General features: G+C 45.9%; 2 protein-coding genes across 2 annotated transcripts; one reads left to right on the forward strand and one right to left on the reverse strand.

Annotated features, from left to right (window-relative positions):
• Positions 1-15,841: 15,841 nt before the first annotated feature.
• On the reverse strand, positions 15,842-18,278 carry SIL1 (SIL1 nucleotide exchange factor). The gene has a single exon (XM_086947094.1). It carries the CDS (start codon positions 18,276-18,278, stop codon positions 16,884-16,886), a length of 1,395 nt encoding a protein of 464 aa, XP_086803220.1. The 3' UTR covers positions 15,842-16,883.
• A 1,179-nt stretch (positions 18,279-19,457) lies between these two features.
• DAPK3 (death associated protein kinase 3) lies at positions 19,458-52,768 on the forward strand. The gene is made up of 9 exons (XM_086947095.1): positions 19,458-19,577; positions 36,463-36,586; positions 39,381-39,741; positions 41,423-41,552; positions 41,652-41,700; positions 44,116-44,142; positions 45,736-45,888; positions 46,307-46,352; positions 46,468-52,768. Exons 2-9 carry the CDS (start codon positions 36,525-36,527, stop codon positions 47,008-47,010), a joined length of 1,371 nt encoding a protein of 456 aa, XP_086803221.1. The 5' UTR covers positions 19,458-19,577; positions 36,463-36,524; the 3' UTR covers positions 47,011-52,768.
• Positions 52,769-71,713: the final 18,945 nt, after the last annotated feature.

Below are 71,713 nucleotides of genomic sequence, written 5' to 3' on the forward strand. Positions count from 1 at the left end.
GTTGCAATGTTACCTCACCCACAGGCCGTGGGTGCACAGGGTCGAAGTGGCGTCGGGTTCTGACACTCAGGCTCTTGGTGCTTGAAGCTGTTGCAGCTGCAGGCGATGTGAAGCAGAAGTGTCCGGTGCGATCCAAGGGTGGATCGAAGTAGAAAAGTACCTGAAAGCAGAGGGGACAGAGTCTGGGTCACTCAGCAGTGACCAGGGTGGAACCAGGACGGAACCAGGCAATGTCGGGCGCAATCAGGTGGTTGTCGATAGGCTTCTCTCCGCTGTCACGTGGGCTCTGGGGCATCTGCGACGTCCAGGAGCAGGTCACGATCTGTCCCACGTAGGCTCTCGCCGTCAGCACCGTCGGCTTCAAGATTGCAGCAAACAGCACTTGGCAAAAGCAATCCACGCGGAACCGGGAGATTGCTTATCACTCGAACCAGGAAGGTCAGAGTGGGGGCTCCTTTTCACAGGAGCTGGTGCAGATCTGGAGCAACCAGAAAAGCAAGTCGTATTTCAGTTTTCATCGGCACAGGGGCCACAAGCCAGCTGGCAAGTGACCGGGCCAACGCGTCGAGTCAACACAAGCAGAAGGGCCCCACGCAGCACTCGTCGAGTGTGGAGGGGTGAGCTTTGGTGCAAGTGGAGCTCGGGGCTGGGGCTTCTCAAACCCCGGTGTACAGCTTCGAGGGTCACTCGTGGACTGCACGGTCAGCGCCTCGTGGCCTTTTCAAGATGGCGTGCCCCACGCTTCCGGTCGCCTCCACGGGTCTCAGCTCTGCAGGGACTGTGGATCGGGCAGGGAGAAGGCAGGCAAGCTTGATCTCGTCGATCTCTGTCGCTCGAGTCCCGGCGGGGACTGCAACAAAGCAAGGGTCGAGGGCTGGATGGTACCTGTTTGCACAGGGTGGTCACTCCTTGACCACAAGGGAGATTCTTCAGTCTTCTCACGTCGTGTAGAAAGTCGAAGGGTCCAGAATTCGTTTCTTATGTTTCTTCAGAATGATCTGACTTGCATTGGCACTGCTCCCCCTCTTATTCGAATCTGGGGGGTTGGACATCCTGCTAGGTCCCCTCCTATGGGTGGGACCCAGGAAGGGGGTGGTTACACCCCTCTCCTTTGATCCTGGCCGCGCTGGGACAGGGGCTGGGAGGCCCCAGAACCGGTTTGGCCGGATTATGCAAGGGGCAGCCTTGTGCTCCCCAGGCAGTGTCTGGTTTCTTTGAAACCTCCCTACTACAATCCACTATCTCCTGTCTGGGGTGGTTTGACACCGCCCTGCGACAGGAAACCCTTTGTCCAGGCCACCATATGCTGAGTTTCGGTCAGCAGCAGGAGGCCAGACCCGTGTCTGTGGCAGGGGCATCCATTTTGTGGATCTGAGGCTCATTTTAAATCAACCGCGTTTCAGTAAAGTAACATGTCTTATCCCTCTAGAAGGGTGGAATGCTACCCCCGTCGCCAGAACTGGCGAGGGGGTAGTATTCCAATTCGTATGACACCTTACACGACATGTTTTGATAAAGCCAAACCAAAGTTGCTATATAACCGCGAGGATTATAAGGCGCTTAAGAGTATATGGTATGGCATTATCCCGGATCAGCTTAGGGAGTTGTTCCCGACAGCTGCAGACAGGCTCAGCTCATGCCAGAGCTCCATCTCACAAACAACCACGCACTCTGCCTCCAGGATTGATGAGGCCTTCCATAGGAGTGGCTCACAGGCTATATATGTGTCCAGATATAGGTTTAGATATAGGTATACTATATCTAAGCAAGGGGTGATTACACCCACTTGCCCCAGCTGAATGATCAGCCAGTTGTGTCAATTTAAGAACCAGCCAGGGGTGGCAAAAGCTATGCTTCAGCCCCTGGTAGGCCTTGGTGGCACCTATGCCCTGAGCACCTATAGTGCATGGTACAGGGGCTGACAAGGAGTCCATTTCCAATTGTGGTATGTACCTATAGCACATGTATTATAAATTTAGAGAGAGAACAGCAGGCTGGGGGTCTGATTAGCAGGCCCACAGCCTCAGTAAGTCGAAAACCAGTGAAGCAAAAAGCAAAAATTGGGGTGACCATAGGATAGCAGACCCTACTCTCCTACATATACTGTTAGACCTGACACCCTTGGCGTGGTTTTCCCCCATCTTTTTGCCTCTGCCTTCTGTATTTTTGATGCTGTGCTGGATTTCGTTTTTGCTGGTTTAGATGCTTTGGACACTCTGCCACTGCTGATCAGTGCCAGAGTGTAAGTGCTCCCTCTGTAAATTGTCATATTGATTGGATATACCTGATTGGCATATTTGTATCACCATGAAGTCCCTAGTAAAGTGCACTGTGTGTGCCAGGGCTGGTGATGACAGATGCTACTAGTGGGCCTGCAGCGCAGATTGCACCACACACATAAGTAGCCCTAAAATGGTGTCTCAGGCCTGCCAGCGCAGGGCCTGTGTGCAGTCAGTGGACTGCCATGTCAGCCTGGCCAGTGTCCCCACTGGCTGGGCCTAACCCTTCCCTGTCTGTGCACACCAGTCACCCCTATGGAAGGCTCAAGGTACCCCCCCCCCTGGGCAGGGTGCAGTGTATGGGTAAGGTAGAGCATGTACTAGTGCAGGTAACATGCTCTGGTAGTGAGCAGCAGCCATTTTGTGTGCTCACTGCTGCAAGGTTATCTTGCTCCATAGATTAACATGGGGGAGGCCCCAATGGATACCAGCCTTTCTTTCCATAGGAACAAGATGGGACATAAGTGATTGATATCCCTGAACTCAGAATTTAATAACACATCTTTTAGGAAAGGTGGTTTTTAAATTCTGTGTTTGAGAATAGTACTTTTAGAAAGTGGCTGTTCTCTTGTCTAACCTTTCTGTGTGCCTGGGACTGTTTGTGAATTGACTGTCTGGGTTGAGGATGACAGGGTCTGCAGAGCCCCCAGGGGGTTATCTGAGCCAGCCCGTGGATGAAAGGATGCATCTGCTGCCAGGGAAGTGGGAGGAGATAGCACCTGATAGTGAAGGGCTGTGCCTGCCTGACCACAATGCTGGCTCCACCTCCCGCTGGGCGACTGTCACCTCTGTCCCTGATACTGAAAGAAAGAAGGAAGCCAGGAAACCCCCAGAGCCCCAGCAACACCCAGAACTGGTTTGGACCGGGCTCAGGGCCCCCTTTGCACAAAGACTTCAAAAGACTTCAAAGGACTTCAAAGACTTTTTTGGGTATAAGAGAAGGACCCCTGACCCCAGAAAATCAGACTCTACAATCAAGAAGAAACCTCTGCTGGAAGAAGGACTGCTGGAGAACTGAAGGAAGATTGCCTTGCTGTATGCTCTAAGGGCTGACCTGTTCTGCTGTCTCATATGAAAGCTGAAGAGAAGAAAGGGACTTTGCTGTGTGCTGTGACCCTGCCTGCTTGAAACTACAGAGACTTTGCTGTGTGCTGTGTCTCCTGAACTGAATCTCCAAGGGCCTGAGAAGAGCTGGCCTCCTGCTGGGAACCCAGGGTTAAAGGTTCCTGAAGCTTTGCCAAAAACTGCTGCAAGATCGTGTGGTGGTCTGCCCAAACGCGTGTTTCCTAACTGCCAGCTGTGTGGAACGATCGCTGTGCTTATCGGCACAGATTCAGGGGGTGAGGAGAGGCCGTGGTGTTTTCCTGTGACTAGGATTCCCCCCTGTCGATCTGCTGGTAAAGAAACGTTCTGCCGCGATCTACGGCCCCAAAGGAACCTTGCCGCCAAATCACCGTCGCGGCCCGGGGCCAGAAACACCCTCTGCAAATTGCCTCGGTGTTTAGGAGCTGCAGCGGCGAAGATCGGAGCCGCCGCGCTCCCATTGGCTGGAGGAGCCGAGCCCCCTCACCAACGCCGCCACGGGATAGGCCCATGCGGCGCAGCGTCATCGCCGTGGTCGTGCCATGATTGGCTGAGGAGCGGAGCGTCACTGAAGGCCTGTCCCGGGAGCCGCACTGCCATTGGCTGACTCCCGGGTGCTGCTGGAGGCTCGACCAAACGCCGCGACAGGATTGGTCCCCGTCATCGGGACCGCTGCAGCTGCCGAGTGATCACCGTCGGGACCGGGGAAGACTGACCCGACCTCGCCGAGGGAATCTCTGCCGAGTGATCACCGCCGGGACCAGGAAGACTGACCCGACCTCGCCGAGGGAGCCGGAAGCGATTCTTGCCCCTGGCCTGCCGTCCCTGACTCAGAGAGCCGAGCTGCCGCCCCCGCCCTCGTTGAATTGCTGAGAGCGGGCGGGAGAGCAACCGGGACCGGCCGGGGCAGGGAGCGAGTGTGTTCTGTCAGGCGCGGTGCGCCTGAAAGCCCTCAGAAGAGCGAGACCGTGTCAATCAGACGGAAAGAGTCCGAGAAGTACTCGGTGAGGCGCGCTTGCCGTGCTTGGGCTGCATTTCTTCCCAGAGCCGATTTGGAAGGTATTTACCTGCTGGCATTGCTTGGTTTGCTCGTTTTTAGAGCCAATTGAAGATAAATCAGTGGCATTATTTTTAGATACTGATTAAAGAGACTAGAGACTATTTGCTTTTTAATAAGAACTTCCTAACAAGTGCAACCATCAAGAATTAAGTGCAACGTTTTTCTAATGAAGTGATTATCGTGCAACTGCTTTATTTACCTTGCTGAAACTAGATAAAGTTATATTTTATATATACTTACCTGTGTGGTCTCAGTTTGTGGTGGATTGGGGATTACTGTGGTGTTAAGTGCATTTATTACACACATTGCCTTGGGGATAAGCCTGCCTGCTCGCGCCAAGCTACCTAGAGGGAGCAGGGGTTATCTTCTGTGTGTATTCCTTCACCCTGACTAGAAGCAAGGGTCCCTACTTGGTCTAAGGTACTTACCTCTGCCAATTAGAGACCCCCAGTTCTAACATATACACACACAAAAGAACCCCCATGAACCAAAAACACAAACAGACATACCCAGTCAGTCAAAACCACTCATACACTTCATCTGAACAACCAATTTCGACACAAACACAAACTCACTACACACAAAATTCAAAATATAAACAATAAATAACAATCCATTTCAATCAATAATACAAAAATATAAGGAGATGCAAAAAGAGGCGCCGACGCGCGTTTTGGAAAAGGAACTTAATGGTCCTAAACTCCTTCGTCAGGGCGCAAATAAATCATAAGTTCCATATATGTGTTTCTTATTCTGGATATTAGGATACCAGGTCCAAAATCCAAGTAAAGGGTTATGCGGGGGTACACTCCTTATGAAGATGAGTAACCTGAATTCAAATCCACATGAATGGGAGAGGGCACAGGTCACGAACAACAGATCATGTAAGTTCAGACGTTCGGTATAACGAGCAAATAAAGAGCTCCCAGATGTAGAGAACGTACTGCCCAAAGGATGAATAGGCAGGGCAAGGGTCGAATCACAATAGAGGAGCACACCGGGCCGGCTCTAGCGTCCCACAGAATCAACTCCACAGGGTCAGAGTTATTTAGTATCCGTCTGCTACCGGGTCAATTAATTTCAATGCTGGATACGGCAAAGACGGTCCGTCAACGATGAAGTAAAGGTGCCAAATAGTCGGGCATTCCTTGGACTGACAGGATACTATAGAAGTTTTGTTCAAAATTATGGGACCATTGTGGCGCCCCTAACAGAACTGACTTCTAAAAAGAGGCCCAAAAAGGTGATTTGGACCCCAGAGTGTCAGAAGGCTTTTGACACTCTGAAAGCTGCTATGTGTTCAGCACCAGTGTTACTGGCCCCTGACTACATAAAAGAATTTGTAGTTCAGACTGATGCTTCAGAGCAAGGGATTGGTGCAGTTTTGTCACACCTGAATGAAGGGAGCCTTGACCAGCCAGTTGCCTTTATTAGCAGGAAGCTTCTTCCCAGAGAGCAGAGGTGGAGTGCCATTGAGAGAGAGGCTTTTGCTGTGGTGTGGTCACTGAAAAAGTTGAGACCATATTTGTTTGGGACTCACTTTCGTGTTCAAACTAACCACAGGCCTCTCAGGTGGCTCATGCAGATGAGAGGGGAGAATCCCAAGCTGTTAAGGTGGTCCACTTCCCTACAGGGAAAGGACTTTACAGTGGAACACAGACCTGGGGTTGCCCATGCCAATGCAGATGGACTTTCCAGGTTTTTCCACTTAGCCGATGAGGACTGCCAGGGTGTAGGTTAGTAACCCATCACCTTTCGTTTGGGGGGGGGGGGGCTATGTTGCAAAGTCATCCTGTGCCCTGGGCATCCCCAACTTTTTGCTGACTGGAACTGTTGGTAACTGACTCTGGCTGACCCTGGGCTCTGTTTAACCAGGCCCAGGCCCAGGGCCAAGCTAAAAGGAACACATTAGAACACAGTTAAGACAGCCAACATACACTAGGGTACACTATAGTATGGTGGGGTACCCCTGTAGTTGGCATTACCTACCACCTAAGCCCCTAGTATGTAATAGGGCAGGGGATTGAAACTACCTAGAAGTCTCCAGTATCCTGGGGCATGGCAGTTTAAAGGCCAGAAGATTCTCTGCACCAGCATGTGTGCAGTGCTGAAGCCTGAGGTCAGTTTAAAAGCTGCACTGGTGGCCAGGACAGCTTTTTAAACCTTAAATTGTGCCCAAACTCGACTTTGGGGGTAGGAGCCCTTAAAAATTAACACCCTACCATGTTTTTGCATATTAGGGACCCCCAGGGTCACCCCTAGGTATCTCAGGGATGGGGGGGTCAGTTATCTATAAGGAGCATGTAGGAGAGTAGGGTCTGCAATCCTATGATCACCCAGATTTTTTGCTTTTGTTTCACTGGTTTACGACTTTCTCTGGCTGTGGGCCTGCTAATCAGACCCACAGCCTGGCTGTTCTCTTTCTAAATTACGATATGTACCCTAGGTGCATTTACCAATTGGTACTGGGCCACCTTATCAGACCCCGTAACGCAGGGCATAGGTGTACCCAGGGCCGCCAGGGGCTGCAGCATGTATTATGCCACCCCTGGCTGGCCTCCTAAATTTGACACAACTGGCTGCATGACAGCTGGGGCGAAGTCGTGTAATCACACTTTGCTTTAGATATAGTAGCCCTATATCTAACCATACAATGGACACTCGAGTTCCTATCAGTCACTCCTATGGCAGGCCTTGACAATCCTGAAGGCAGAGTGCATGGGCTCGTGTGAACTAGGTTCTGGCCCGAGCCGAGCCCGGTTGCAGCTTGCGGAACAAAGACCCAATGGCTGTTCCATGATAACGCGTCCCACATCGGTAATTTCGGTGTCGCGTTATCAAGACATGTCGAGTAAGGTGTCATACGAATCGGGATGCTCCCCTCTCGCCAATTCTGGCGACGAGGTTAGCATTCCACCCTTCTAGAGGGACACGACATGTACGTAACTGTGAACCCCGGTTAAAGTTAACTAAAGCCTCAGCTCCACAAAATGGATGCTGCCACCACAGACACGAGTCTGACCTCCTGCTGCTGGGAGTCCTTCCAGTGAGGGGAGCTTGGACAAAGGGTTTCCTGTCGAGGGCGGTGTTCGCACCGTCCCAGACAGGGTTTGTGTATTCTGGGTAGGTAGGGCTTTTGCGAGAAGGTGACTGCGGAGTGGCACCCCGGTGCTCACTACGCATCTGCCGGTCAGAACCAGTTCCAGGGGCGCCAGCCCTGGCCTGGGGAAAGTCCGGCAGGGGAGAGGGGTGTAACTACCCCCCTTCCTGGTCCCACCCTTAGGGCCGGACCTAGTCATGTACCCGCCCCTTTCTTTAGAATAAAGGCCGGAGCGGGGACCCTTCCAAATCAGATCATCTTTGAATCAAGAACTACTTTCTACGAAAGGACACTCAAGACTCTTCTCAAGATTTCTCCCTTGTGACTAAGGAGTAGTCACCCTGCATCAGCGGGGACCATCTAAGAACTCTGCGGTTTGCTGCAAGTCCTTCCTCAAGGATCCGACGGCCCAGCTCGACGAGAACCGGCTTCCCTGGCACCTCTGACCTCTACCCACGTCATCAGCTCAGCTGTGATCTGTGGGTGCGACGAGACCTCGAGGGACCGGCCATCATCAGAACCTGCACGCTCTTAAACCAGCACGACCATCGAAGCGATTCCCTGGTGAGTGCTCTGGGGTCCGAGAAGCCCCGACCCTGAGCCGCTCTAGCACCGAAGTGCAGTCTCCCAGCATCTCCACGATCTGCGTGGGGCCCTTCTGCTCGCTGCTCAGCACGTTGTCTGGTCACTCGCCGCTGGCTTGTGCCCTTCTGTGACGACATCCGACAATCAACACTGCTGGTCTGGTTGCTCCAGACTGGCCCTTGCTTCCATCCTTGCGAGAAGCACCCCGGACCCTCCTGGTCCACTCAAGACGCCATCTTAGGCCCACCACGTGGCCCTGAGATCTGCCAAGGCTTGTTGCCCCATCCTGGGCCCAGCGACGCCGACAGCATCATCCTTCGTGGGACAGCTCGCACCTCCGCCGTGGTCGCCGACAACGCCTCCTGGTCCGTGAGACTGCAGAGCCTAGCGTCGCCCACTCACCTGGTCGAGGTGACGGCCAACCGGTGCCATCCTGGTACCCCCTGACTACTGGCTAGTAGTACGAACTTGGTCCCCTCTGCTTTCAGGTATCAACAATCTCTGATCCAGGCTTGGATCTCTACGAACTATTCATCACTGGTCGCCGGCCAGCAACTCCTTTTCTTCCGGCTCCTGGCTCGTCAGCGAAGACCCCGACGCCTGTAAGACTTGTGCAGCCGCAGCCCTCGTGGCTAGGTAACTCGGCATTTCGGTGCCTGCATAGCCTCTTTACTCTAGGGTCCCGAGTCCCTCGCTTCCGACTTGCCTTATCGGGTCCGCCCGAGACCTTAAACTTTCCGTGTCCTCGGACACTTGTTTTAATTGTGCACTTGAAGTATTTTCCTAAGAGATTTGGTTTGTGCTTAGTACCCTGTCCTCATAAAGAGTCCAGGGCTGTTGTGAATCTTAATAAATATCCTGTTTATTTTCATAACACTTGTGTGGTGTCCTTTCACTGGGTGTTCAAGGGGTACATGTGTGGTAAACAGCTGGCTTAACACGCCCTCTCGAGTCTTTAGCCTTAGACTGCTCGTATCCACGCTACTAGGATAGCTGGTCTATAGGTTGACTTACAACCAAACACCATAAGGGTCGTTGGAACGATACATAGCGGTCGCTAGAATAGTGAACGTTGCATATCGGGCCAACTTCTCACAGAGCACCCTTATAAAATGAGTTTTTAGAAGCCTGGATAAAGTAAAATTTTACATTTCCCTCCCCACATTGTCTTAAAGAGGTGCTCAAATTCGACTTTGATGCTGGAAGAATTGGGTATGGGTGATCTGCAATATTTCTGCAGATTCAGAACCCCTGAAGTCTCCCCTAGTTGCACAGGGGGCGGGGGTCCGGTAGAAATCAGGGAAATACTTATAAAATATGGTTTTATAAGCCCTGGTGCTACAAAAGTGGCGCAAGTCATTTTCCCCATTGCAAACCCCATGACCCATAGGTTAACATGGTAGGAAGTGATTGATTAATAAATATTGATAGGAGAGGACTAGCCGGACCATTCAAAGACTTCCCAGAATGGTCGTAGTACATCCAACGATATTATATTGTTGAATTTCTCCTAAAGTGTACATACAATAAGTTATGAGACTTTCTTGTTTGTAAGTCCAAATTCAGCCTTTCAGTGGTCTGCCCTGATTGGTCAGAGTTAAGTGGATTAGCCAGGCTGCTGGGAGGGCAGTGATCTGTTCTATAGGAATGCCAGGCCAGGAGGTGGCGTCGTAAACTACGCTCTTCAAAGGCAAGAGGGGAGGCCTGGGTTTTAGTCCACTTTGACAGTAGTGACCCAGAGTCAGGACTAGGCTTAAGAAAGGTAACTGCAGATGGTACGGGGATGGTCCATGGAAATGTGATATTCCATGGGGTGTTTAGCCAGCTCTTACCCCCTTGCTGGAAAATCAGCCATTATGGATTTGGAAGGATGATGCACACTGGGACAAACTAATGCCACACTCTACAGGATGTGGTCATAACTATGAGGAGTTGCCCTGCTCTCATTGGTCAGCAGTGACCTGGTGCTTGACCCAAAGAATTTTGAATAAGTATCTGAGAGGGGCAGAGCCCTCCAGATCTGCTGATTGAAACTGAATGAAACAAGAAGTGCCCTTCTGCGAAGTTTGCTGTGCAAAGATTTCTAAGGCCTGACCTCTGAAGTCTGCACCAAGTAAAACTGAAGCCCTGTGGATTACCTTGCTGCCAAAAGACTCAAGAGTGGAAACTCCCTGCAAGCTACAGGTTAACAGAGCTCACCTGGACAGCCCCACAAAGAATTCAAAGACCGGAGTACCAGTGGATTTGTAAGGGTTTTGTTCAAGTGGATTGCAGAATTGAAGTCTCACACTTTCAAGGACCCTCTTGGAGATTCCAGAACCTTGGATTGCGTGTTGGATACTTTGGGACCCGCAAGCAGAACGCCAGGAAGGTGTTCTAACTGGACCCCGCTTGCTGAAGAAGGCGGCCCATTACAGTGGTGAGAATTCTTCAGAACAATTTATAAAGGTGTGTCCCTGACAGAGAAAACGAAATGACTTAAGGGGCACTGTTGGTTTCTAAGCACTAGAAAGTGACTAATCTCTAAAAATTCATATCTCTGGTTCCCTACAGTGGATATTTCCGTTTTGGTGTCATTTAAAAGATACAAATATTACCTATTTTTATAAATTGGTGTTGGATTTTTATTTTGTGTTGTGTCTTAATTATTTACTGAAATGGTGTTTTTAAATGCTTTACATACCTGTCTTTGAAGTTAAGCCTGTCTGCTCGCAGCCACGTTACCAAGGGTTGAGCAAAGGAATACTTTTCTAAGACCTATGCTGAGTCCTATCATGTGTTAGTGGCCTTATTGCCAGTGGCAGCCCTACATTTGCCCCTACCAATAACCCACTTTCCAGCAGGTAGGTAACTTTGGAGCCCCAGAGAGGTTGTGTGCTAAGTGAGAACACGGCCGCGTGATCAATACAAGTCAATTTGTAAGTCGCAGTTGTAATTTTAAAGAAGAACCCTTTCCAGTGGGCCCTGAGGAAACCCCATGGATGACAGAAGGTTGGAGAGCCACCCCACCCGTGGATACCCTAGGAACCAGGATGCCTGCCCCAGGGAAGCCGGGTGCATAGGTGTGCAGTGGCATAGAAAACTGCTGTTGAACCCAATAGAGGACTTCAGAAAGATGTTGCTGCTGGAGAAGGTGAAAGTGTCCTGTGGAACCCAAAGGTGGATTCAAGATGTGAAGAACCTGCAAGCAGAGGGGACAGAGTCTATGCCACTCAGGGGTGAACAGGAGGCATGGAAGACAAATGCCAACCGATGCCAGGTGTTGCAGGGAATTGGACCATTAAACTGCAGCTGTACGGGCCAGGCGACAGTGAGAACGACCAGGAGCCGAATACAAGCTGTCCCACGTCGGCTGTCACAAGTTGAGGGATCTGTGTGCGGTGGGAGCACCAACAAGCTCTGGCAACTGCAACCAGCGAGGAAGTTGAAGAAGGTGCAATGTCGGGGCCAGCAAGGTCCAAGAGACTTACCACAACCAGGGAAGTCAGGGCAGGCCCCAAACAAACAGGGGAGCCCAAAGAATACAAAGATGACCCTCAAGAGGACCCACAGGCCGGAGGTACTGGAGTCGCAAGAGGACCTCCAGTAGCTCACCAAAGATACAAGCCCACGACGCAAGAAGATAGGGTGAGGATGAAGATCTTGGTCACTGGAGATGCTTGAGGTTGGGTCCACTTGGAGCCAAAATATCTTGGTCGAAGGAAGCCAACAAGCCTTTGCAACTGCACGTCAAAGCGGTGCACAGGGGTTTGGTTCCTGTAGCTCCAACGAGGGATACTGGCCTCAAACTTGGTTAGAGGACAGGGAAGGCCTCGAGGGATGTGAAGAACTACCACCAGCGTTGCTGAGCCTTTCAGAGTCTGTGGGAGCTCAGGATCAGCAGACCGGTCAACTTAGTTGCAGTGCCTGCAGATGCAGGAAAGTGACTCCATCACTTAAAAGGAGATTCCTTCAGGAGTCTTGGATGCCCACAGGCCTTGAAAGGATCATGTATGATGCACAGGCATGGATGTTGCAGTAGAAGAGCAGGACGACAGGAGCAGCAGGAGTATTCCCGGTTGCAGCCTTGATGCCCAGTGCAAAGTCCAGAGTGCCCAGACAGTTGAAGAAGAATTGGTGTCAGAATTGTATCTTGTTCTTGAACTGGTTTGAACGGGACTATGCATGGAGGGCACCAAGTGTGCCCTGCATGCAGACTATGTGGCGCTGGCAAGCGCTCCCACCCTGCCCCAATACACTAAATCCTATCTGGGAGGTAGCCACACCTCCCTGTGACAGGATACCTATTGTTCTGCCTTCCCGGGCAGCAGGAGGGCAGAAAAGTATCTCTGGCCGGCCGCAGTCGGGCTGGCTGTCCGGGTCTGGAAGACTGGTACCGGGAGCACAGACAGCCTGCCAAAGGGTCATTACAGTGCATGGATTCGTACCTCTCACACGGTGTAACATGTTTACTACCAAACATGATAGGTTTCGTTACAGCCAGTTTTGAGATGGTCATCACGTAATGATATGGTGCCCCTCTATATGTCAAATGGCTGTCTCACAACCCGGGAGAATGGATTCCATGGGCTGTAGGGGTGTACTGCTCAAGCACCCTTCCATCTTTAAAACCAAGCACTTTGCCTTCAGGATTGTAAGGCTTGCCTTAGGGGTGACTTATAGGTTTTAAGTGAAGGGGAACCTATGCCCTGGGTACGTTAGTAGCATAGCACCATATACTAGGGACTGATAAGTGTACACCAGTGTCCAATGTGGGATGTACCCAATTTAGGGGAGAAAGCACATAGACTGGGGTCCTGATTAGCAGCATCCCAGTCAGACTAGTCAGAAACAGCATTACATCAAGCAAATAGTGGGGGGTAACCATCAACGCAGATCCTACTTCCCTACAAGCCCTTAGAGACCTTCTCTTGTCAAAGTGCTCTTGGTACCCATGGTAACTTTTACAAGAAGCTTACCTGTGGCCAGAGATGTGCCAATTGTGGGTACAAAAGTACAGGTTTGAGAACAAACACAGGCCCTGGGAGCCTGATGGGCAGGGACTCAAAGTACCTCAAGTCAGGTTACATCAGATATCAGGCAAAAAGTGGGTGGTAACCATGCAAAAAGGGGCACTTTCCTACAGCAGGCTCTTGCAAATCTGTGTGAAGGGTGTCATGCTCACTTGGGGGAGATGGTCTGCATCTAAGAGAGCAAATTCTGGAAAGGAGACCAGGGTGCCAATTCCACAAGACAACAGGTCTACATTGAATTCCAGACTTCTTGTCCACAAGTAACATGAGCACCACACTCCTGGTTGTTACTGACACGGACTCCAGTCCTGAACTTTTCACCTAGAAATCATTGATTTGTATGTGTTTGTTTACTTAATGAATGCAAACAAGAATACAGCTCCTAAAATGCATTAGGCTAGCACACAAATGGCCATGCCTGAGAACAGTGTCCATAATGACCCAGGAGGGAAATAGTCACCATATTCAGAAGCCAGATTACTATCCAAAATATGAGATATTATAAACTCTAAAATGCAAAGTAATGGCACACGAAAGGTAGTATCCCTAACAAACAGGAGTCTGTGATCTCGGTCAGGTGCAAAAACACATGGTCCAGAAAAAATGATTGTGGGTGAACTTAAAAAAAGAACAACCTGGCCTGTGGCCAATGTGGCAATGGCTAGCAGCAGGGTGGACTCTGCTCTGTCCAGGGGAGGAATTAGTGGCCTGCAGACCAGAGTGTGCCAGGCAGAAGAAGAGTTCAGACTGCTTAGGGGAGTCTGCAAGAGCGATAATGTCAGTGAGGATGTTGAAGGGATGGATTACGACATGGTCACATTCAGAGCGACACACCATATTAGAAGATGAAGGGATACCATTCCTGACATTGCAAAAGAGTGCCACGAGGCTTAACCAAAATGTAACCCAATTCACGTTGGAGGGTAGCCTGTTGCCCCTTATACCAGGCTGTGGGGTGACAAACCGGTGGTAGCAGTTGAGTACAGTCATTTTGCCGCAACATGCTGATAGTCTGCCTCCTGGTCCTCCCACTATAAAATCTGTGCTGGGGCCCTTCGCTTGGGTGCTGCTTTACATGAAGGTTTGTGTATGGAGACAAGAATTTCATGCGAATTTGCCCTCATCCTGGCTAGACATAACCTGAATGTATCAATATACTCATGATACTGGGTTCCTATTCAGACATTTCTGATGGGGCTGGTTTCTTGCTAAACCATTATGTCTGCCCTCTTCCTGTATGCGCCACTTCCTGTACTGTGAGTTTCCATATCCTTACAGCCAAGGATGTCTGGGGCCAGTCTTCAAAACACTTTGGCTAATTGGAACCAGCCCTTCTAATATCTAAGTGCCTCAAATGCTTGGGAACTATGGATAAGGCTGGATTATGCTATTGGTCTGGATTGTAGAAAAGGTTAAACTTCTATAAAAAAAAGCAGCCCTTTTTGCATGTTGTGACTTCCTGCTAGAGTCTACCTTTTCAGAAAATACAACCATGTTAGAATGACCATGTTTTTGGGCTTTAGAAAGAGACTGTTTGCATATGCACAGTGATGTAATTTGGGATCATTGTATATACATATTTCTTCTTCGGTTATACTGAAAACCGCCATGGATCAGGCACACAGTTTTCCAAGCTTTTGCCTATTTACATTTGTTTGCTGCTCACCATCTGCACTGGTAAATGTTGTCATTGTTGAGTGGAACATGTTTTTACAATACACACCTCCCCACATTATACATCTGGATTGTCCTTTCTCACCAAGTTCTTAAACTAAGTTTCACATGGGCGTCACTGTCTCAAGCAAATGTTATCGTTCATCTGTAGTAGAATGAAGTTCTTTGCTAGCCTGGTTAGTGGTCGCTGCTTTTGGGTGACCTGGCTTAAGCTTCCGAGAATAGCTTCCAGGCAGGGCATTTTATTATAGTCTTGACCTGCAGTTCATGGTTCTTGATGTGAACCTGTATGCAGGTTTACTAGAGACTCATCTCTGAAGTTTGCAACCACTCAGTGTTACATGATTACCTCTCCAGATATGCCCCAGGCCTTTTTGAATTCTGTTACTGAGTTTGTACAGGAGTATATTTTCTTTTTGTGAAAAAGCTCTCTTGTGTAACTTCTGAACATTTCAAATAAGTTCTACTCCATGCTTAAATTTAAAGCCAAGCTGTCGCAGGTACATGCTCGCCTTCTCTACTGTGTATGACTTTCACGTCTCTTATTACACACCCAATCTTTCAAATTATTCAATGTATCCCTGTTTCATCTCCTGTCATTAGAGGTCGGATGAAGGCCTTGGCATTTGGTACCTCCCCTAAAAATGCCCTTATCTTAACTTTATCCTGGAAATGCATTGTTGGATTTGTGTTAAGAACTCCAGTGTGTTATTTTGCTTGCATAGCGCATGCACTATCAAGGTAGGAAGTCTTGATATGACTGTGGCAATACCAATCTGCATGGCACGTATGTCATTTGTTTTATATAATGCCTGTTAGATGTTTTGGTGTTGTGTATATTAGTGAACAGTGTTAGTGGGTGCCTCACGTTTGCCGGCTACATTGCATACCTGGACTGCATGGGGTCCATTGAAGGTGTTTTATATATATATCTCTATGTGTGTGTGTTGCTTCTTGGGGGTTAGTGCTGCTGGAAATTACATGCGCTAAAGGTATATGTGAAGTGTGAAACAATTAATGTTTGCATGAAACTGAAAGTAAAACGTTATTCAACAACAAATTTATATTTGAATCAAGTCACATTTTCAACACAATTGTGTAAAATATACAGATGACAATGAAAACGGGCTTTCCCTAAGAATAATGTATTTAACAATCTATTCCAATATTAAAGTATTGAACTTGACAACATATTTTCTGTTCATCATAAGACGTGAATGAGAGTGCAATGTAGAAGCATACAGTACTAACATAAAATAGACCCACTACAACATTCCTGATCACCAAATGGCAGTTATTTCTATAGTATGCAATGTATTACAGCAGGTCTACTTATGATAGTTTCCCACCTCTCAACACCAGGACACTCTGTTGAGTAGCTGTGCACTCAACAAAACCCTCCCATTCCTTTATTCAACAAAATGACTAAATCTTAAGTCCAAAGGGTTACAACTTGTACAACATAGCTGATCATTCGCTACTAATTGCATCCAATTTGTTGACTTTGGCTTTTTGATTACTTCCGAACTGCAGTCCTTTATCACTATGTTCACTGTTTATAGCATATGTTGGCTGTAAATTTTCTTCTCCTTTGTTGAAAACTTCAGCGCAAATGTTTGTGATAAGGGCAAGAGAGATAACCAGGTATGCCAAACGCACTCAAGTCTTTAGAAATGTCTGAATGCACTAAACAGGGATCAGCAAGTTGTAGGACAAGACTTGCCATCTGTCGTTCAGTGGGATGAAGGTAAATGGAGTTTGCTGGTGAAAAGAAGGCACTTGTTCCAGAAATGGATGGTGTTATTTTTTGTAATTAGGAGAAAGAACCTTGTGAACAGGACCTCCGACAGCAGATAACTCTCTACTGGTAACTCTGGACACTTCACCTTCATCATTCTACATTCAATAAGGGAACTGTGTGGACTTAAAAATACCTTGAACATAACAGTTAGGAAAGTCGGTTGGCACAGTATAATAACCAAGAACATAAGATGAATTTGTTTTGTGGAAAATAGATCATAACTGCAACAAAATAGGTAAAAAGTGCTGAAACTTCTTTAATTTGAAATGTCAAATATGATGGGCATATATCACCTCAACCCTTCCATTATGCCACTTACAGTACTAAAAATCTCTTTAAAGTACCCATCTTTTTCCCCTTCTTGTTGCTCTTCTGTCCAAAGATCTTGATATTCTTTTAAGAGAATAGACAAAGTTGTACCCAGCTGTTTATCGGTTTTAAAAGAGTCTCCGCAGGTGGAAAGCAGCAGCTTTATGATTTTCAGAACTTTTTCTCTATTGTCATGCTCCGGCACACTAAGGAGGCCAGGAATGAGAGTACACCAGCCATGCTCCAGCACCGCCCCGATGATATCAACCTGTGTGTATTGTTGAATTTTCTCCTTTTCAAGTTCACTGCCATTTGCAGCCTCCAACACAATCTTCTTTTCCACAATCAAGTCATACAGCAGTGTCACCACACGAACAGAGAGGGTTTGTGTCTCCTTATCCCTACAGAGACCTTTGAGCACATCAAGACCTCCCAATCTAAGGAAATGTTGCTGAGCATAGGGAAATTGTCGCAGCAACGATGACAACGCGAAGAGAGCCTTCTTCTTTACCGGCAGTGGTTGACTAGTTGCCAAAATGACCAGTAACTTCTGTAGGGCACCACCTTCCATAGCTTTGATTTGAACTTTTGGGTTACTGGACAGGGCAGCACCCAGAACAAATGCAGAGCGCTCTTTTAGCAGTGGCTCTGTACTGTTAAGACCATTAATGACCAGCTGGAGACCCCCAAGTGGAAGCAAGTCATGGGCATTGTCCACCTGGTGGACATAGTACTCCAGGTCATATAGGGCAGCAGACTTTTCATCTAGGGTGGACGTGGAGCTGTTCAGGATCTGAAGTAGCCTTTCCATTATCTGAAAATCACTCTCGATGTTCATATGAAGGCGTTCAAACTCTTGCTTGAGCTCTGCGATGGGGCGAAACTCCTGCTTGAACTTTTCCTTACGTGACTTCTCCTCTGGGCTCTCAGTTGCTGCATCTTCCTTTATTTTGGCCAGAGCCTCCTTGAGTTCCTGTGGGGTATAGAGGCTAGGGTCCAGGTGCAGCTTTGTCTCCTTCTTTGCACCTTTCTTCACAGCAGCCTCTGTGTCTTGCAGCTTAGCCTCGTTGATCCCTGTCTGCAGGTTAAGTCGAATATGCAGCCCAGGTGGCACAGCCTGGCCGGGTCTCACCACCTGCCACTCATGGGTGGGTTGAAAGACCTGCTGGTCTTCAAGGTCCAGGTCATCCTCCACCACTGCCTCCTCGGCGGTGTCCTCATTCGCACTGCTACCACCTGTCGTGATCAGAGCAAAAGCCTTGCCTGGAGTGTCCTGACTCGAAGCTGTGCATAGGAACAGAGTGCAGACGAGCAGCAACACAAGCCCCATGTCTGTTACAGACCGGTGATGATTCACTATTAACTTCCGCGTCATGGAAATAAAAAACAACCTTCAGCTCTCAGGCAACGTGGTAAATATATTCGCACGTACAAAGTCTAAGCATTCGTGTTGGACTTTAAATAACTCATTACATAAATTTAATGCGACCAGAATTAGTACCATTAAATTACATGTGATGAATCCGTCATATATTTAAAGTAAACTTCGGAAGCGCTTATTATTCTAAAAATATGGATATACATGGTGTGGTGTTCTCAAAATGAATGCGCATTTCAATTATTATATTCTAAATCAATGCTTTGATAAATTTAACACAATTTCTACTTGTGTTCAACTTCTTTTAAACACGCTGTCCATACATACATTGTAAAAAGCTCTCATTTTAAGATGGCGACCATCATGAACGGGGCGGGTCTGGTTGGAGAAGTGTTCCTAACCTACCAACTAATGCTACGTGTTGGCCACGTCTTACTTCAGCGCGTGCGTTGTCCTGAAAGGGGAACAATCACTAATTCAATCTGGCGCCATCTTTGAACAGCTCCACTACCATCGTCACGCTATGCCAAAAAAGGGGAATGTACCTATGAGCGAAAATCCTTCTGATTGGACATTTAAAATCTTAAAATATGACTTTTCAGGCTTTCTTTCGTGCTAGAAGTCATAATTCCGCACAGCATAACTCAGTGAGTAGCAGTATCCAAAAGATATTTACTGTATATAAAAATGCACCATCCGAAGATGGCTGCAACTCTTTCATGCGTCGTGAACATAGAAAGAGGACAAGGGAGATAAAAACAAGGCACACGTTGACGCACACATGATAAAAATCGAAGTCCAGAGAAGGTTGGTTTCACAGGCTGTTGTAGCCATTCGCATAAAATAGAGCAGCTGAGAGAAAGAAGTCTACGAATGCTAAACGACTGTCTGTTTTTAGTCCATCCGATACGTTTTGCTGTCCCTTTTCTATGATAGTGTTAATAATATACCGGAAGACTTAAGAAAAAGACCGAGTAAGGAAGTAGTGGTTGCCAGTCTGCTCGCGGAGGCAGTAGATAATTTCATTGACAACAGCGTGAACCAATCGTTGACCGGCATTTTACTTTCTACAACGCCCCAGAGCTCTCAGTGGGTTGCTGCAAGCGAATGACAGCAAAAGTCTCCAATCGAAAACTTGGTCTTCCTGAAGTAATATTCCAGCCAATCCTGGAGATCTGAGGTGGTGCCGGGTGACGTCTGCGGGAGTAGCCAGCTGAGCGAGAGATGGGGCTGTGGTTGTGGCATCCGGCGGAGGCTGAGGGAGAGGGCCCGCAGGGAAAGATCAGAGCATCTCCGGTGAGTGGAGGTGGGAGAAATACTTGGAAGTACATGGGGCTATTCACATTGGTATGAAACTGGTCCTTGCTGAGAAAAAGAGAGACAAAAATGGGAGGTTGAGGGTACATAAATCCATAGGTGGAAATTAGTCTTGTAACTGCATTTATATAGCGTTTACTAACCCTGACGAGGCATTAAAGCGCTTTAGGCCAGTCAGTAATGCTGCTCTGAAACCCAAGGTTAGTGGCTAGTCCAGTGTTGTTGATTATTTTTGGTTACTGGGATCAGTCATGTGCACTTAAATAAACAATTCCGTGCCTTCACTTCAGTTTCTTTGTATAGATTACAGTAGTAAGAGCAATGAGGGTTGGTTATACGTATGAAGCAATGAGACGAAGTCATGAAGAAGTATGAAGGGCAGCAATAAGGGATGCACCGTGATGTGTAAATGTAAAAGGGTCTGGGTTCTACATAGTGGACAGTAGTATATCTATGATGAAGTGGATACTGTTATCCCTGAAGAGAAACAAAAGTTATTAATATTATATATATATCCAAGTAGGTTCCCGGGCATCTCTTGCACTCACACTTCCAGCCGGTTAATGCATTGCTTCAGAGAAAGATGGGAATACGGACACCAATTATCGTGGTATTGCAGGTCTTTATTTTTAAAGCCTCGTCAGACGTGTTTCGGATATATATATGAGTCAATGGTCTGTATTGAAAAAGGCAGACTATTAGCTCAACAAATCATTTTCCGTAAGTTTTGGGGTTTAATGAGGGGCAGAGATGATGGAGGGCAGTAGTCAATGGAGATGAATATGGAACATTGAGCTATAGGAATACATCGGGTAAATTTTGTAGAGGGTGGATCGAGGGACAGTAGTATTGGCATGGAATTATGTACTGTTATCATTACGGAAGATTAAAGGTCATAACCTTTAAGAAAGGGCAATGATCTGGAGAAAAATGAGGTATAGTCATTGCAAGGAATGAGGGTATTGAAACAGGTGAATGAGATATTGTAATTGATGGGTAGGAATAAGGTACTGTAATATGTTAAATGAATGATGGACTAATATTTGGGGATACCTGAAGGACCACAAACTGGAAGTGGTATGAGGGACCATTATAGTTCCTGAGGGGCTATAATCTAGAGGGAGAAAGGAGAAGCATTGCACTACAGTGAGCAATGAGGAAGCAGCATTTGTTTAAAAGGATGAAGTACTCATTCACGAGAGAGCGTAAACTGTTTGACAGTGAGGTGATTCATTTTATACATGAATGAGAAGCACTAATCGGTTGGGAAATGAGAGGTACTAACTAACCTATGGGACAGAATGAAAATAGGTGAGCTAGGAAGTCATTTACTTTCCCCGATAGCATTGTGTTCATGTTATATTACTGCCTGACAAGTATTTTTAAACTGTTGACATGAAGTTTTATTTCCATCAGTGTTCCCCATAGAACTTTCAGCCAATCACTGGGTCCAGAATAGATAGAAACTCTTCAATGGGAGCTTTGACCACCCTACCTTCCATTTTGGGTTCTGTCCCACCTGCCCCCCTCTTGTATTGTTACTTACTTGCCCCATTACCCTGTTATTACTTGCCTGCCCCGTTCCCACATTGTCGCTTTCCTCCCCGTCCTGCACACCCCCTACTGTGTTGTTGCTTTCCGGCCCGGTCCCACCTCCAGTGTTGTTGCTTTCCTGCCATTCCCTGTTGTTGCTTGCCTACCCCATCCTGTGTTTTTGCTTGCCTGCCCCCACCTGCCCCCTTCTCCATTGTTGCTTGCCTGTCCCCCACACACAGCACCTGCCTCAATGCGTGCCCCCCTCCTATTTTGGTGCTGGCCTGCCCGGTCCTACCCACTCCTCCTACATTTTTGCTTGTCTGCCCCATCACACTTGCCCATGCATAGTTGCTTGCCTGCCCTATCTCACCTGCCCTCCGCGTTGTTGATTGGCTACTCCATCCCAGTGAGTTGTTGCTTGTCTTCCTCATCCAAACCCATCCTGTCCCAATGTACTGTTGCATGCCTGCCCCATCCCAATGTGGTGTTGCTGTCCTATCTGCCCTAGCGTTGTTGCCTGCCCTGTCCCACCTGCCCCCTCTTTTGTTGTTGCTGCCTGCCTCCTCTTGCGTTATTGCCTGCCTCCTCTTGCGTTATTGCCCGCCTGCCTCCTCTTGCGTTATTGCCTGCCTGCCTCCTCTTGCGTTATTGCCTGCCGTCCGCGTTGTTACCTGCCTGCCACCCTTCCGTGTTGTTGCCTGCCTGCCGCCCTCCCGTGTTGTTGCCCGCCTGTCGCCCTCCCGTGTTGTTGCCCGCCTGTCGCCCCCCCGTGTTGTTGCCCGCCTGTCGCCCTCCCGTGTTGTTGCCCGCCTGTCGCCCTCCCGTGTTGTTGCCCGCCTGTCGCCCTCCCGTGTTGTTGCCCGCCTGTCGCCCTCCCGTTTTGTTGCCCGCCTGTCGCCCTCCTGCGTTGTTGCCCGCCTGCCGCCCTCCTACATTGTTGCCTGCCTGCCGCCGTCCTGCGTTGTTGCCCGCCTGCCGCCGTATCGCATTGCTTGCCAGCCTGCTTCGTTGGTTGCCCTCTTCTGCATTGTCTTTGCTTGCCTGTCCCGCCCACTTACCCAACCCCATTGTTGTTGTTTGTGTCAAACTCCCACCTACCTCTCCACATTGTTGCTTGTACTCTCCCGTCCCACTGGAAAAAAGTGCTATGATGCAGCCAGTGCTGGCTGCTTCAGAGTGCTTTTTTTCTAACATTTAGCCATGCTGCATAGCAGCCATGTGTCACGGCACCAGGCTCTCCTCAGAATCAGGCTGAAGCTTTATGGGTCCACCTCTCGACAGCCCCAAGTCCGGATAGAATAAATCCTCTCTGTCTAGTGGGATGGTAAAGCGAGGGAAGGAAAGGGTAGGAACAGCAGGGAGGGAGACCTAGGAGTAAACAAGGAGAGAGAAAACAGTATTATTGAGATATTCAACTCCCACTTATTCCTATCTGTCAGACAGGATTTGTAATAGCCACTATATATATATATATATATATATATATATAATCTCCTGTAAATCAAAATAAGGTTGTCTGTAAAAGGGGTGAGACCGGAGGGGGTAGTTACAAGGTATCAGCACAAATCTAATGCAAGGAAATATTGAGTTAGTTTTCATGAACAAAACAAGGAAGCATTTACATTCAGGGGTTCTTAACTCCGAGATGTATATATGCATGCCTGTAAAAGACTCAGGCTTGTCCCTTACTAAACTGCAACAGCTTAGCCCAGGGTCCCCCCAACTGATCTCCCCTAGAAACGAAAGATAACACAGTACAGGATTTATTGGGAGATCCAATGAATTCATGTGTCTTGAGAGTATGTCATACACTATTGCTTCATAGTGTGAGGTAATGATTCACCAATACCACCGGTCTTGAACACAAATCAAACTCTTGCAGTTCTTCACACTACGAGAGTAAAGTTATTCCAAGAGGTATGCAAGAAAACAAAGTTTCTTTCTCCCGCAAGAGACCACTCAGTAAGTGTGCATCTCGCCAACGGGAGAAAGCCCTAGTACACAATCTTCCACCCGCAAGAGACCACAATGTATCGTGTGTCTCGCCAACGGGGAAGGAAGGAAAAGCAGGTAAACTTTATCTTCTTCCCGCAAGAGACCACACAGGTAACATGCGTCTCGCCAACGGGAGAGAAATGCAGGAATAATCTTGAATGGTTCAGAGATTCACAGGAGGCTCTATAGAATATGCAAAGGGTGGTGCAACCGCACCCTTACCGTCAAGACAGATCAGAAACACAGGATCGGCAGGAATAATCGGCGTCCTTGTCCGGGTGCTATCTTGACTTATACCGTTCCGATGACAATACACGAGAGAGTGTGTTGGCGTCAGTGCGCCCCTGGGTAGCGTGTGCACGGCTTCACAGGAAATGTAGTTTTCCGCCCCGTTACGCTCCGTGATACATGCCGCGCTAGTTCCCGAGATGAGCTCTGACACCATGATGCTCTACAATATGGCTGAAAGATGTTGACAAAGCCAGTACCTCTTGTGTAGGCTAGAGCTGTTTGCTTTGCCATTGCTTGTTATTTTTCTTATTGTGGGTGCCATTTATTTATTTCATATATTTTACATTTACAAAGCACAATTGCTATCCACAAAAGTGCCCATGCTCCGAGTAACTGCTGAATGTCTTACTGATTCAATTTTATGCTTGCATTAATGGGCATAAGGCTATGTTTTCAGTAATTTCCTAAAATGTTCTGTGATTGAGCGAAGAAAGGAGGGATGGTTGAGCGGAAAAGATCTACCCCTAGTATGTAAGCGCTTGAATTTCAGTAGAGCAAGAAGATTAAAAACGAAACACCACAGCCTCCGAGTGGCTGGTACTGGAGGAATTTATTTTTCAGGTGAGCGGGTCATTCCTGATGGATGGCCTTATGCTCCAGACATAGGAATTTGGGCACAGGAAGCCAGTGCAGTTTGTCAGTCAATCAATCAGAGGCATGTAAAGCGCGCCTACTCACAGTAGGGGTCTCAAGGCGCTGGTAGAGGTGTGACTGGGAGAGCTGCAGATCCGGATAGGTGCTGTGGTTCTGTCGAAGATCCAGGTCGTGAGGTCCTTCCTGAATTGAGGCAGTGACAGTGATTGCCTGAGGTGGAGAAGCAGGGTGTTCCAGGTCTTCGCTGGGAGATAGAAGGATCTTCCTCCGGCTGAGGTTCTTGCGGATACGTGGGATGGTAGCCAGGGCCAGTTGGGTGGAGCGGAGATCCCTGGTGGGCACGTGGAATGTGAGGCGGTGGTTGAGGTTCACCGGTCCAGCGACCTGTACGGCTTTGTACGAGTGTGAGGAGCTTGAAGGTAATTCTTATGTTGACTGGAAGCCATCTAAGCCAGTTCTTAGGTGGCTGGTGATGTGGTTGCAGAGGGGTATGTTGAGGATGAGTCTGTCGGAGGCGTTCTGGATGTTCTGCAGTTTCTTGAGGAGTTTCTTGATGATGCCGGGGTAGAGTGCATTGCCGTAGTCGATTCTGCTGCTGGCGAGTGAGTGGGTGACCGTCTTTCTGGACTCTGTGGGGATCCATTTGAAGATCTTTCAGAGCAAGTCTAGCATGTGGAAGCCAGATGATTAGACCGCATTAATCTGGTGGCTCATGGTGAGCAAGGAGTCCAGGGTGATTCTAAGGTTCTGCGTGCGGTCTGTGGGTGTGGTTCCAAGTGCTGCAAGCCACCAGGAGTGTCCCAAGTGAAGGGGGTGGAGCCCATGATGAGGACGTCTGTCTTCTCTGAGTTGAGCTTGAAGCAGCTGTTTTTCATCCAAGGCAACAACAGCCTTCACCCCGTTGTGAAAGTTGTGCTTGGCGACTGTTGGTTCGTTGGTGAAGGAGAGATCAACTGGGTGTTGTTGGCTTAGGAGACAATGTTGAGTCCATGGTTCCTGACGATGGCTGCAAGCGGGGCCATGTAGATGTTGAAAAGCGTTGGGCTCAAGGAGGAGCCCTGAGGCACTCTGCAGCTGAACTCTTTGGGTTCCAAGAGAAACGGAGGTAGTCCGACTCTGTGTTTGGCCAGTGAGAAAGGAGCAGACCCATTCCAGGGCTTTGTCACGGATGCCATAGTCGTGGAGTCTTGCGCATAGGGTGTGGTGGGAGATGGTATTGAATACGGCCAAGTAGTCCAGGAGGATGAGGGCTGCGGTTTCACCTCCGTCAAAGAGGGCACAGATGTCATCCGTGGCAGCGAGGAAGGCGGTCTCAGTCCTGCGGTTGCTTCGGAAGACTGATTGGGATAGGTCTAAGATGTGGTTTGCTTCGATGAACTCTGAAAGTTGGGCATGATGGGCTTCTCGATGACCTTGGCTGGAAAGGGGAGAAGCAAAATGGGTCTGAAGTTCTTGTGGTCAGTCAGGTCGGTGGAGGGTTTCTTCTGCAAGGTGTTGTTCTCTGCATGTTTCCATTCTTCGGGAAGGTGGTAGAGTTAATGGAGCAGCTGATGGTGTGGCAGAGTTTAGCGACAATGGTGATGCTGTTTCTGTTGAAGATGTGATGCAAGTAGGGGTCTGAGGGTGCTCCGCAGTGGATGCTCTTCAAGATTTTGAGGGTATCATCCTCCGTGAGGGGGGTCTAGCTGAGTAGGGTCTGTTGGGGTCCGGCGTTGTAGAGTGCAGTGGTTGCGGGTGGGGTAGGAGGGTCTTGGGTATTGAGGCTGTCAAAGCTTCTGTATATCTCCCTGATCTTGCAGTGGAAGGGGGTGCTGAGGTTGTTGCAGAGGTCTTAGGAGGGGGGGGATGTCTGATGTCTCTGTGCTGGGTCTTGTGAATTGTTTGACCACAGCGAAAAGTTCCTTGCTGTTTAATGCATTGGTGTTGATCCCTTCTTGTGGGCTGCTTTCTTTGTTGTTCCGATGAGGTGGCGGTGTGTGGTCTTTTAGGCTGAGTGATCTTCATAGGGCTTGCTGTTCCTCCATCATTTCTCAAGTCATCTATAGGTACTCTGGACTCATCAAGGGTGGGAGAGAACCAGCTGGCTTTCTTGGAGTTTTCTTTAGGAGAGCCAAAGTGTAGGTGCAGTCGGAGATCCATCGGTGGAGGTTGCATGCTGCAGTGTTGATGACTCTAGATGAGGGTGGAGGGGTTTCGCTGAGGGCGGTGGTGAGCTATTCTTTAGTGACCTTGTTCCAGCTTCCATGAGGGTAGCGGTGGGCATGGTGGAGTATGGTGGGCTTAATGATGGCAAAGTGGACGCATCAGTGGTCGGTCCACTGGAGCTCTGTGGTATAGCTGATAGTGATGTTGTTGCTGGAGGAGAAGATGAAGTCAAGCATGTGTACTACAGAGTGGTTTGCCGAGGTGACCGGTTGTTTGAGTACGAAGGTAGTGAGGTTCTCCAGCAGGGACTCATTTGAGTTGTCCAGGTGAAAGTTGAGGTCGCTGAGGAGGATGTAGTCTGTAGAGGGGAGAGCGTGGGATGTGATGAAGTTGATGAAATCGCTGACAGATGGGCGGGGTCCGGGGAGTCTTTAGATGAAGATGCTGCGGAGGATGGTGTTTTCGTTGGTCTGGACCTGAAAGTGGAGGTGCTCCATGTTGGCTGAGAGGTTGTCCACGTGGGTGGTGAGGCGAAGGCTGCTTTTGTGTGCAATGGTGATACCTCCCCCTGGTTTGTTGACACAGTCCTTGTGGATGATCTTGTAGCCATCTAGGATACTGGTGGCGATGTACGGCGTGGAGGTGGGGTTCACCCAGTTTTCCACAAGGAAGACGATGTTGCGGTTGACGGAGTTGAGCAGGTCCCAGATCTCCATGGCATGTTTGTGGAGGGAGCATGTGTTGAGCAGGTTGTAGATTATGCGTCCGGGTCTGTTTTTTGAATAGTAATGCGGTGGGTTGGGGCTGGGTTGCGGTGGTAGGGTAGGGTAGGGTGCGGCTGCAGTTCCAGCAGGAAAAAGGGTTTTGGGTGTCCATCGGCAATGCCCAGTGGGAGGCAGTGTGGCGTCCGATGTTGGGAGCATGGAGGGTGCTCGCGTTGTAGTGGTGGATGGTCCGAGAAACAAGGTTTGGGGTGCTGGGTGCGGTCCGGGCACAGACTGGCTTGCCTTCGCGGCGGCCGCCATAAATAGTGTGAGGGGGATGCTGGACAGCTGGGAAGAGGGGATCGGTGCAGGAGAGGGCGGGCTGTGGGAGCGAGCAGGGGCATTGGGGAAAAAAGGTGCAAAAAGAGGCAAGAGAGCAGAAGTAGAAATAGAGCAGAAACCGTGAAGAAAAGTGAACATGAGATGGAAAAAGAGTGTAGAGGGCAGTGCAGCGGCAGAACAGAGAAGCTCCGCTGGACCAGCAGGGATTAGGCGCAGGCGGGGCTTGCGGGTGGAGGAGGGCCTCAAACTCTTACCAGCAAGGGTTAGGGGCAGCAGCTACTTCGGCGGAGCTGCGTGGGGAGTGAAGCATCTCACTGACAAGGTCGAGCTCCAACAGCTAAGGAATGATTGGGAAGTGCTAATGCCAGTTGTTTTACATCGGTCTGAATCATCTACATCCGTTTGAACAATTAGTCATGAGAGCATAGGAATATGGAGTTTCCGTAACCCAGTCTACTCAGAATCACTGCCTGGATCACTAATGACCTGCAAATGTGTCAGAACTAAAGGTAGAATCTTCCAAAGTGCTTTCAAGGGGGAAAAACATGTAGAACTAAAGGTAGAATCTTCCAAAGTACTTTCAAGAGGGAAAAACATGTAGAGGAAGGTTTATTGACTTAAGATGTTAGTGATAGGTCCATGTCAAATTGAAACCCCAGGATTCTCACGGTTGAAGAGGTGGTAGGAAGAGCTTTCCCTGGCCTAGAGCAGAAAGCAGAGGGCAGAAGCTATGGTATCTTTCCTATGGGGTAACATAGTACCCCTGTCTTATCGCCACTGAACTTAAAAGTATTCTTTATGAGCAAGTGGACATATGCCTCATACTGCTATGAAATGTTCAAGAGGCTGGGAAAGATTTAGCAACAGAGACCATAAATTAGGTGTCATCAGCTTAATAGTTAAATAGGACACAATGATTAGGTATCATCCGGCCCGTCAGTCTGAGGCAAATTTTAAATGGGGTGGGACTCAACGAGGAGCGTTTTGGTACTACTCCTTGACCGATGGTCCTGAAATCAGAGCGGAAAGGTGTAAGGTGATTCGCCTGATGTCTATTACTAAGATATGAGCAGCACCAGTCCAAGGCTATCCCCCCTAACCCTGACCTCTGCCAATGTGTTTAAGGCAACCAAATGTTCTACTAAGACCAGGGCAATAAAATTGCCTCTGACAGAGTTTTCCCCTCGCATGGCTCGCCAAAGTTAAGTGGCGCGCAAGAAGAATTGTGCGCTAGGACGAGTCCCGGCGCAATTTCTCAACATGGGCGGACACAGTAAGTCGCTTACGTTGCATTGAGAAAGCTGCAGCTCAAGTACAAAATCTACTTGAGAGGCAGAAGGAAGCAGCGCTCTCTGGCATGGCGTGTGGTGCCAAGCTCTAAAAATCAGCACGGTGTGCTCAAATTATGCTGCTCATTGAATTTCACAGAGTTTTTATGTAACTCTACGAGTTCTGCCCACCCCTACATAACGGCCCCATTATAAACAATGTTTCTTTCTAGATTATTGGTGGAAGGGGGTCTAGTGGTGACCCAGCGGAGATGGAAAATGCAAGTTTTGAAACACAGTCCAAATTTAGAAATGATGTTATCAGAGGAGGAGACCGCTATCTATTGAATCAAGGGAGTAGGTCCCGTCCAGGCGACAAACTGATGCTAAGTATAGTGATGTCATGTTCTCCTAATAGATGTAATGTAATGTTCTCCTAATAGATGAGGCTTTAGGTTTGTGCTGAGTACATAGTGGTTTGTGTCATATTGGATGGGGCCAGGGATATTGTCTTCTGTAAGTTTAAAAGGCCTCCCTTCTGTTTTTTCCTGCTTTTTTTGTTTCTAGTCTAGTGAGGTCTTGCTGGTGTGGTGCTGTCTGCCGGTGGTGGTTTGCTTAATTGCCAGGTATGCACGGATGCGGTTTCTGGTGGTGATACAGTTGGTATTGAAGAAGAAGTGGGCCTAAATGAGAAGCCAGTGTAGTTTTGTGAGCTGGATTTGATGTGAGTGAAGCATTTCAGTTCTTTGATGAAATGTGCTACTCACTGCTTTTTAGAGGGGCCAGTGTGATGTCGGAGAGGCTGTGGGGAAGGCGTTACCTCCTTTTTAGATTGAACAGAATCAGGCAGGGCTTTAACTACTGCTTTAGGTCTCCGCCTAGCGAAGGCTGCGCTTGCGCAGTCTCGCTGGGGAGATGTTATGTTTTACAGAGTGGGGCTTGAACCCGCCCCTCTTCTCCATTGGCTGGCTTCCTAAATGAGGCCAGCCATTGGAGGAGAGGGTAGTCACTCTGTTCAAGACCGGATTCGGGTGTGTGTGTTTTAGCTTCTTTCTGTTTTCTTTCTCTCATCTTCCTATGGGCTGGAATTTTACCTTTCAGCCAATGGGAAGAGGAGAGAAAGAAAACCATTCCCCGAATCCCAAAATGACAGTACGTTTCTCCGAGGCATTTCTGCTTTGCCTCGGATAAACATGGTGGTGTTTCCATGTCGTGGGAGCCCCCAGTCTCTACCATTTCCTTAATTGAACTGAAAATTATTAACGCATAAGCTAGAAAATGTTTCATTCTATTCTCGCCAGTTGAGCTTGACTGGCGAGAGGAAGATCGCAGTTTATTATGGCTTCTCAAATAAATTATTGAACCCGTTCAAAAGACTCTGCATCTTCCTCACTACAATGTCATGTCTTTTCGTTTTGTAAAAAAACAAAACTGAGAATAGGACTAACCACCGGCTTCAGGAAGTGGCCTTCAGAGAAAACGCTAATGTGCGCGTTCAAACAGTGTTTACATCATCTGTTCCTGCGCCGGAAGAGGTCCGGCAAAAAGGTCCTCCAAGACGGAAGTAAACACGCATGCCATGCTCTTTGGGCCGGAAACGGTAGTAGATGCTTTGCGTTCTGAGCCGGAAGTGCGCGATGTGGGCATGCGCTGTGCTCCGGTCTCAAGATGGAGGGTAGCCGTTGGTATTACAGCCGGGAGCAGTTACAACAGAACCCATCCTGTCGAGCAGGGCTCGACGCTGAAAAAGAGCTGGGCTACCGGCAGCAGGCTGCCAATTTACTGCACGACATGGGCCAGCGGCTCAACGTGCATCCTTAAGGGGACCTACTGGTCCCGCACCAGGGCCATATTCACCCATGAGTCTTCTCACTACATGTATGACCCTGTTACGACTTGTTCGTACATGCTATCACATACCCCACGTTTACGCCACTGTTCTTAGTACTATTCCTCCAGCTTACCCTCGTTTCTTGTCATCTGGCACGCCCGCCAGCAGGTGGGCCCTTTCCTCAGCTGCTGCCACCAACAGCCCCATCCGATAGTACTTTGTTGAATACCACATGTCTGCCATAATCATCGAGACCAACCTCATAATCTAATCTTTTACCAGCAGGGTCTCTAAACTTACAGGGTCTTCTCTCCTTCCTCCATCTTTAGGGGTTTCTGCTGTGTATTCAATCACAACCTCCAACACATGCTCCACTTCTGATCAACTTTCCGCTCCATCGACTGATGCCCAGCACCAGGGCACGCCCCAACTACCACTTCCTGTCCTGTACCCTTGCCATCTGTGCCCAAATGTTCTTAGCATATCCACAACGCACAGATGTAGGTACACATCTGATACAGTCTGTGAGTTGTTGTACTCACAACGTACAAATGTGGATATAATGCTGACACAGTCTGTGAGTTGTCACACTCGCAGCGCATAGATGTGTGTATAACGTAGATACAATGTGTGAGTTGTCAAACACACAACGCACTGATGTAGGTATAATTCGGAGTTTTGTCACACACACACCGCACACATGTAGATATAATGCTGGTACAGTCTAAGTTTTCAGATGCTCGCACACAACTCACAGATGTAAAATGTCACACTCACAACGCACAGCTGTAGGTATAATGCTGATACAATGTGTGTGTTTTGTCATAGGTAACTGTGTGTGGCTCTGTGTGTGTGTGGCTCTGTGTGTGTGTGGCTCTGTGTGTGTGTGTGTGTGAGGCTCTGTGTGAGGCTCTGTGTGTGTGTGTGTGAGGCTCTGTGTGAGGCTCTGTGTGTGTGTGTGTGAGGCTCTGTGTGAGGCTCTGTGTGAGGCTCTGTGTGAGGCTCTGTGTGAGGCTCTGTGTGAGGCTCTGTGTGAGGCTCTGTGTGAGGCTCTGTGTGAGGCTCTGTGTGAGGCTCTGTGTGAGGCTCTGTGTGAGGCTCTGTGTGAGGCTCTGTGTGTGTGTGGCTCTGTGTGTGTGTGGCTCTGTGTGTGTGTGGCTCTGTGTGTGTGTGGCTCTGTGTGTGTGTGGCTCTGTGTGTGTGTGGCTCTGTGTGTGTGTGGCTCTGTGTGTGTGTGGCTCTGTGTGTGGCTGTGTGTGTGGCTGTGTGTGTGGCTCTGTGTGTGGCTCTGTGTGTGTGTGTGTGTGTGGCTCTGTGTGTGTGTGTGTGTGTGTGTGGCTCTGTGTGTGTGTGTGTGGCTCTGTGTGTGGCTGTGTGTGTGTGTGTGGCTCTGTGTGTGGCTCTGTGTGTGTGTGTGTGGCTCTGTGTGTGGCTCTGTGTGTGTGGCTCTGTGTGTGTGGCTCTGTGTGTGTGTGTGGCTCTGTGTGTGTGGCTCTGTGTGTGTGTGTGTGTGGCCCTGTGTGTGTGTGTGTGGCCCTGTGTGTGTGTGGCCCTGTGTGTGTGTGGCCCTGTGTGTGTGTGGCCCTCTGTGTGTGTGGCCCTCTGTGTGTGTGGCCCTCTGTGTGTGTGGCCCTCTGTGTGTGTGGCCCTGTGTGTGTGTGTAGGGCTCTGTGTGTGTGTGTAGGGCTCTGTGTGTGTGTGTAGGGCTCTGTGTGTGTGTGTAGGGCTCTGTGTGTGTGTGTAGGGCTCTGTGTGTGTGTGTAGGGCTCTGTGTGTGTGTAGGGCTCTGTGTGTGTGTAGGGCTCTGTGTGTGTGTGGCTCTGTGTGTGTGTGGCTCTCTGTGTGTATGTGTGTGTAGGGCTATCTGTGTGTGTGTGTAGGGCTATGTGTGTGTAGGGCTCTGTGTGTGTGTGTGTGTGTGTGTGTTAGTGTGTGGCATTTGCGAGAGGTTAAGCTATTGGCATTGTAAATGACAATGCCATTTATTTATCTGTTTTCAAACCAACACATAAATAAAAATGTTGTCATTTACAATGCCAATAGCTCTAACTTTTGCAAAGGCGAGACCGTTGCATTGTAAATGCTTGTTTTGTTCTGTGATCAGTAAAGAGTAGGGTGAGGGGTGGGTTGAGGGATGGATGACTGCTCTGCGTGAAAAGGAATGAAGGACACTAATCTTTGGAGAGGTGAAAAGAGAGACATCTTTGTGTTGGTGAATTCTGGAACACGATTTCAAAACAAACAATGGCATAACTATAGGACTGACTTGCATTTTATGTTCTAAGTAAAACATTTTAAAAAGCCGGCCAGAGTGACGATAAGTTAAACACAATTACTTTTTGTATAAATTGCATCTATGAGATACATCATTTAATGCATGGATTCAGTGTACTCTTTAGATGTAAAATAGTCCCTTGTGTTCTACTGTGCATGAGGAGGCCGAATGATACTCCAAACAGCCAATCGCTCGAGGTGAGAAAGAAACACTCCTCTGGGTGGAGGCAAACAGCCTATTCTATGTGTACTGTGAAGCAGTGCTTACCAAACAGTGGGTGGCGAACCACTGGTGGGTTGGAAGCCGATTTTTGCTTTAACCCCTTCCGTGCGGCCGCGATTTTTCCCGTGTGCGGCCGCCGGACGAACACGGGCGGGCCATGACGAACCCCAGCCGTCATCAGCACACGAGCACCGTAGTGCATGACGGCTGGGGTTCGTCACCAGCATGGAAGGGGTTAAATTCTGTATTTATCTTGTTAAATTTGCTGCACATCAAAGTCAGAGGTCTAATGTCAGGTTATGTCTTTGGACAAATTGCTTATTATAAATTTTTTTACTTGGGGATTGGTGTTTACAAACTTCTCACTTTGCAGTCAGAGAAAGAAAAGGCAGTTTCATTATGGTACAGTGATGCTGGGGTACAGGGAAAAGCTGGAGGTTGTCGTTTTTTCCAACGCACAACAATATCTAAATACCTGTAAATGAACTGTGCACATTCATCATTTAGGAAAGCAAAATTAAAGCACATTTTGTTGTACTTCTGAAGGGTGATGCAAACTAAGATTTAAATATGATGAAAACAAATCAAGACACTTTACTTGGTGATCCACACATGATAAATATTCACTGAAACCGGATATCCACACATTATCATTTGTGTACAATAAAAGGTTTATCAGTGAAACTGTGTCAGCAACTTCAGTGACCATTTTAATTGAAAATATGCTGCCTGTAAATGACCTTGTGCTGCAAAATGATGCTTAAGCTACATAAAAAATTCCAACCTCCTGTTTATGAAAGCTTATGTCCTTCTATTAAGTGGGTCCTGGTTCTGAAATGTTTGCGAAGCACTGTTGTACAGTATTGATAAAACTATGCCTTGCAGAAAGCTGCAGCTGTCAAGCCCAACCTAAACATATAGAAGCGTGCTGTGAGAAGCTGGCTTGGTATACGATGCACACTTATGTAAGTAGGCACCCTGCACCACTCCAAACAAACCTTATGGTGATTTTAGTGGCCTTAGACTACCTTAGAAAGCTCTCTAAGTGGTAGCTATGGAGTGCAGCCTTTTGGCTTAGTCCAGAAGGAGAGGAAAGCAGCTTGTTTTACCAGAACATTATCTTATAAGTATAGGTTATGTGAAAAAGAACCACACAGTGTATTTATCAAAATATGTATTTATTATAAGAGCCTCACTAACACGTACAGATATCAATTAACCCGAGATACACACAATACTTTACGATAGAAACAGTTAAGTAGCACTTAATACACTGCGGTCACCGGGGTGGGGGGGTTAGGGACCAAACCATATACTAAATTAGTTGTATGTGAACCACGACTTGAGTCAAGACTGTACCCAGAAGAAGAAGTAGAAGTGTCGGGGAACGACCAGAGGTAAGTAACTAGGAGCCCCACAGATGTTGTCTGCTAAGTAGGAACACCACTGCTGGATCAATACAAGTCAACGGGTAATTCAAGGCTTCAATTTAAAGAAGGACCCTTCCCAGCGGAACATGAAGAAACCCAATAGAAGACAGAAGGTTGGAGCAGTTACATTGGAGGTGGAATGAGGAGAAGATGGAGGTGGATTGAGGAGCAGTTACCTTGGAGGTGGAATGAGGAGCAGATGGAGGTGGATTGAGGAGCAGTTACCTTGGAGGTGGAATGAGGAGCAGATGGAGGTGGATTGAGGAGCAGTTACCTTGGAGGTGGAATGAGGAGCAGATGGAGGTGGATTGAGGAGCAGTTACCTTGGAGGAGGAATGAGGAGCAGTGATCTTTGGGGAGGTGGAATGAGGTGCAGTTACCTTGAAGGTGGAATGAGGAGCAGTATTCTTTGAGACCGTAGAATGTAGGACACTAATCTTTGGAGTGTGGAATGAGTGGTGACATAAAAGGTGCCATTTTGTAGGAAATTGGACTAAGAAGCTGTAATATTTGTCTAGGAGGAATTAGTAGCATTCATTCAGGGGGTGGAATGATGAGGTGCAATGTTTATGGAGGTGGAATGAGGGACATTAATATTTGAGGCACTGGAATGATGGGCACTAGGCAGTTGGAAGTTGGAATGAAACACAATCTTTGATTCTATGGGGCAGTGGAATGAGGGGCACTGTTTTTTAAAGGGCAGAATCAGGAGTACTGATCTTTGAGGCAGAGGAATGACATGCAGATACTCTGAGCGGTGGAATGACAGGCACTACTCTTTAGAAAGATGGAAGGAGAGGCAATAGTCTTTCGGGAGGTAGGATGATCTTCAGTAATCTTTTGGGATTTGGAAGGAGGAGTAGTAAACTTTTGGGGCATGAAATGGGTTCCAATAACCCCAGAAACTCTGGAGTGAAGGGGACTGTGCTTTGTGGCGGTGGATTGCGGGGTTATATTCTTTAGCAAATTGGAATGCGATTAAGTAATCTTTGGGAGGTGGAGTTAGAGGTGTTAATACTTTTGGAGAAGGAATATGGAGCACTTATCAGGCACTAGGAATGAAGGGCACTAATTTAGGATGAGGATTAAATTGACTGATTTATGCTAAAAGGATGGTGAGCTCTTACATGTTAGGAGGAATGAGGTGTTCTTATGTGGCAGAGGATGGAGAAGGCTCATCGTTGATAAGGGATGAATGCCACCAAACACCGGGTAGGCCGGAGCGGCAGAGACATTGATCTGTCTGGAGACATAAGGCACAGTAAAGTCTCTAAGGAGAAATGAGTACACGGATTTGTCAGGAGAACGAATGAAGGGCGGTAATGTGTGAGGAGGAGAAATGAGGCACAGTGTTCTGGATCGAGATTGAGAAATGAGAGAACCAATCATTAGGGAGCCGGAACGAGGGCTTATTCTACAGAAGGAGGTGGAAGTGTTGGGGACACTGGTCTGAGAGGATTGATGGGGCAACAATTGGTGAGGAGGAGGTACGAGGGGCACTCATTGAGGGGAGGAGGAATGAGGTGCGCCAATCTGCAAGATGTTGAAATGCAATGCACCAATCCGTCAAGTGACAGAAAAGGGTACTTCAGCCATCAAGTGACTGAATGAGGGGCTCAGTTTGTTAAGTGATAGAATGAGATGCACCAGTCTGTCGTTTAATAGAATGAGGTGCGCCAGCCTGTCGAGTAATAGAATGAGGTGCGCCAATCTGTCAGGTGGCAGAATTTGCTGTACCAATCCATTAAATGACAGAATGAGGTGTTCGCACCATCACTTTATAGAATAAGGTTCACCGGCCGCCGAGTGCCGGCATGAGGTGCACCGGCCGCCGAGTGCCGGCATGAGGTGCACCGGCCGCCGAGTGCCGGCATGAGGTGCGCCGAGTGCCGGCATGAGGTGCGCCGAGTGCCGGCATGAGGTGCGCCGAGTGCCGGCATGAGGTGCGCCGAGTGCCGGCATGAGGTGCACCGAGTACCGGCATGAGGTGCGCCGAGTGCCGGCATGAGGTGCACCGGCTGGCGAGTGCCGGCATGAGGTGCACCGGCCGGCGAGTGCCGGCATGAGGTGCACCGAGTGCCGGCATGAGGTGCACCGAGTGCCGGCATGAGGTGCACCGGCTGCCGAGTGCCGGCATGAGGTGCACCAGTCGCCTCGTGGCAGAATGCGGTGCACCAGTCTGTCAAGCGTTTCAATATCGTGTTCCAATCTGCCATTCTTTGTTTTTCCAGGGTGATTTTTGACAGTGGGAACCAGAAGCCAGTGCCCACCTCTTGTGGGGCCGGTTGACACCATGACGACCTTCAAGCAGGATAACGTGGAGGCGCACTATGACATGCGGGAGGAGCTGGGCAGGTGAGTGCTGGGTGCCATGGGGCATGCTGGGATATTCAATGATGGACATCTGTGGTAATCTGACTTGGTCAAGGGTCTGTACATGAGCAGCTCACCCAGTCCACCGTTTAGCTTTGCATTCTAGGACCGTTTAGCACGTTTTAAAATCATGACTACACATCCCAGAATGCAAAGTAAAAGTCTGGACTGGTTGAAGCATGCACACACAGGTTGACCACCTCATTCCGGTACATCGCTGACACTATCGGCAGTTTTCAACCACAAATCACTGAAGTCAGGTGTATTCGATTAATTACATGAGTGAAAGCAAACGAAAACCACAACACCCAGAATGCATTGTGCTCTCATATAAAAGTCCAGGACTAGAAGCAGCGCCAATAATTACCTAGAGGGAGCTGGTGACCCTACTCGCGAAGAATGGACGCAGGAAGCTTGAGAGCTTTGCATTATTGTGTCCCTTTGCCCCCTTACCCTCCCAGCCCTGGGCAGTGAAGTGGCAGTCGGGCAGCCCTGTTTCTTCATGGTGTGTGTGTTGGAGTAGATGGAGGCATGCCGGCTGGCTCCGAGCTATTCACCTTCCAGTCAGCCTGCCCGTGCATTTCCTGCCTCCGAGCCGAAGCGGTGATGTCAGCCCAGAAGAATGTAAACTCGGCCTCGCCAGACTGCTGTGGGCTGGGCCCTGCCAGACAGGGGGAGAGCTCGCTTCTCAGCAGCCCTGCGGGGCGGGCTGCCTCCTTACTGGGCCCGAACCAGTCGCTCCCCTTTGGAAACTTCTGACAGAAACCCCGAATGCCTGCCCCATGGATTCTTCGTCCACCTCTCCCCACACCCCCTCTGTGTGTAAGAAAAAAACCTTCACAATCTTCCCGATATGTGATCAGCCCTTCCTGTGGTACAAGAGCGAACAAGATGTGTTATCCTCGCCTAACCGGCTTGGGCACCTTTCTGAGCCCATCTGCCCGGGTTCCTGGTTTGAAGGGCCTGTTGCTGCGTGTTTCCCCCCCATCTATTTATCTATTGGTGCCTATTTATGGAATGTGGACATTCCCCAAAGGTGCTAGAGCGCTTTACAAGAGAAATATTTAGTTACATGGAAGTTACACTTGGCTTAAGATAGACAATACAGCTATAAGTAATTACAGAGATTGAAAATACAATGATGTAGATCATTATATAAAACAGAATGTACAAAAGCTGTAAAAAGGTTGAGGTAGTCCACAGAATGTACATAGGCATATATGGCCGTAAACCGGTTGAGGTGGTATACATGCGTAAAAAGGTTGAAGTAGTATTGAGGTCTGAGCCAAGAGTTGATTACAATGTTTTAGCTAAAATACTGTTAGAAGAGAAGGGCTTTCAGGTCTGGTTTGAAATTCGTCAGCGAGGTAATTGTGCGCAGATTTGGAGGTAGTGAATTCCAGAGAAGAATTGTGCTCTCAGTTATTCCCTTTTAGTGAATTCCCAGGAAGGATTGTGCAATCAGCCATTCCCCTTTAAAGGACGGGGGTTCAAGGAGCACCGCTGCAGGGGTTCGCAATGGTCTGGAGCTACCTGACCGCTTGAGTTTTTCCGCCAGGTAACGGGATTAGATGTGTTCCGGGCTTTATGGGTGACGCAGGCAGTAGCCGACGTAATAACTGCTCTTGCCTGCACATCTTCCTGGGACATGAGTCTGTGGCAGGAGCAGAGCAGTGCAAGAATCCAACCCCGTGATGTCATCAAGGGTTAAAGGGCGTGTATTTTTGCTACTGTTGGCGTTCACGAAGTAGCAGGACGTGGGGAGGGGTGGGTTGGAGAAGTCAATGGAGTAAAGAAGCAGAGGTGACAGTGAGGGAAGTCTACACAGTACTCTATGGGTCCTGGTGCAAGGAAGGACGTGGTTCCCTGACTGCTGTTTGAATGATAGAACACTGCCCCGGCGCCACTGCACCTGCTGCACCAATGGAAGGCGCATCCCCGAGTGTAGGAATGACAAGGAGTAAATGCACTGTAGCATGACCAGGAGTATAGCACAAAGGAGAGGATGAGGGGGGAGCATGCTCCTACTAGACAATATTACTACAGGAGTCCCTGCATCACCTCCCAGACTCCCGAGCCCCCCTGCCGCTGCAGTGTGGGCCTCCAAGCACTTCTCTGTGGTTTTTAGTTGACTCTCTATAGTTGTCCATCTAGAATTAACGAGAGGGTAATTTCTCTCTGTGATTGTTTTTTTTTAATTGTATCTAAAGTGTCCTTTGTAGTACGGTACAATGGCTTCATGTGGTGCTATGGCATATCATTTCATGAACCCAGGGTTCATTGCTTGAAAACAAGCATTGCTCCGGAAAAAAGGTGCTGTCTAAACTTTTTATTCAAGAGGGTGTTCTCTCAGCGTCTCCTCTCCTGTCACTCTTTGGGGGGTGTGGGTTTGCCCTGAAAGAAGGAGGTACAGTGTCACCAGAGGTAACGTCAGCTACTCGTGATTTTTAAGCTGACAACACATTGCATGCTTGGCCATGAATACCAACATCTATAATGGAAAAATACCAAAACTACAAGTTCTAGATTCCTAAGTGGTGGTGTCTGCAAGCCTAGTGCTGCTTGAGGTAGGACATGCTGATTTAATGTTAAACATCTTTGGGCACTACTTTCTATTTGCTTTGAACCTGTATACTTTATTTGAGGGGCATTTTGTTGGGCTATGGAAGTGTTCCAGCAACATGTCTCTGTTGTTTTTTGTATCAAATGTCTGTATTTTGTTTTCTTGCTTACAATTACAAGTTTTGAATTTTGTGATGTCCTACTTTTCCAATAGCGGCCAATTCGCCATTGTGCGGAAATGCTACGAGAAGAGGACCGACCGCGAGTTTGCAGCGAAGTTCATAAAGAAGCGCCGCCTGTCTTCCAGCCGGCGTGGTGTGAGTCGCGAGGAGATTGAGCGTGAAGTGAGCATCCTCAAGGAGATCCAGCACCCCAACATCATCACCCTCCACGACATCTTTGAAAACAAGACCGATGTGATCCTTATCCTGGAGCTGGTGTCGGGTGGGGAGCTCTTCGACTTTCTGGCAGAGAAGGAGTCCCTGACGGAGGAGGAGGCGACGCAGTTTTTGAAACAGATCTTGGATGGTGTTCAATATCTGCACTCAAAGCGTATCGCCCACTTTGACCTCAAGGTGATCTAGTCAGTTTCAGGAAGTCATGATAAAAAAATATGAAACCATCTTCTCTGAAACTCTGAACGTTTAGGCTTATAAAAGTATATCTAATAGAAAGAATGCACTCACTCTTCTTACTACACCAATGCAAAACCTCTGAGAAATCCTTCAAGTAGTTGTTATGGCAATACAGTGGCTACCGAAAACATCTTGTCAATCCATGCTTGACATCCTTGTGTCCCTGTTCCATATGTATCAGCCTTGCCATGCTCCACATCCCTGTCATATACATTTTTTGTCCCTACTTAACCCCCCGCCCAGTTTCAAAAATCTCATGTAATGCTAAAGGGTTTTACATCGCAACGCATATGTCATGGTGGCCATTTGACGACTGTAAACATGTCTTTTAACCTTTTCCAGTACCAACCATTGACCCTTCCTCGTGCACATTTTCCATTGTAAACACTTCGCTCTCCTCACTGGTAAGAGGAATGGATTAAATTCCTTTGTGTGTACCTTTTAGTGCCAAGCTCTTTATAATAGAAATTAGGAGCACAATAACCAACTCCAGGACATCCCTGGCTGCCAGACTCCGGGATGCAGGTTGACTCTGATGCATGCTTCGAGAGCTTCTGAACCTCATATAAGAACATGCCTGTACAGTACACTTAGTTGACATTTATGCTTTGTTTTTTTTAGGGAAAAAGCATGCCTTCTAAGCAAACAATTCATCTGTAGATAGTACAATTCTTTAACATCAAGCAGGGTAGGTTTTTATTTAAATAATCACAGTATTTTTATTAGTTGACCAAGCAGTTTTATTGAATTAATCAACTAACTAAAGCTTTATTGTGAGGTAAATAATATTTAGTCCTGATGATGACCCTTGGATAAAACCGCCCCAATGATCGAATCGTCAACTTTGCCAAGATATATAGTCAAGAGATTTTAACCAATGAATGATCACAAAATAAGAAATAACCAAATCACAGATTTTTCTTAGGAAAGAAATCCGCCTCCTCTGTTGCTGTGTGTGCCTAAGCATTGTACACATCACAGCGTAACAATTTGAAACAGTGTTTATATTCTCTAAGATCATCAAATCATAAAATAGAAGGGCACTATTTTGAATATCTGTATTTTGTTGATTAATTGTGTGCTACTACTTGGTGATAACTAATGCAAATACTGTGATTGTTTCAATACAAACAAACCTTTCTGGAGGTTAAGGAATAAGACTATTCCAGACAAGCCATTGTTTTTATTAATAATTTGTGTGTGTCTGGATTCATCTCCGGTAACATTTGAGGCCTTGTTTATCTTGCATTGTAAAAAAAAGGGTTGCTTTTCAAAGTAAACATATATATGCCATCCTGCATAGTAAGTCTGTGTGTAAATTACACTCTTTTTCAAATTGCTGATCATCAGCTGGGCACTCTTTGGAACATTTATGAAAAGTATTACTTATGAAGGTTTGTGCAGAGGTGACAAGGGGAACCCAGACTTGTTTTGTTTTCAATTAGTAATGATGGTGGAGGCTTGGACATAATGTGCATGCTTCCAAACATTATTCCACCTTCATTTACTGAACTCAAAAGGCACTTTTGCTGGGCGTATAGAAGGAAAGAATTGTCTATGATGAGCTGAAGTATATTGACTAACAGCGATAACTTTCATTCTAATTTATGTTCCCCCAAAGCCTGAGAACATCATGCTTCTGGATAAGAATGTGCCCAGCCCTCGTATTAAACTCATCGATTTTGGCATCGCCCACAGGATAGAAGCAGGCAACGAGTTCAAAAATATCTTTGGGACCCCGGAGTTTGTGGGTGAGCAATTAACAAGAATGTCTTAACTTTGAGAAGCAGGTTTTAAATTCTGTCTAGATGAGACGGACTCATTCTTCTGTTCTTTTTGTCTCCCCAAAGCTCCAGAAATTGTGAACTACGAGCCACTTGGACTAGAGGCAGACATGTGGTGAGTTAAAAATTGGCACGCTGTGACAATGTTTGTTTTATGCCCGCCACTTCGAGAAATGCTTCCCGCATTGATCAGCTGTGCAAACATTTCGGGACATTACTGCAGGATCAAAGAGCTGATTACTTATTAGAATAGCATTCAGTTCAACTAGTGATTCTCATTGGATGACAGTTTTACCAGATCATTAATTGAAGCAACTAGCCCATCCCAAAGAAATAAGTTGTCCACAATAATTAATCTTCTTGCCTTTGTTCTATTCAATGACAGTCCAGCAATTGTTTTTACGCCAGTGTGCAAAGTTGCCAGGAAGCTTTGTAGGAAGGTCTGCACCAAGAGAAGCAATTATTATGAAAAAGTAAGGGAGATGATGAGCAAGGAACATGTAAAGTGTAGCTGCTCCAAGGCTGATCCAAAAAGGTCTTTTCTTTTATTTATTTAACATTTAATACTGTTTTTTACTACTGGTTTGATCTGAAAGCAGTGTTACCAGTCGACCACATCTTCTTGGAGAAGCGCTGAAACAATTAACTAGCTGTCTGGCCAGTTCCTACATTTACTCAAACAATGCAACATCATCTTGAGATTAAAAAAAAAACACAAAGAAATTGGAAAGGACTAGCAGAGATTGGAAAACCAGATGCTACGATGATTGACAGTGAGTTGGTGACTAGCCAAAGTGATGAGGACAAAGTGTATGGGGAATATTTAAATAAGGAGGGGTAGTCAGCAAGTTGTACTTGTTAAGTTGTGGACATGAAATGTGGAAATGGGCAGAGAGTGGGCGGTGTTGAAATGGGGGTGAGTGAGAAGTTATGGGTGTGACTGGTAAATTCTGGCAAAGAACAGTGACTGGAAACCTGTGGCCATAAATTTCAATTTTGCCCAAAACGTAACTTGCGTGCACATTTAGTGGAAATTATCAACATTAATTGTGTGTGGGAATTTGTGCATAAGTGGCAGGTGATGAACAATGAGGGGTGAACTGTTGGAATGAATGGTGAGTGCTGTGTAGGCATGGGCAGTGCGTGCAAGTTGTTGAACTGAGGATTGAGTGGGACAGAGTGTTGAATGGAAGCATCGTCATAAAGAGCAACTGGGAAGTAACTGGCGAGATTGCCAACTAGGACGTTAGGGGTCTGAATGGCGAGTTGGAAGGTGTGGACAAGATTGGTGAGTGGGAAGTTATTGATGTGAATGGAAAGTTGTGTTAAAATCCATCCAACGGGGAAGATGTGTCGCAAATGGTACTACTGAAGCACCATGGGTGTCTTGGCGCTGATGGACACTAACCAATAAAACACAGATAGCAAAAACTAAGTTAGTTGAGATGGCCAGTTTTTCCTAAAAGCTAAATGACAAGTCATAGTGTGAATATTTTATGGAAAAGTATTCCAAGATTTAGCAGCAAGATAGAAAAAGATTTCCCTCCAAATCTAGAAGGTTTAATTTTAGGTCAAGTTAGCAAGAACTTTGTAGTTGGAGAGTCTGGGGACGGGAGCTCTATGAATCTCCTTGTTAAGACTGTGAGTATGGGATGTCTCTGATTGCCAGGGTTTGTTGAGGGCTGAAGGAATAGTAGGGGAGGAGGACAACCTCAGTGAGATGTTTTTTTCATGACCTGCCCATTTATTTAGGCCAGTAATTGCTGTGCGGGGATATTGCTCTGTGAGCACCAAATAGATTTGCAGTTCAAGGACTTTCCCAAGAATGTTAATCAAGAACTCAGGTTATGCAGTATGTGTTGGTCTAATGGTAAGTGATGAACATGAGTGGGGAGACCATGTTCACAGTCTCCTCCCTCCATCTTGTCCTGTTCCTTCAAGGGTTCACTCCACAGACCTAGCAGATCAGTTCTACTTATGATGTTCCACTTGGTAACCTTTCATTGCAGCATCCATTTCTCATTGTCTTGTCGTTTCTTTGTTGAAACTGTTCACCCTACATCATCCTGATTTCTGGAGTTCTTTTCTGTCTTGGATATTCCCTCTGGTCCCCCCCTACTACTCTCTGCTCGACACCAGCAACTTCTTGGTCAGGACTTCCAACCCTTGCACTTCACCACTTTATCTCTTCTCTAACCTCAGAACCTTGATCCTCTCTGTTGTCCACCACTCTGTATTATTATGGAGATTGTATTAAGCGCATAGCTACCCCTGATGGTGTCCCGGAGCTGGGTAGCAGGAAGGGCAGCCTAGACACATACATCTATACCTACTTCATGTTTTGGTTCTCTGTTGAGATGCATACGTCCTGGTGTGCCCTCTGTGAGTCTATTATTGTGCCTTAACAAAGATTCTTGTTTTGTGATGTTCTGTACACAGATTGTTGTATCTTACAGTCTATTTGTTCTCCACACAATGATAATGTGTGCAGTCAATACAAATTACTAACACCCCCTTTCTTTCTTTGTAGGAGCATTGGTGTTATCACATACATTCTGTAAGTATTCTTTATTGAGCTTCATTCTTTTGTGTTTTTTGGATTTGACCTTCAATATAGGATCCACTTATTTCCACATGCTCATCTTTCTGTGTTTCATACATAACGGATATGTTTCTGCTAAGAAGCTGACTGTCTTTGGATTCCTTTGTTGTTGGCACATCAGGCAGAGGTTGACATATACAATTTCTTGAAGTGATCGGAGTCAATCAGCACAACAAAAATGGAAACGCTTCCCTAAGCCTTCTTCAAGCGGGAAGATATCTGAATAGCGTTCCATGTAATCGCTAAAGCCAATCAGTGTTGTTATCTAAGTTGACCAGCCAAATGCAAATCCTACTTGACCCCACTGTAAAAGAGCAGTGCAGCAGAAGTCTGTGTGTCATCTGCATGGCAACATAGGTAATGCCTGCAGTTGAGTGGTGCCAATTCTAGATGTTGGTGCATTCCCTTGATTAAACTTCTATTGTCTGGAGTGAGGTAAAAGAAATTGTTTTTTTCTTAGCGCCTTAACAGCAGCAGTTTTTCCGCCGCGGTGCAGGCGTTCTGAAGAGTGGGCGGGGCTGCGTTGACCGACGGCAGCACTAGGGAGGTAGTGCTACCGTCAGCCAACGGCGGCACGCAAGGGGTTAAATGTCATCCAGTTGGCAAGTGTTGCCACTGCCCAAACCCCCATCCAACAGCAAAACAGTTTAATGTCAATATAGCCTGGATGTCGTCATCATATTGAAAAGGCATTCCCACAGAGGCCCAAGTCTGGCAAAAAGTGAAATCTGATCCTGCATCTAACCTGAGTTTGGATCACTTATAAGGAAGTTTGGTGATGAAGTGGATCGAAACCAAACATTTTACACCAACAAGTGCTCTCAAATTGGCTATACGGGCTTGGAAGGAGAGGGTATTGAGCTCTTCTCACTTGTTTATCATATCCGCACATCTGAGACGCAGCATCCAGATATTGCGTTTTTACACTACAATTTACTGTACGTTTATTTTATTGCGGTTTTAGAACACATTTAACCAATGTACTGTGCAATGGTGATGGGAGATGAAGTAGGAGAAACATGCAAGAGAGGTGTTTTTAATAAAGGGTCAAAACGTGTTAAAAGGGGGTGACAAATGCATGCTTGAGACTTGAAAGTTGCAGAATTTTGGAGCTTTACAGAAAGCTTTCAACATTATGATGCACATATTTAATAACAATGTATGAAGATGAATGGATGTCAGAAGAGAAGGACAAAAGTATTGTTTTCCATATAGGCTTCTGTCTTTCTCTTTTCTTACATTCTCTCGCTTGCTCTGTCTGTCCTTAACTCTATTTCTCTACCCCCAGACACACAAGCTTTCTCTTGCTTTTTGAGGTTTTTTTTCTCTCCATTCTCTTGTTGTTTATCTGTCACACGATTTGTTTTTGCTTTTCAGTCTCCAACTCTTTCAAGTTATTTTTCTTCCACTCACTATTTTCCCCTATGTTTTGGCAGTGACCTCAATATAATGTTTAAACAAGAGCGCTACATAAAGCGAGGCTCCGCCTGTTTGTAAAAGAGCATCAGTGCCTGGAATAACAAAGCAGTGTTCTATTTTGTTGCACAGATTGAGTGGTGCCTCTCCGTTCCTGGGTGAAACAAAGCAGGAAACTCTGACCAACATCTCAGGAGTTAATTATGACTTTGACGAGGAGTATTTCATCAACACGAGTGAGCTTGCCAAAGACTTCATCCGCCGGCTGCTGGTGAAAGACCCCAAGTGTGTATCATACCCGATTGTAGTTGACTGGGTGTGTGTGACTGACCAGATGCCTCTGGCATAAGTTAAATTCCACCCCAAACACCATTCTGTATAGAGTATTAGTGCCTGCCCCTGACATACCTTTTTGAAATTCCCAGACAGGGCTCCAAAATTCATTTGTATCAATAAGCTGCCTATCTCCCTACAATCTGAATCCCATAAAAGTCAGTCAGTATGGGCGATTTGATGGTTCCGCCTCCTTATGAAAGTCCACGTGGGACATGGGTGGCATTAATGGAAGAGGGTAGAGGGCCGATAGTGTAAGATTGCAGTATCAATGTAAAGACTTTAAAATAGTTGGGGACGGCCTTGTTCTGGGCCTGGCTTTATTTCGTCTGGAGACAGCAAAATAACTATCACCAATTTCTCCTCTTAGGAAAAGGATGACCATAGACCAAAGCCTAGAGCACCCTTGGATCAAGGTACAGTTGAATTGTGCTATTTTTTTGTCCCTCCATTATATTGAGATTTATTTTGCTCGTCTTTTCTTTGCTTGGTTTACCCTCAGTCTGATGGCTGTCTTTGATTCCATTTCAGGTTATCAAGAGGAGAAATGTGCGAAATGAGGATAACGGCAAGCGGCCAGAGCGACGGCGCCTGAAAACCACCCGTCTGAAGGAGTATACTATTAAGTCCCACTCCAGCATGCCACCGAACAACACCTACATTAACTTCGAACGATTTTCGAAGGTGATGGAGGAGATCGGAGCAGCAGAGGAGAGCCTGAAGGAGCTGGAGAAGAACAAGCGTTCCTTCCGTGAGGATATCGAGGCTCTGCTGTCGATCTACGAGGAAAAGGAGTCCTGGTACAAGGAGGAGAACGACAGTATCAGCCAGGACCTCTGCCAAATCCGCCAAGAGCTGCAAAAGACGGAGTTGCTGAAGAAGCAAACTCAGGAGGAGGTCAAGACCACGATGTTGGCAGCCAATGGGCTGAAGAGACGCTTTGGGAGGTTAGAAAACCGTTATGAAGCTCTTGCCAAACAAGTGGCCTCCGAGATGAAGTTTGTGGAGGAACTCGTGAGAACCATCGAACAGGAAAAACTGCTGTCTCTGGAAGGTGGTTCGGGCATGCGATAACATTTTGTGTCAGAGGAACACTTTTGTGTGGTGTCTCACCTTGAAAAGGGGAATGTGGTGATGGGTGCTAGTCATTCCACATGCATCAGTATAATAGCAGGTCATGGGTTGTAGGTGCTCAGTCATTTGTTCATTGCTGACCTTCATTCTGTGAAACCTACATTATCTGACTGATGCTGTTGAACTGAAGTCTTAAGCTCGAATAGTGAGGAAAGTCATGCCATATATGGGTTTAAAATGTTATATCACTCACTTATATGTATTATTACTTGGGGGCTAGATCTGAAAAAGTATTCTACTAGAGGATTGAGGTAGATCCCTTCCAGTTTAATGTATGGTTGGGAGCGTAGCAGATTCTAGTATTAAGCTTTTCTTTCATAAACTGATTATTTCAGTTGAGTTAAAATGTTCCTTAGTGTAGCACAGCTTTGTGACTCACGTCTTTTGAAGCCTGTGTTTGCTCTTCAGGAAGGTAAAGCTGGCTGGATTTTCAGTTTGAGCTGCCTTAGGGAAGTCCATTTATCTTGGATTTACGTTTGTAATACCTCTTCAGATATTGTGCGCTATGTGATGAGGGAATGCTGGTGGTGTAAAGAATAAAAAGGTATTTGCTGGGTCGAAGAGTGAAATGAAGAGAGCACCTGTACTAAGAGAGAAAATAAAAAACGCGGGTTAGTGTGAACAGATGCTCTATGGGCAAAGGTTTTATATAGAAATCGACACAGGCCAGCTGAGGCTGGAACGTCTGTAGCAGGAGGATTAAGTATTGTTGAGTATGATGTGGACAGGTGCCACAAGACCAAATACATATTTAAGAAAAGAACATGCAATGGATTAATGCTTGTTTATGTTTAGTTAGCTGTATACCAGAAAGACTCCATGGTCCATCACCACCAGTAGCAGTGCAAGACGCGCTGTTGTTTCTTTGGTGCCTGGACTGGCCTTGCCATTTTCAGTCACTGGCTGGTTGAGAACTAAGCTGTAGCTTTGTCCTATTCTGAGGAGATGACTCTTTAAGGATAATCTGGCAAGAGTGCTGCCCAAAACCAGGGTTACTGGCCAAGTTCCATCTACACCTTGCCTTGTAATCACTTGTATCCTGGATACAGAAGACACTTCGCTTGTTAGTTTCCTTAGAATTATTTGCTGAGAGTTGTATGATTTTGTGTGGTACACATTGGGTATTAGACTTCTGACACTTTCTCCTTTCCCCCTTTTTGACTGGAACTGTAATTATGTTGCTGGATGGTAGGCTTTTCATTCCCTGCAGTGCTCACAGGAGAGCGTCTTTCTAACCCATCACGTTTCTCTGAATTGGGCAAATGCATTGAAATGCTTCCTTACAACAGTGCAGAACATATTGACCAATCACCGTCTCTTTCTAGTCCCATATTTCCATGTCATTCTGTTTTTAGAAGACACAACCTTTCACCCTGCTGAGGACAAGGTTTCTGTTAACCTTTTCCGCTTGCTGTGAGTTTACACGACAAATTGTGGTTCCATCCCATTTCAGTAATTCAGACATGCAACATTCCATAGACCTCCACCCGCTTGTATGTGTAGCATTCCATTCCAGTGTCTCTATTCACAGTATGAGCAACATTCCATTCCTAGGTCTCGCCCCCCCCCCCCCCCTACACCTATGTGGAACATTCCATTTCAGAAGAATCTTTTCCCTCACATTTTGAAACATCCATTTTTGAAGTTCCGCCTCTCACAGGTGTGGTACCTTCTTTGTGCAGATCTCCTCCCTCCCTCCCTCGAGCACATTATCTTTCTTTTTTGAGCTGTATAAAATTCAGTCAGCAGTTTCTGTACAAATGCGGAACACGTCACTAGTGTTTCTGTTCTCGTACTTAGATGATTGTTTCTTTGAAGGTCTCATTCAGCCAGGAAGACTTAACCTTCCTAAGAAAAGACCTTTTCATAAACTAGCAATCTTCATTGCTGATGAGTATCTTACCTTCTGATTGTCATATCTCTATCTGTGCCGAGCTGAATCCACAAATCCCAACTAAAGGCTCAGTTCCATGTTGTTTTACATGCCGGATCAGGGGCCTTTCTTTACCCTGCAGCTAGTCTTTTAATGCTCGCTGGGACCTTTTTTCCATTTTGATAGTTTTCGACAGCTCTTCGAAAGTGTTATTTACAAAGATGGTTGACTGCAGCAGTGTAGATGATCAGACAATGCCGACAGCATGACGAAGAACATTGGACTGCCTCTCTCTAGTGCAAGTGATCAACAAAGTGACCTGCACGTTCACATCTAGGTTTCCATCTGTGGTCTTCCAGATTTGTCTAGTTCATTCCCCTGGAGCCTGCAGCCCTCTCCTCTAACCTCTTGTCAATGCTGGAGGATGGAAGCTGTCAAATACTCTGAAGATCATTTAAGTTGATCTGCAACTGCGTTCTAAGGATAATGACGCGTCTTCCCGACTTCATCTTGATATAATATGAATCTGTAACTGAGTTGTAAGCACTGCTTTATGTTATACCATTTCTAGCATATTCCTCGCGTGACTCTGCATGCTTCTCTTGTTCTAGATCATATTATGGTCTACTGTGAAAGGCTCCTTGATCGCTCCGGGCTGATTAACTGGTTTCTACCAGTCTTTTCAATGGTTCCTTTGTATAACATAGCTCTTTTATTTTGTTACTTCCTGGATTGTTGGCTTTGTACAAATGTTATCAGCCACTCACTTGTGTCTGCTCCACACAAGCATGTATTATTATTCTCTGGTATGAAGACTTCTCTTGTCTGATCCATGATCATTCCAAGTTGGAAAGTCGCTTTGAGCAACTCCTTGTAGTCACTCTCTGGTGACAAAGCATCTTGTGTCAGGATTGCACAACTCCTATTTCTAAATTCAGGACACGCTATTGTTTTTAGTCTGTCTTAATGTACGAGCCTCCGTGTGCCAGTGTCAAGGCTCAGGCCGTGGTGTGAAGTCACCATGTTCTGTGTGTATGTTCACATTTGGATAAAGATACCTTTACCTCATGTCAGCGGCCTTTCTCACACCACTAGAAATTTTTGAAAGCACCCTCCTGTTACTTTGTTTCTCATTGTTTGCCATGTATGCCAGTTAATTATTATTTGCACTGGGATGTTTTGTGTCCATCAATGTAGAATGGAAAACCCAGTGGAACCTATCAATTGTAGTATAAACATTGATGGAAAAACAAAATAATAGAAACCTGTTTCTGAGAACTCAACTAACTGAAAATCCATTTGTTGGAAATACAAATTGTTAGAATTATTTAATAAATAATATAACCACCACAGTACAGCTAAAAATGATAACTTTAAAAAATGCATGTTATATAAAAACTAAACACCGAAACAGTGTGGGACTTGTAGCGAATCACTGTTGGGGAACATAATTTAAATATTAAGTAGGAGAAAGCAGGCAAGAAAGGAAAAGGCAGTGAGAGACAGTGTGACAAAGAGGTTACAAGGAGGAATGAGTATAGAGTAAGGGAGCAAAAAGGTGGGCAAAAAGGAGCGTGGGGAAAGGGGGGGTTGAAGGTATGTTGAAATCAGGTGATGAGGGATATTGGTGCATTCTCTCCGCCACCAAAAAAGGAAGAGGAGGTAGAGGGAAGGCGGAAAGTTGAAGGGAAAAAAAAGTGAAAGGGAATTTAGAATTTTGGAGCTGTAGTAAGGGATGGTGGTGAAGGGAAAAATAATCGGCGTAAACCACATTGCAAAAACAATTAAGCCCTATTTTCAAGATGAATGGCATTTACACCTTAAAAAGGCACAGCATGTAAAAGGCAATTGATTTCTACCACATGGTAAATACCATTCATATGAAACAGTTTGGATTAAATGGATTCTCAGAATTGGTATTCAATGAATTTGTTTTTCTATGAAATGGCATGTGCTGCCATCCACAATTCAAGGCTGCCACATAGTGCATCACAGGCTAACGACTGCCATAATACTACAATGATCAGATTTGTCTCGGAAAGAGAATAGAAAATTTCTCTTGACCTAGGGCTCCAAAAACCCACACAGTGACCCACTCTTGGTGAGAATTCAGTTCATGTGCAGGAGTCAGATCAAATCTCCCTTATCAGTGTTGATACTCACTCAATTGGAATCAAGCCATGGGGGTATACTCTCTTACCTGCTGGTTTGAAGTCGTTGTATGCCAGTGTTTATATTCTTGTTGTGTTACTATTCATGCCCTTTTACCTGTTGTAATGCCACATTGTCTTAGTCTTAAAACATCTGCCTTGGTTTGAAATCACCATTTGCTTTAGTTAACATTCATACTCTGGATGTGACATCACACAATACTAGTGTTTACGTGGCCTTGATGTGAAGTCACCATTTGCGGATGGTAATACGCTGGTAGTACCCTGGTACTCTTTGCCACCTGCCAACATTCGTAGCAAGGTCTCGGTTTAAAGACCACATTTGCCAACATTAAATATGTCTCCGTTGTGGCAGAGGGACGTTGCTCTACCTTTTCGGCGGTGTGAGATCAGCGGATGTAGTGCACGCTAGTAAATCGGTGTGACATCCCCTTGTATCACTGTACTTCCTTATGGTTTGACGTGAAGCCACATCGCCAGTATTCTTGCATTTGTTGCGGTCAAGCCAGTAAGTGCCAGAGCTTACACTAATTTCTAGGTGTAAGGTTGTTCTTTGCAAGTGTTTATGAACATTCCTGACAAGGGGACTGTTCCAGTGTTGCTTTCCTCTTCATTAAGTCAAGACATGCCTATGTTTTATGATCATTCCGTGATATAAAGCTACCATGTGCCAATGTGTATATCCACTCCCTGGTTTAAAATCACTTCTTGCCAATGTGTACACTCACTCCGTTGTATAAATCCAGTTTGTGCCAGTTTTCTTTTTATATTTTTGTAATGGTTTAATTATTTTCTTAAGTCTCAACTTTCTCTGCCTTATTTTCTTGTGTTGCTTGAAAGGAAAAAAGCAAAATCAGGGTAAGCTTCTACTTGGAGCAATTTATTGCAGGCATTGTAAATAGCCAAACTCCTTTCGTAGTTCAATTTTTTCGGATTACTTTAAGTAAACTATCTAACCCCAGCACTCGGGTACACACACCATGGCTATTCATTAGCCATCTCTATCTGTAGAATAGCTTATGCTTCAGGATTTCTGTTTTTCTGTTGTAGCAGGGTTAGGCATAGAGGTGGGATTGGTGGAGGACATATTGTCTGGAGTATTTACTAGTTGACTACATGCGTCACACAATCCCAATCCCCCTCATGTATTACCTCTTCTCATAGGCTCTTTGCTCTACTAGATGGCTGGGCGGAGAACAGGGGCCCACAGTAGCTCTGTTGCAGGTCTGTAGTAGCCTAGCATTGAAGTAGTAGCCGCTTGTGCCATAATCTGGGGCTCCTAGTATCGGCCAGTCTGTGGCGCTTAAATAGCCATCACACCTTTGCACGCTAAAGATGCTGGTGCTGCATGCCTTGGCATTGGACCACCAACATGCCTTGGTCGACTGGTGCTCCACGTGTTGCCACTGTTCTGCAATCAAGCTTATGCATGCAAAGGAGGCTGGTACTGTACGTGTCAGTTGCACAGCCACCATGCTTTTGCATGCTAGGCATGCTAGTGCTCCACTGGTGGACACCGGCATGAGATCTATTTTAATTTGTACTTGGGTTTGACCCATTAAAGCAATTTTAAGCATTTTTTTTACTTGTATTTATGGGATATTGTATTTTATGTACTGTTATAAAATCTAAAAATAAAATGAAGTCGAAAGTATTCTCTGCTGCATGTTTTTTTGTGTAAGGAGGGTTGGGAGGTTGAGGGATTGATTGACATAAAGGATGTCTGTGTTTTCTCTGTTTAATTTCTCCATCAATGCTCCCAAGCCCTAATTTTTTTTACATACCAATTTCTATCATTTGCATGAATCAAGAAGACTAAAGAAGAATATTTATAGCATGGCAAAATCAACAGGTCCTCAAAGCGTCCAATACTTTCAGAACGGAGACGCCCTACTCAGTCCTACTAGTCCGATTTCTGATCTCGTGGTCATGAAGCCTTCTGAAATCCTGGCCATCTGTCCCTCTCTGTTCCCATGTTATCATGCTTTAAATATATTTCTCTGCACATAGTTTAGAAAGGTGGCTTCCACTACCACTGTATGCATATACCAAAGGATCTTTTCCGACCAGTAGAACCCAGTCCTTTTCTGCAGTGACCCCAGCACGTCTGCTGTAATGATGGTTATTTTCAACGCAACGAGACCCCTTCAAGCACCTCCTACTAAAAGTGGCTCTTTTAGGCACACACGGGAAACAGGACCTCTTGGTATGCTAGTCTACTTAATCGACTCCTTCAGAGAGGTGCCTCTACATCAGGGGCACTACTTAAATGTTACATCTACTGAGATCGCCACTACTAACGCTGCTGCTACAGTGAAAAAATAAGAAAGATGTGTTCAAGGGTAAGCATTAGTATGGTGAAGTCCATTTACATTTTTCAAAATAGGTTAATTTAGGTTTGGGCAAGGTTTATTTTAAGATTACTTATTAAAATTAATGTATTTGAGTTTAATTTAAGCAAATGATAAGGATTAGCATTACAGTTCTTTCTGGTTTTTTCATTAAAAATTCAAATATAGTGTTAGCATTCAAGTTTCTCTTCAGCTACTTATTATATTTTAATCAAGAGTTCGAGTTAGTGTTAGCCGTATGTAACCAATTCAAAGTATGTAATGTATTAGAATTTTAATTACATTAACTTAGTTTTGGTGATTTTGGTTACTATTGGGGCTAGTCTAAAGTTACTTAACTTCATATATTTTAAATTGGGGTTACAGTTGTGGTCAGATTAAGGTTCCTTTTTAATTGAAGTAATTTTATGTAAAATTAGCGTAACGAGGTCAGTTTAAGGGTATGATTTAATGTTGGAGCCGTTATAGTGGTTAATTAGATATCACACTTCCCTTGTAGAAGTAGTTTTAGTCTGTGTCTCTGCTTTGATGCATTTCAAAATCGATGTCACATACCACCTTCGATAGACGGCGCGTGGGTTTGAAAAGTGACGTATTACTATCTCTGATGACAACCACAAATGTGCTTTCTGGTAATAATTGAGTTGAACCATAGCCGAGCCCTACACCCTCCTTTTACGATGAACCAACTCCTTGACAATTTTATTCACAGCTAGCAATTGTAACCGGTTGGGACTCCCTGGGTCCATTTGAAGTAATATTTTTGGAAACGCCTTTGCATTAATTTTAAGGTGTAGGGTAAAATTCCTGTTACATGTTAGGCAGCAGTGAGACAGATCAGTGTAATGACATTGAGAGAAATGGTGGGGGTCGTGGCCTTTGCGCATTGTGGTTGTACACACAAGTTGAAAAGTGTTTAAACCAACATTTTGGCTTGAGCCCCCACATATTCTTTCCTTAAGTGATTAGGAAAGTACCATTGAAGTATAAAAGTGACCTGCGTTTTTGATTCCCGGCTCCAGTATTCACCTTCAGGCTGAAAGCGATCATCCTCATGGCCTTAGATTCTGATATAACGTTTCTAGATGTTTTGTTTTTTTGCACAAGTAAGAAGCCATCTTAAAGTCTTGACCAGTTAAATCACCCATATAAAGCATTAAGACAGATTCCCCTAACAAGTACATCTGTTTCACTGTGGTGCTCAATACACGTCACAGACCTCCCCATTAAGCCTTTGTTGCCCTGCTTCCGTTCATTGCACATCTACTGCACAGCCCACTGCAGAGTTTCAGTTGTTTTTACAAGTGTTGATTTGGTTTTTCCCTCGCCGGGCTCATTCCTACCACTGCCCACAGGAGCCCAGCACGAGTATCTGTTCTCAGCAGCAGAGGTCTCCAGCAGTCAATTGCTGCAGATTGAGAGGTGCAGAGCAGGCAGAGACTCTCCAAACCCAATACCACCCTAACCGCTCCCATCCTGATTGGGGCAGACCAGTATTTAACTTTGGCTAACAGTAAGTAGGATTACTCTTGCTCCATGCTCTTTCTCGTTGTGTGCTTTTCCTGGGTGGTGAAGGTTGGTTTTCCCAGTTTTGATGAACATTCCATGTCCGTCTGGTTAGCAGGCTTGATTCCTCCTATTCACATTTGCCGTTTGCTGCGCCCTATCATGTATCGAGAGGATAGAAGTGACCCCAGCCTTGATGACACGTGATCTTCTTCGACAGCCTCTGCCTGCTTGAATACACACATCTTCCATGCTAATTATTAGGTGTTAAAGGTGGAGTGCGCATTCTTTTGCTTTTCTCATGGACCTGGCATACCAATAGCTTTCTCTGGCAGCCATTTAATCTCATATGTTTACCTGGTAAACTGATACTTCTAGTTGAATGGATAACTATAATCGTATGTGAACCACACAAGTCGCCCATTGTTAGGACCATTAAAGAGAGCTTAAGGACCTGTCTCGCCAGTTGCTGCTCAGGTGCATGTTGTGACCCTAGACGTTCTCTGAGCACATTTACCTCTCCTTCAACAAATGGCTCAGTCAAGATTTGATTAGGGTTCGCCCAAGACCTGAAGTTGAGCCCCCTGCGCAGATTACCAGGGAATTCAGTCCTTTTTTCACCTCCTGGACCTTAATGGCGACCAGATCATGCAGTTTTAATTCCACTTGAGTAGTGTTTAGACTCCATGTCCAGTCCTTTGAAATTCCTGATCCGTACTTTGCCCGAAACCCCCTTACAAGTTTTGTTCCACTGATTTCACCACTGTTTCTTCAGTCCTATTTTTAACTGTTGAATCAGCATGGAGCACACTGATGGAATGCATCAAGGCCTTCTCATCTCTGCTGAGCTTCATGTCATTGGATGAATGCAACTGTCTTCTTCTGAGCCTTTCTGTGAGCTCACCTGTGAGGTCCAAATAATTCTTAATTTCCCATTCTCCTATCTACCATGAAGGCCAGTCTCAGGGGAGCAGGATGCTGTTTAAACCAATGGGTTGCAACAGTGGGCGCAGTTCTTTTATTTTCCAAGACTGGGTCTCTCGGCTGGTGTAATAAATAATTTAGCTCTTTCCCTTAAGGGGTACCACAAACTGAGATGAAGTTCAGTGTGACCTAGAGTTGTTTCTTCTGTTGCCAGCCTCTAGCTAATCAGCAGAATCATTACTCTCCAACCACATTATTTCTGTTAGGAATGGAGTTTCTAGTTGCAGTCAGTATGTACCCTGTCCAAGTAGGGACCCTCTAGTCAGGGTAAGTTACACAGCTAATGTAACCCCTGCTCACCTCCTTGGTAGCTTGGCATGAGCAGTCCTGCTTAGAGGCAATTTGTAAAGTATTTGTGCACACAGTAATACCGTGAAAACACTTAAAAGGGACTCCACACCAGTTTAGAAAAATACCTAATATTTATTTGAGTAAAACAAGACAAACTATTAAAATCAGACACACACAAGTAAAGATAGGAATTTGCCAAAAATAAATGTAAAGATACAGTTCCTTTAAGTCGATAGCGCCAACCGTGGCAACACAAATCCAACAGTTCATTGATCTGGCAGACCCGCAAAACAGTACCTTTGGAAGGGAAGAGGCCTCTGGAACATTGCGATAAAATTCGAAGATGAGGCATCGCCAACATCGACCTGCATCTGTTCTGAAAGTTGGGCAGAAGTCATTAAGGCCTTAGAGTCCCATACGCTGGGGATCGAGCTCTGCTATGTAGAGATCAGGAATGCTGGCATCGGTGAGGTTGTGATGTTATTGCAGTCGATGCATCGTGCCCTTCACAAGCAGTGTCCAAGGCTTCGGTGCAGGCACCAGCGTCCTTGCTGAGGCGATGTCGCTGGCAGACTCTGGTTGTGATATGAGACTGGGCGATGCATCGTGCTCTTCACGAGCAGTGCCATCAGCCACGAAGCAGGTAGTAACGTTGGACATGAGGTCGAAGTTAATAGCGCTGTTGTCTGTACACCAGGGGCTGCGATGTCTTCAAGGCATTGTGTCGTACACTTCCAAGAGCCGTGTTCTCTGCTTCACTGCAGGCAGCGGTGTCGATGACTGCATGAAGTGATGTCGTCATGGTCAATGCGTCGTGCTCCTCACGAGCAGTGACCACGGTCCTCGCGAGCAGTGACCCCGGCTTCATTGCAGGCAGCAGCGCCTGATTTGCTTTTCTGGAGGTTACCAATATATCAACGATGGTTCAGGGAATAATTTTTAAACAAAAAACTAAAAGCACAGCACATACAACTAATAATGGTCAATTAGTTGAGGAAAAATTAAAGAAAGTAAAATAAGGTACCCACAAAAGTTGTATGAAAAAACATTTGTTATTGAAAAATATTCATATACATAAGAATGCTACAATAATCAACGGATGTTCACAGAGTTACACAAGACATACAAAATAAAAGGTACAAATTACAGTGTAAACAAGACAATGGGAGAGGAAAAATTAACATGAAAATAAGTCAGTCAAGTGACAGTAACAGAACACAATATATGATTCCTCTTAATTTGGCAAAGGAAGGCGTCGACAGCGTTTCAACCTTGTTGATTCATCAGGACAAACACCAAACTTTGGGTGCAACCATCAAATTAAGTCTGTAATTAAAGACACTTGAAAGGAGAGGGTACCAGAATACTCCATACCCGCCAATTGAATTAAACACAAGGACAAGCAATTTTCTGTAGGTTACAGCACAACCACTCAGTTCCAAGGGCCCAGGACTGGTTTTGGCACCACTTGGCAATGCAGGAGTCGCAGCAGAAGAGTCCCAGTGCTGGTAACAAGGTGTGGATAAAATCTTGTATATCCCTGAGACTTCAACAGGAGGCAAGCTGAACTCAAGCCCTTGGAGAAACTTAGACAGCAGGATGTAGAAAGCAATGTCCAGGCCTTTCACTCCCAGGACAGACGGAGCAAGCCAGCACAATCAAGCAATAGGCAGATTTTCAGTTCCTCCTACAGCAGGTGTCTCCAACCAGTCGATTGCGAGCTACCAGTAGCTCCCTGACACCTTTGGAGTAGCTCAAACCTGGAGTTCATTTTTAAATAAGCACAAGGTCATACTTTCCTTTTAAAGTTAAGGAAATGCTGTGTTTATTTTACTTTATTATCATCAGACTGCAGATAGCAGGGCCTGGTAATGAGCAATTCTCTGTCAGATTTATGACCCAGGCTGGGGCTTGGTCACTGTGGTGAACAACTGAAGCACTGAGGTATTTAACTCTTTTAAAAAAATAGTCTGTCTCAACTCTGTATTGGAGCTGTGAACAAAATGATGTTACTGAATGCTTTTAAATAGAAGAAAATTAAAATGAAATATCACCTTAATGAATAAGTTAACACTTCATTTTAATTTTCTCCCATTTCAAAGTGTTACATTTACAAACAGCAGGCCCTTACTCCCAGTGGGCAGTAGACATTGTGCAAGTATAACTGAAAAATACAGCCATTTTTTTAAATGGTTGAAATTTGAAGTGCAGAAAAATATTCTGCAGGAAGCACCTGGGCACACAGGCTCCCCTAAGCCAATCAAAATGCTGCCTTGCAGCGTTGTGATTGGTCTGAGTGCCGTGGTTTGGAGCTCAGGCTGGAACAGGGAGCCTGTGCATATCCCTCACCAGGCTGTGCAATGCAGCCTGGTGGGGGAACATGCAATGTGTGCATGAACTGTTTGGTCAGCCCAAGCGGGCCGGCCAAACAATTCATGCGCACTTAGGGAGTGCAAACCACTCCTCCCACTGCTCTGGCCAGTGCCACCCCTGAGAGCCACTGACCTCAATAGGAAAAATACAATGATAATAACGATACGTTATTTTATTTTTCCTTTTGAGCACTGCTTATTCTCCTTTCCCTGACCTGGCGCCAAACACACTACGGGGGTGAAGGGGGCAGGGGTGTGGGGGGTGGAGACAGCTTTGTGTGAGGACTGCCACAGGCCCTATTCAGGTGTCAGTGACCACTCCTCCCACCACTGTAGCTCAGAAAAGTCCATCATCCTGATGATGGCCCATCAGGATATGCAAGGCACATCTCAGCTCCCTTTGTGTGACTGTCTAGGGCGAATGCATAAGAGTCCAACTATCACCCTAACCCAAACGTGGAATCTACAGACCGGCAGAGGCACAGAATGGATGAGCAAGAATAAGCCCACTTTCTAAAAGTGGCATTTTCAAAGACACCATTTAAAAATACAACTTCACCAAGAGATGTTGTTTTAAATTGAGAGTTCAGTGACCACCAACTCCAAATCTTTAGCTGCTCCCAATGGGAAATTACTCTTAAAAGATATTTCAAGGCAATCTCCATGTTTCCCTATGGGAGAGTGTCCTTGCAATAGTGAAAAACAAAATTAGCTGCATTTCATTATTAGGACATGCAATACACACCGGTACATGTCCTACCTTTTAATTACACTGCACCCTGCCCATGGGGCTGCCTTGGGCCTACCTTAGGGGTGACTTACATGTAGTAAAAGGGAAGAGTTGGGCCTGACAAGTAGGTGCACTTGCCACGTCGACGTGGCAGTTTGAAACTGCACACACAGACACTGCAGTGGCAGGCCTGAGACATGTTTGCAGGGCTATTCATGTAGGGGGTACAATCAGTGCTGCATGCCAACTAGTGGCCTTTGATTTACAGGCCCTGGGCACACCTGGTGCACTCCACTAAGGACTTATTAGTAAATCAAATGTACCAATCCTCGATAAACCAATCACCAATACAATTTTCACAGAGAGCACTTGCACTTTAGCACTGGCCAGCAGTGGTAAGGTGCCCAGAGTCCTAAATCCAGCAAAAATGAAATGCAGCACACAGTCAAAGCAGGAGGTTAAAGCAAATAAAAAAGATGGAAAATCACGCCAAAGATGCCAGGTCTCACAGTTTCCTTTGGGCATCCCTTGGTGATATTGAAGGATGAAATTCCAGGCATTGATGAACATCTCACCAACTTTGCTCGGTTTTGCTTGGGTTAGTATGTGTCTTACTACAATTTTTGTGATACCATGTTTTTTTTGTTGCCTCAGCATCAATTTTGTTCTCACTTTTTGACAGGAAGAATTAAATGTAGCTATTGGCTGGATCCATGTCTATGGAAAAATATCTGATCTAGCGTAAAGTGCCAATTTCTTTTAAACTGTTACCACTTGATGTTTTTTTACAGTCCTTTTCAGGATGATCAAGGATGATTCACTTACTGAACCAACAAGACTTAGAGAGACCCGCTTGCGTAAGTAAGCAATTTGGAGTCACCGTAAAGGTTATAGAGCTTAGCTATATCTGTGGGATTGTTTAGAGCCTGCTGGGTGTTTGTTTCCATTTTAGACTGTCCCCAGACCGCTGCCAAAATCCATGCATTCTTATGCGGTGTTGCAGGAATGATGCATACGTAGGGTGCATCGCAAAGACCGTCTAGGGCAGCGTGTAGCAACAAATGTCAGTTGTATGAAAATGACTCACGCCTCCCACCTCTAAGGCTCGCTCAGCCAGCTGTTCGGCTGCTGGGAAGTTCCTGGCACCCAGAAGCACTGTAGATTGTAGAACGTTACCTCCATACATCATTCTGTATGTAGACCGATGATATCCATGAGGTAAGTTTATTGGCGTATTTGATTTTGCTGTGCAATTTTCAAAAATCAAAAATTACATATTTTTACAATTATATAATGCATTGTTTACATTTATATAATGCATTAAAATCAACAATGTCATGAGTTTATTGTATGCGAGATAAACCCTCCAGGGGTGGTGGTGTGGGTCCTTAAGTACATAAGCTAGAGCCACCGCTAATTACCACCACCTTCTCACTATTGACAAGGTAAAGAACTATACGAATGGCCCTATGACATTAACTCATAGGTCTTAAGTTTACTTATCAAGTACCTGAGTGACACAGACTTTAAAGGTCCAACTTGCATATAGATTAAACCTAGACAGATACATAGAACATGCTTAACGGTCTCTTGTCCAATTGGAAAGAGAGGGCAGAAGGACATTAACTTTATCAGACTCCAGCTATTTATTTTATTTTGGTATTTTGTAAAGGGCAGCAAATACAACTTATTTTGAGTTATCTGAGTCATGACATGGAAGAAATAGGCTAACAATTGTAGGAGATAATAGAGATCCTATTTTGGTCCTTGACAGTCACTTGGAGTCTTGATTCAAAGTATAGATCTCAATTATATGCTTTACGGACAGATGAAATTCATGAACAGACATGTTATCGGTAGACCACGAAGCAGCAAGTTTGTAATCTGTGAGTAGCTTAGTTAAAAACTCAGAAAATGTAACTTCTGTATTCGTCTGGAGCGCCGAGGCAGCACACTGCCAGACGTACCTGACCACATACTGGAGCCTCATTCCTCCAGCGAGCCACCGACACATCTGGAACCCCCAGGTAACCTACCTTCGCCAGCTAGATGACATTGACTCAAATCCATGTTCCTCTAGCACGAACTCACAACACGAATCACACAGAGACCCTGCCTAAAGATACAGTAGAACCTCATCTGTGCGACACTGGTCGCTGATTCCGCACGCCGCATACCCCAGTCACGTCCCAAGAATGAATGCGTGGGTTACTGGGTAATCTGTTGATATACAGTTGTATCAAGTTGTTTTCATAAATGAACAACGCCAAACTCCTTGCACTGGAATGAAACTATAAATGAAGTTTTAAAAACAAAAAAAAGCAAAATCTTGTGTATTTGTCAAATCTCTTCCCACAGTAGCAAACAAAGTCGCGCAGTGCCTTCAAACTCAGCCTTAAGCAGATTGGAAAAATACAGACCGGCTGATTGATCGCACAGGTGGCCCGGGTTGTAATGCTGATTTCTTAGCCTAAGATTTCTTGTGGGATACATTGTTGTAATCTAAATGAGCTCCTCAGGAAAGAAGGCTCCAACTTCTCAAGTTTCATGTTTATTCACCTCTTTGCGAGTAACAGAATAGCAAAAAAACTAGAGGGGTTTAGTCTTAAAGCGTTTACAGCTCTAGAGTGGGAGGCCATATTATGAGTAAAACAAAATAGCTTTACACTAGCATTGGCTTTTGGAGTTTTATGTTTAAGAGAAGCCTGCTGGCCAAGATTCCCAGATAGTCACAGGTGACAAGGGTAATCCAGCAATCGTCTTTATGCTCGCTCTCCGCTTACCCCCTTTTGTACCGCTCTCCACTTACCAGCACTAAAATCACTCCAGTGGCTTTTTCGCAAAATATCACAACATTTCAGCTGGGAAAAATGTTAAGGAAGGAAGAGAAAATAACTCAGACCAGGGCACCTCTGAAGTTCTGCAATTGGGGTACATCCTGAAGCTTTCTGCTCATTTTCTGCCCTCTGTTTTGCCTTTTCTGCTCATTTCTTCTCTCTTCCTGCTGTTTCCTCAACACCTAGCTTTCTGATGGAGACCTCACGCCAGTGCCTAGATACCCCCAGGGGTGACAGTGCAGCGCGCAACAAATTCTTATTGATTGATTGAGAGCTACAACCTAACTCACCAGGTCTGCTAAGGTTGTTCTATTTCTAATTACCTGTTGGTCCAGGAGTATTTTGCCACTCCCTATAAAGTGCTCCAATGCCTCAAATCACTTAATCTCTCAATAAAACTTAAAGAAAAACAACATAAGTGTCCCTGTCTAATGTAAGTGGTGTTTATGTAAAACTCTTCAATACCTTTGGGCTGAGTTTGCGATTCATAAAAGTGCCCCACAAATTAATTAAATTAAAATAAAAGACCCTGAATGGAGGCTAAGAGGACGGAGGGTGAGGAACACGAGGGAGGTTGCGGGAGGTGGCTCAAGTGGGTGGGGGGTGTAAAACAACAAAGAGCAGGGAGGACATGCTGGGTTGAAAGCAGGGGAGGGGTTCCTTTAAAACAGTGACGGCAGGCTGTGGGTTAATATTCCATGGAGGAGAGAAGACTGCTGGAGATGCACTCTTATGGAGTGCTCGCTAAGTGTCCCGGTGTAATGTAAGTGGTGCGCATGTAAACCACTCCAATCCCTATGGGTCATATTTGCACTACATGTTATGTTATGTTATTATAAGCTTGTAGAGCGCTATATCACCCAGGGGTATCTAAGCGCTGTCAGCGGATACACAACATCAGTGGGTACAAATGCCAAATCACCGAGGCCCCCACGCCTCCTCAAAGAGCACCGTCTTCAGCTTTTTCCTAAACAACAGTAGGTTTGTTTCCTTCCTGAGTTCCGCGGGCAGGTGGTTCCATGCCAGGGGGTCAGTGCTCGAGAAGGCTCTGCCACTTTAGGATGTGAGGTTATGCCGAGGGCAAAGTAGGTTACATGCCTCATCCGACCGGAGGGACTTGGTGGGTAGGTACCTAGAGAGCCGATCTTTGATGTATTTAGGGGCTGAGCCGTAGATTGCCTTGTGAGCAATGCAGAGGCTTTTAAATTTTATTCTTTGGGCAATGGGCAGCCAATGTAAACTGCAGAGTAGGGGCGTAGCTCGAGTGTGCCTAGGTTTGTTAAAGATAAGCCTGGCCGCATCGTTCATTACGACCTGTAGTCGGGCCAGAAGGCTGTTTGGGAGGCCATAGTATAGGGAGTTACCATAGTCCAGCCGTTCCAGAATTAAGGCGGAGACCACCAGCCTCATTGTGGAGAAGGACAACAATGAGGAGAGTTTCCGTAGCTGGCGAATCAGACTCACACAGATGCCCACCACAGATGATACCTGCTGAGTCATAGATAGTAGGGCATCAATTTTGATGCCAAGACTTTTAACTGCTGGCGCTGGTTCTTGAAGTGGCCCTAATTCAGCCGGCCAAATCTGGTCGCACCAAGGATTAGCCGCTGTAGTGATTGCCAGGACTTCAGTTTTATCTGGATTTATTTTTAGAGAGTTGTTCGACATCCAGCTGATTGTGAATTTGAGTATGTTCTGCATTCTCAAATGAGCCTGAGCAGTGTCGTCAATCTGAATCAGAATCTGTGTGTCGTCTGCATAATTGTAGACTCTGCAGTCCATCCTGTTCAGTGCCGCGATCAGCGGCTGAAGATAAATGTTAAAAAGCAGTGGTGACCGAGCCGAACCTTGGGGCACGCCGCAGGTCAGTTTTGCCGACTTGGACACAAGGTCGGCAAGCTGCACTCGCTGCGACCGGTCTTCAAGGAAGGATGTCAGCCAGACAAGGGCTGTACCCTGAATCCCCAAGTCCTTTATCCGCGATAGAAGTTGGCAATGATTAACGGTATCAAATGCCGCGGATAAGTCCAAGAGGATCAGGGCACAGGGTTTTTTTTTATCAGCCTTGAGTCTCAGGTTGTCCAGCACGGACAGCATTACCAGTTCCGTGCTGTGGTGAGCTCTGAAACCTGCCTGGTTGGGCTCAAGGAGGTGGTTACTTTCCAGGAAGTGGGTGAGAGATTGTAGAACATGCTGCTCTAGAATTTTCACAAGAAAGGGAAGCTGGGAGATTGGCCTAAAATTCTTTAGGTTTTTTGGGTCCGCACCAGGTTTCTTAAGTAACGGAACCACCCTTGCCTCTTTAAAGTTGGAAGGCACCTGTCCCGTCTCCAGGGAGTGATTTAGGGCTGGTAGAGCTGAGGTAGGTCTGACAGGGGATGGGAGGGATTCAGTAGAGCAAGGGAGAATTGGAATCTGATTGATTTCTGTGACCAATTTCTTGATTTTATTCATGAAGAAGTCTTGAAAGTCCTGACAGTCTTTGGAGTCAGAGGAAGGTTTTGGCTCTTTGACAGTACGTAGATCATTCAAGACTTTAAAAACTTCTTTCTGGGAGTTAGCTGCCGTTAGAATGGCTGTTTCGTAAAATTCGGCCTTCCTCATACGAATAGCTTTTTTTATAAAGTGCAAGCTGCAGAGTGTAAGCCTCACGTGCCGTGGGCGAACGGGATTTCCGCCAGGCTCTTTCGCGTTGGCGTAAAACTTGCTTTAGATCCCTAAGATCTTTATTAAACCATCCTGCGGCTTTGCCCTTGTCTCTCATTCTGATTTTGTGGACAGGGGCAACAACCTCAATGGCTTCTTTGAGTGAATCCTGTAAGGCAGTGCTTTCAGTGTTCACATCGTCTATTGGCGACAGGGGGTATGTGGTTTTTGATAGAGCGGTTATTAATTCATCAGCTTTAACCTGCTTCCAACTACGAAGGAATTTCCACTGTGATTTAACTTCTTGCTGTCCTAACAGGAGAGGAAAGTGGCCTTCAATCAGGTAATGATCAGACCAAGGACATGGAGAGATCACCGGGGGTGCTAAGAGTGGGCGGGAGGACCAGATCAGGTCCAAAGTGTGGCCCTTCAGGTGGGTTGGCTCCTCAACTACTTGTGTGAGTCCCAAGTGTGTTAGGACTTCATCAAGTTGTTTTGCCTGGCTGTTATTCGGGGTGATTTCCCAGTGAAAGTTAAAGTCGCCTAACACCACTAACCCTTCATAGCGAGTGTGGAGGTCCTGGACCATCTTCAGGAAAGGTTCCATGAACTTAGCAGTTGTGCTAGGAGGGTGGTAGACTAAGAGGAAGATCACGCAGTCCGTAGGGGAGCAGAATTTCACGCCCAGGACGTCTACGCCTTCAATACACTCAGAATATAATGTTTCCGACCTTAGGGTGTTGTTAAAGAGGAACGCAACACCACCCCCCATAACATGCGCCTTTAAAAAATGTTTTAAAAGACAATGCAGTGCCGGCAGACGACGGAGTACAAACATATGCACTCGTATGACGTGCATGGAAGAAAGTAAAAAAAAAAAAAAAAGTACCTCGAACGTGTGCGACCAGTGAAAGGACACTGGCCGCCAGCCGGAAACTGTACTTTGTTCAAACTTCTGGGAACACCCTAGTCAAGAGGATGTGAAAGCTGATGACGTGACCCTGATGCTGCTGACCAGTGAGAAGGAAATGAGTGACCCCAAACCCTACACATGTAAGTAATGCGTGGGTAAGTCCCTTTTCAGATTTTTTTTTTTAAGTCGAGCCTGGGCAACGCATGCGCTGCTCTTCGAGGCATGCTGTATTGAGGTAGGGACTTGAAGCTCCACCCACTCTCCGTCCATATTTTTCATTGGCCTGTGTCATTTTGCTTTGTAAATGTTGGCTTCTAATTCGTTGATAGGCTTATTTGATTCGATTCAAAATCTTTATTCGGATTACAAGAAATCCATAAAAGCACATTTAAATACAATACAACATTTAAAAAAAAACAAAAAATTACAATAGATGTAATAGCTGTTATAAAGTGCATATCAATACAATTACAAAGTAACATATTTCTCATTATATATAAAGTGCAAGAGAGGTCAACAGTCATAGAAAGTGCAAATAAGTCAGGGGCATTCCATAGTTTTACGTACATTAAAAATAACTTTTAAGAAAGTGCTTGTGCGGAATATAAGTTCATCATCCTCTAATTTCAGGAGCATAAAATAGGACTGATTCAAGGAGAGAGGTCTATGTTTTTTAAAATATGGGGCTAAAAACCATTTAATATATTTCATATAAAACTTACAAATAAAAAAGAAGTGTAAGTCATTTTGTTTACTGACTCCGTCACAAGGACACGGAATATTTCCAGATGTGCTGTGTCCCAAAAGAAAACAGAGTGAAAACTTAATAGTTCCGGCTCTCATTCTGAAAAGTAAGGATCTTTCCCAATTACACATTGGCAGTGTCAAATACAATGGAAGTTGTTGAATAAATAAGCCATTGTTACTATAGGACACAACAGTTTGTTTCCGCATCTCATCTGAAAGTCTCTTTTCATTATAGGTGGCATATAGTTCAAATTGGACTTCCTTTTTATCATTACTCTTGATGTGAGATGGATTATCAAAGAGATCGCCTCTGCCTATGCTAGACAAACTTTCCTGTATAGCACGAAGCCATGGGATCCTGTTCCATTTGTCAGGATATCCTGTGTTAAACTAGCATAGTCATTTGTCCAAATAGCCAACCAAAATAGTGCAGGCCTTGCAGCAATGAAATCACTGATATATGGTATATTCAGCTCTGAGTGGCAGATGTACCCCGATGATGAAATGGGGCCCCGAGCAGTTTCCTACAGAGCCGATTCTCTTCTCTTTGTAATGTAGTGGTTTTTACTAACCCCCAGATTTCGGCGCCATAGGTTGCCACAGGAGTGCATTGTAGCCTGTATATCTTTAGGATTGCTTTAGTTGCTCCAATTTTCCTCGGTCTAGGAAGGGATAGAATTGAGTTTATGGCCTTTGAGAACTTGCCTGTGGCGTGGGCAATATGCCCTCTCCACAGGCCGTTCGCAGCAAAGACCATACCTAAATATGGAAAAGTTTTAGTTGAGAGCAACTTATCAGCTCCTACCGTGATGGAATTTAGTTGCCTAGAAACCGGCCCACAGGACATAATAAATGATTTATTAAAATTTACCTTAAGATCCAAGTTCCCCATATAGTTAGAAAAATCCCTGACTAGTGCGCGTAGGGCATTAGGTGTTAATCCCATGAGCACAGCGTCGTCAGCATACAAGAGACAGGGTAGTAAACCTCCTTTAATTTTGGGAACATCTGTGGTGGCCCTCTTCAGGGAGTTACTCAGGCCATTTATATAGATAATAAATAACAGGGGTGCTAAAACGCACCCCTGCCTCACACCTCTTTCAACATTAATTGGCCCGGAGACTGTACCCTCCATATCAATCCATACCTGCGCCTTTGTATCTTTGTGCAGGTAGGTGAGGAAATGTACCAGGGGGGCATCTAGGCCGTAGGACAAAAGAGTCGACCACAATTTTGACCTATTTACCAGGTCAAATGCGGACGATAAATCCAAGAATGCAAGGTAAATGCCTTGGCTATGTTATATTTGCTTATTAAAAGATTTAAATTTAGGCATTGTTCGATAGTCCCAACCTTACATCTAAAACCCATTTGACAGCAGTCTAGTACCCCCATCTCCTCGGCCCAGTCGTTAACTCTATTGTACAATACCCTACCCAAGATCTTCAGTGTGTTTTCCAGGAGCGAAATGGGCCTATAATTTGCAGGGTCAGATCTTTCGCCCTTTTTATAAATGGGCACAATTATGCTCGTGGACCAGTTTGCAGGTATTGGGACAAACGGGAGACTATTAAAAATATTTTTACAAAAATCGGTCCCCAGAGTTCCGGCTTGTACTTAATTATATCTATTGGGAAGCCATCAGGCCCGGGTGCCTTATTACCAAGGCTCTGGTTAATGGCCACGGTAACTTCCCCCAAGGTAATTTCTAAAGATTCCAGTGTTCCTGGGCCATAATCTCCTATGGCAGCTCCCGGACTAGCATATATTTTGGAAAAATGTAATTCCCATTGCTCACTTGCTATAGTGCAGCTAGTTGGGGTTAGCTGCTTACCCATGTCCCGCATCTTTTTAACAGCAGGCCAGAAAGTCGTGCTGCTCCCTATTGCAGCAGCAGTTGTTAATGCCTCCCATTGCTCAACCAATAAAGCCGCCTTCCTTGATCCTATAGCTGTTTTATAATTTTGTCTAGCAGCCCGTACATCCCTTATACTTCTAGGTTTACAGTTTAAAGCCCTACGAAGGGCTTTGTTGGCTGCTGAACAGTAACAATCAAACCACCTTGGCTCAGGGGCAGAGTGTGGCAAAGTCTTTTACTATCCTCTGATGATTCCCATCATCAAAAGAACAGGAGTCGACTAGCGAGCCGTGATTACTCAGAATTGTGTTTATTACTTGACTACTATCTACCCCCGCCATTTTAATCTTAAATTATTAGTCGAGGCCGTGATATCCCTAGCTCCCAAAGTGCGAGCAAAGGCATTAGAAGAACCTAGACCAATATTTACCTCCAAGGCATTATAGTCCCCGAAGGCAGTCTCAAGAACCCCAGCCTTCGTGACTCTATCTATTAGGTCAGAAGACATAAAGATATAGTCCACCGTGCTAGAGAATTCTCGACCTCTAAATGTTGGGATGTAAGTAGATGGCTCGTTTTTATTGACATCCATTATATCTGTTAGGATGTGTTCATTAATAAAGCATTCTAATTCTTCGCCACGTTTAAAAGCCCTGTCTATTTGTGTGTTGTCCATTTTGGATTTTAAGAACTTCGCATTAAAATCTCCTGCAAGAATTGTCCTAGTGCTCACCTGGTTATGAGAATTTTCCGCTATTTTAGATAATTCTCCGAAAAGTTCTATATAGTTCTTATTCGGAGTTGAATTAAAATCATTATTATAAAAGTTAATTAAGTAATATGGAAGCCTAGGGGTATACTCAATTATCTGGATGTTTGCACTTTTAGAAGGAATAAGTTTTATAGACCCCCCCCTTTGCTTATCTTAAACCCGATTAGTAAACCTCCAATCGGGCGACCAAAAACAGGTTTTTGGGCCTTAATACAATAGCAATGAAAACCCTCTATATGCACCGCAGTTGTCGCCCAAGTTTCCTGCAATAGTATTATATCCTTATCCGAAATAACCTTTAGCCATTCCAAGTCAGAGACCCTTTGCTGAAGTCCTGCAACATTCCAGCTTATAATTCTAAGTTCCTTATTTGGCACCTGTGAGTGTTGTCTGCCGATATTTAAGTTAGTGTCCTGAGTGCTGATGTGACAACCCGGGTCTTGAATCCTCTGTGCCATCGACTCATAGGGGGTGGCATGTTCTTCCTTTTCTTGGGGCAACCTGTGACCCGGTACGCTAACTAAGCCCTGAACTAGTGTAAGGTGTGCCTCATCTATTTGTGTACTTTCCGGCTCCACCTCGCTACTCTCTTTTCCCCCAGCGCTGACATCTATTGTGGTATTTTGTGGTTCAATTAGTGATGGGAGTCAGTCAACCATATCCAGGCTATTGAATCTATTGGATGTAGGGAACCCCCAAATAGCGTCCCTCGCTGGAAGACATCTCTGATAGTTTCTATAGTTATTATACCTGTGGTCGTTTCTCCCCCATTCTCCCCAGTTGTTTCCTAAATCCCTCTGCCCCACCTGGCACCATCCTTCATCCAATCCATGATCATAGCGTTCTTGTCTAACATTTCCCCTTGGTGGGTAGAAGTATGAAAGATGCCTTGTCTCGATGCCCTCGTTATATCCCTCACTAACCCAGGAGCAGATATAGTCCACTGTGCGGGGGTCATCGAAATTAATGATCACACAATCACCTTGTGCTTTCTTTTTCTCATGGCCTACCCAGGGTACTCTCCGTACTGTCAGGATTTTACTTGCACAGTATGGAGGTAAGGGCCTGTTGTTGCTCAGCCAGTGAGTAACTTTGTTTAGTAGAGACCATGATGGCTCGTCTATGTTATCCGGGGACTCTGGGACACCCGTCATTACTACCACATAAAGACTTGAGCCTGGGGGGAGGTTGGCGGCAAATCGTCCTTTCTTCCCTTTATACTCCTCCTTTTCCTTATTCACCTCATTAGCTTTATCTTTCCGTTTAGTAGAACATTCCCCCGGGGTTTTTAAGTTGTTACCTTGCAATTTTGCAGTTGGGGTGGGTACTGTTGGTTTTATTACCAAGTCCTTAGCCGTTGGAACTGCCTTAGGTTTGGTAGTGGTAGTGGGAGCTGGCATGGTTTTTAATGCTGACTGAACAGTTTTTTGAGGAGAGGGACAATCTTTTGCTTTTACAGAGGGGCCTCTAACTATAGTACTTAATTCAGTTAGCTGCTTTTCTATCGACCCCAATCGTGCATCTATGGTGGCTAGATGGGCGCTCACAAGTTCCCCAACCTTCATTATTAGTTGGCTGTTAGAGGTACAATCTTTACATAACAAACCCAGACTAGACATTTCCCCTAAGCATGCAGAATCTGTGGTCCCTTTCTTATTCCCTTTCTTAGAGCTATTTACTGAGCCCTTCCCCTGCTTTTTCTGTACCTGGGGATTTTCCCTAGGGATAGTTGTATTTTTATTTAAACTTGAACTTTGGGGCAGTCGTTTCTGTATAGCCCCCTCCCTTAAACCTCTCAAATTTCTTGAAATGGAGGTTGAGTCATCCAGTGTATTACTGATGACAGTAGGAGTATCAGGGATGGGGTTTGCAACCACCCGCTCCGGGTTTATAGTCGGGGTATGATTGACAATAGAACTGCTTACAATGTCAATATTAGAAGTAACTTGGGATGCCTCTACCATGATAGAGTTTGTGAAAGTTACAGGACTTGCTGTTGGAATTGACTCAGTCACCATACCCAGTTGTGTGTTAAAATCATCTGTTAAATCTAAATTTGGTGATTTTTCCAGGCTCAACTGTGATTCCGACAATGACTGGGTTGCAGATAAGTCTACAGTATTTAGCATACTATGTATTTCCACTATTACACCAGGCGTGGCATGTGTTCCAGAGTCTCGATAGGGTGTTTTGGCTGAGGCTAGCAGACCCAATGACGACTTTTTTGCCTCTGCCAGTTCTAGGGAAACGCGTCGTTCCAATAGGGATATTCCATGGTCTATAGCCTCATTTGCTTTTGTAATAAAATTGTCAATAGGGCCAGTAACCTTGGCACCTCCAGCTGCAGTTTTACTCCGGCTACCCCTTGTAGACATGGTAGCAGGTATTTACCAAACGGAGGGTAATGTGTTACAATGTATTGAGAAGTGAATACTTATCTTCAGGTGGAGAACACGTAATTAAGAGTTACGAAATCCAGATGAAAGGGGGGTGGCCCGTCCCGTCCCCGGACGGCCACAGACGGTCCCGACCTTGTCCCGGGCTTCTTCCGGCACGCTTCCGCGTAGCAGGTACGTGACGTCCTAATATAGC

The sequence above is a fragment of the Lissotriton vulgaris genome, chromosome 12 (genome assembly GCF_964263255.1).
Source record: "Lissotriton vulgaris chromosome 12, aLisVul1.2, whole genome shotgun sequence".
In the NCBI taxonomy this organism is placed as follows: Eukaryota; Metazoa; Chordata; class Amphibia; order Caudata; family Salamandridae; genus Lissotriton; species Lissotriton vulgaris.

Coding starts and splice junctions, on each gene's coding strand:
- SIL1 (XM_086947094.1), bottom strand. CDS start 18,278: ATGACGCGGAAGTTAATAGTGAATCATCACCGGTCTGTAACAGACATG.
- DAPK3 (XM_086947095.1), top strand. CDS start 36,525: ATGACGACCTTCAAGCAGGATAACGTGGAGGCGCACTATGACATGCGG. Junction 41,701..44,115: donor GGACTAGAGGCAGACATGTG/GTGAGTTAAAAA, acceptor CTTTCTTTGTAG/GAGCATTGGTGTTATCACAT. Junction 44,143..45,735: donor GGTGTTATCACATACATTCT/GTAAGTATTCTT, acceptor TTTGTTGCACAG/ATTGAGTGGTGCCTCTCCGT.